The 59,752-nt window shown below is 47.3% G+C and overlaps 2 protein-coding genes and 2 non-coding genes across 6 annotated transcripts; 2 read left to right on the forward strand and 2 right to left on the reverse strand.

Moving 5' to 3' along the window:
* The first annotated feature begins 4,010 nt into the window (after nucleotides 1-4,010).
* Nucleotides 4,011-4,082, forward strand: TRNAP-AGG (transfer RNA proline (anticodon AGG)). The gene has a single exon. It is a non-coding gene; the product is annotated as a tRNA-Pro (tRNA).
* A 441-nt stretch (nucleotides 4,083-4,523) lies between these two features.
* TRNAP-CGG (transfer RNA proline (anticodon CGG)) lies at nucleotides 4,524-4,595 on the reverse strand. The gene has a single exon. It is a non-coding gene; the product is annotated as a tRNA-Pro (tRNA).
* A 2,152-nt stretch (nucleotides 4,596-6,747) lies between these two features.
* Nucleotides 6,748-46,044, reverse strand: RCSD1 (RCSD domain containing 1). 2 transcript variants are annotated; one of them, XM_055802181.1, is made up of 8 exons: nucleotides 45,899-46,044; nucleotides 44,605-44,673; nucleotides 16,732-16,839; nucleotides 14,126-14,215; nucleotides 12,719-12,790; nucleotides 11,191-11,394; nucleotides 9,680-10,322; nucleotides 6,748-8,843 (listed from the first exon to the last, which is right to left on the reverse strand). In XM_055802181.1, exons 2-7 carry the CDS (start codon nucleotides 44,620-44,622, stop codon nucleotides 9,693-9,695), a joined length of 1,122 nt encoding a protein of 373 aa, XP_055658156.1. In that variant the 5' UTR covers nucleotides 44,623-44,673; nucleotides 45,899-46,044; the 3' UTR covers nucleotides 6,748-8,843; nucleotides 9,680-9,692. The 2 variants fall into 2 exon arrangements, with proteins under 2 accessions (XP_055658156.1, XP_027640451.2); XM_027784650.2 differs by lacking the exons at nucleotides 44,605-44,673; nucleotides 45,899-46,044 and adding an exon at nucleotides 42,609-42,807.
* Nucleotides 46,045-51,171: 5,127 nt separating this feature from the next.
* Nucleotides 51,172-57,224, forward strand: CREG1 (cellular repressor of E1A stimulated genes 1). 2 transcript variants are annotated; one of them, XM_055802856.1, is made up of 4 exons: nucleotides 51,172-51,702; nucleotides 53,615-53,734; nucleotides 54,936-55,120; nucleotides 55,590-57,224. In XM_055802856.1, coding segments are annotated over exons 1-4 (822 nt in total). In that variant the 5' UTR covers nucleotides 51,172-51,186; the 3' UTR covers nucleotides 55,591-57,224. The 2 variants fall into 2 exon arrangements, with proteins under 2 accessions (XP_055658831.1, XP_055658832.1); XM_055802857.1 differs by lacking the exon at nucleotides 55,590-57,224 and having other exon boundaries at nucleotides 54,936-55,121.
* The last annotated feature ends 2,528 nt before the right edge of the window (nucleotides 57,225-59,752 follow it).

Below are 59,752 nucleotides of genomic sequence, written 5' to 3' on the forward strand. Positions count from 1 at the left end.
CACCATGTCCATCACGTCCATTCTGCCCAGCATCCCCAGCATGCCCAGCATCACCACGACGATCCCCACCACGCCTAGCCATGCTGGCAGGGCCGGGGGGCCTGGGAGCACCAGGTCTCGCTGCTGACAAACCCTTCAGCCTCCGCAGGCAGCAGGACAGGACCCCGCCAGGTACGGCCGCAGCCAGCCCACGACCGCCCTCGCAGGGGTGCCCCGCCGAGACCCCTCTTGTTCCTCCCCGTGAAGGCAGAGAGCCTGCTCTGGCGTGCAATGCCCGTCCGGGCTCCCCCAGCAGCAATCCCGCGACACCGACCACCTTTGCCTGCCGCCTGAAAATACCGACGTGGCATGTCACCCCCCTCCCCCCGATGGGGCTGCCTGCTGTTACAGCCCCCGAGACCACGCTTCCACCCTTCCGTCTTTATCCCCATGCTTCACTCCCTCTCTTTGGGGATCCACTTTGCACACAACAAGCCCTTTTGCGAAGCTGTGTATTTCGAAGCAGTCGCACAAGCACGGCCGTACTGGGAGGCTGCTGCTGTACTGGGATGCTGCTGCTCGCTGCACCCAGGCTCCGGCAGCACGCGGTGCCCTGGGCTGGCTCCTGCCCAGTGCTCCGCGGATGCTGGTCCTCACCCAGGGGCACATGGCACTGGTTTCTCTGCCACTCTCTGGCCACCTGATCACATCTACAGACAAAAGAGGTCACAGGAAAGCCCCGCTACTATGTGCCATGTTGGGAAGGGCTGTGATGAAGCAAACCCCTGTGGAAAAAAACCAAGACAAGCTGTTTAAACAAGACAAGTTGTTTGGTTGGGGGTTTTTTTCCAGCTGTGATGCAAGACACCAGGTCACAGTTCGCACTGGATTTGAAACGTAATGGCATATCATTATTTACACCCTGGGGGGAAGCTCTGGGGTGTGTTCCTCAGCTAACCATTGTGCATGTTTTCTAGAAACGCAGGCTGCCAGAAATCAAGGGCAGCAATTGGGAATAAAGATTAAGGCCAACTCTTTGTATCACAAGATTATCACCTTGTTTGGTTGCCTCCTCATTGGAAGTCACCCTCTGACTTCCCTTGCACAGGTGAGTCTTTAGCCAATTGATCGATATCCTCACTTCCCAAACGGAGCAGGAACTCACAGGCAGTGATAAGACTCTCATCCCAAGGACTTTTGCCTCAATACTCCCTCAGAGCTCCTCCTTTCCATGGAAACTCCACCAGCCCTTGCAGCTCTCCTCAGTGACTGGAAGTGCTCCACCACCACGGAAGCACGTTGATACCCAGAGTTCATTGTTTACCTTCAGGTCCTTCAGTACTGCACAGTTTAAAAATGTTCTATCCCCTGAACAGTCCAAGCTTCACCTTTCTAGGCACTTTTTCAAGATGGCCAACCTAAAGTGTTTTTTTAAAAAACAAACAAACAAAAAAAAACCCAACCAAAAACCCAAACATCCTTTTTCTGATTCCCAAATTTACTGTCCTTCACAGAGCTCTCACGTTCTCTTTTTGTGTACTAATGAGCCTGGGCGCCCCTTGCCAGAGGATTCCTGCAATCTCTCCCTTCCCTGACAGAGCTGAGGTGACATTGCCACAGGTACAGCCCCTACGACTGCTCCATCTGCTGGGTGGCAGTACTGCTCTCCAACGCAGAGAACGTCTGCGAGAGTATCTGGTCTACTTATCGTAGGCTATTTTCCATCCAGATAGTAATGATCAAATTATTGTCTCCCACTGTTTCCAGAGAGGAAGCAGGGTGCTGAACAACTTAATCTGCCCTGGGAACACATACTGCATGTGTATGCTATGAGGTGTTACTATTAAGGCTATGACAAAAAGAGCTGGGAAGACCTCTCGGAGCAAGCTGCTAAACGCAGAGCCTACAGGCTGTACTACACAATTCCTTAACTCATCTCAGCGCACAACTCCCCGATAACCTAACCAAATAAAGGTGTAATGGCTGCCATCCTTTTTCCCTCTAGCTATGCAACTCTACCCTCTGTCTAGCGATAATACTGGGATTTATCACATTTCTTAGAGATTCAACTCACTTAGCTGGCAACGGACTCATTTTTTCTGCCTGCGTATGGACAGGTGGGGAGTTACTTCGTGCTGAATCCATTCCCTGTAAGGTCAGACAAGCAGCAGTGACAGAGCACTGGGGCAAGAGAGACCACAGCAGCCTCCTGCTAGACTGCTGTCATGCTGCCTAACTGGTTTCTGAGCTGTCTTCCACGCTGTAAAGTCAGCATTCGGTCCCACAAGAGAAGGAAGAATGCTTTTGTCTCTTCTTTGTTTTCACTGATTACAAAAGGAAGCTCTAAAAAAGTGTGTGTCACTGGGGAGGAGATTAAATACATTTCTTTGTGGTTGCTGGTTTTGTTAGAAATTCAGACCTTTGTTAGCCTGCTGTTCTGGAGAGCTCTCTAGTAGCTCGCCAGACAGAGCAAGCAGGATTACGATGTCAAACAAAGTAAGTGTAACATCTTCTAGGAGGAGAAACAAATACGTTCAGACGGATTTCACATTTTTAATGGTTTTGATTATTTTCTATTTAGCCTGCCTGTCTGAACCTCCTAGGAGAAATGTACAGTAGACACTGTTTAATGTGCAGAGATACACATTCCTGCAGAAAACACCCCACCAGACTCGCTCGTTTAGAAACAGTAAGAGAAGAACATGAGGGACAAAGGAAAACCAGGCTGTTTGTAAAAAGAACTACTGGGTGTCTATTGCATTACTTTTTCCTCTACAAGCTGGGAGAAATTGTGACTGGCAAACAGTGCTGCATTCATCTTCACTCTGGTTAGACACAAATGCAGTGCTGCTTTCAAAACTCAGAGCGGGCAGCAGCACGGTAGTTGCATATGGTGCTTGAAAAGTTTGGTAATTATTTTTCCATAACTCGATTAAGAAGAATGTCTTGGATCGCTCACTGTGCAAGCGTACGCTTTCCTCGGGAAACGGAACAGAACCTTGTAACGGAAAAAGGTGCTAAGAATGAGCTATTCCAGTGCTGAACCGATGCTAAGGAACGACTGGAGCCACAAGTATTCTTGATATCCGTGATATATTAAAAAGCCCATACAATGAAAGCTATTATTTTTCCTGCCTCTCCCTTGTACCCTTCCTCCCAGTTTCTTGCAATATGGGCAAAGTAAGTTTAGCAATGTTATTCTACGGGCACAAGAGGCAAGGCAGCACTGACCTCTCGCCTGACCAGCACTGTTGAGTGGGACGTACAGAGGTCGCATAAAACCTTCCCCTGTCAGGCAGGAACCGAACGCCACGGCAGCTCCGAATGACAGAATTCAGCCGTGAATTTGCCTCCTTTGGAAGGGGTCCGTGGTCGGCCTGCTGAGGCTGATGGCTCGGCCTACACCCAGCGGCACGCAGGGGCGGCGGGGTTCCCCCAGCCCTCGGAAGGCACCCGGGGAGCCAGGCCCGGCGCAGCAGCGGTGCGCGGGCCCCATCAGCACCGCGGAACGCAGCGCCCCGCAGACGGCTGCGAGCTGTCCCGACACGGCCGCGGCGGAGGGTCGCCGTCAGCCCTGCCCCACCCCCCCTCGGTGGGCTGCTGGCCACAGCGGCCCGCTTGCCGGCCACACGGGGCAGGCGCTGAGGCGGCCGAGCCCACCCCTCACGGGCAGCCGTGCCGGCCCGCGCTGAGGTAAAGCGGCGGGAGCTGCGGCCTCCGCTGCCCGCGAGGAGCCAGATCACGGCGCGGCGCCCGCCCGCCGGCGCTCGGCTGCCACCAAGCCCGTGTGCCCCTCGCCTTCGCCGACGGGGCTTCTCGCCCGTCTCTGTTACGAGCTCCTAGGCATGGGCTGTAGTAGAAGACACAGCGCACAGGCCTGTCCCCGTCCCAGCCGGCGGCCCGCACCGCCTCCGCCTGCGGGCAGCCCCCGGGGCTGGGCCGGTGAGAACCGGCGTCAACTGCGGCTGGGCCGGGCCGGGCGGCGCCACCGGAGCGTTCCTCTGCAAAGGAGAGAAACACCCTCATATGGCGGCTCGTTGGTCTAGGGGTATGATTCTCGCTTAGGGTGCGAGAGGTCCCGGGTTCAAATCCCGGACGAGCCCAACTTTTTTTTTTTACCGGGTTTTTTTTTTTTTTGCCCCTCGCAACAGCCTTAATCCTTCCCCGCCCCGCTCGGCCAGCGCCGCGCTCCCCGGGCACGCAGCGGAGGCTCCCGCAAGCAGCGAAGGGACGCGGGCAGGACGTATCATGAGACACGCTCCTTTGTAACGCGCGGAAGAAGCGCTGGTAACCCACACGGCAGGGCTCACCCTCCCGCCGTGCGCCCCCACTTCACCCCGCCCGCCGCGCCGCTGCCCCGGCCTCTCCCCGGCCCCCGCAACCCCACTGTCGCGCCGCCCAGCACGGCGCTGCCCCTCGGCCCCGGCCCCTTCCCCCCAGCCCACACTCCCGCTGCGGGCGGGCCCGCGGCGCCCAGGCACAAAAGCGCAGGCGGGCACCGCGGCGGCAAAACGGAAGGCGCTGCCGCGCCCCCTTCTCTCAGCGGGCTCGTCCGGGATTTGAACCCGGGACCTCTCGCACCCGAAGCGAGAATCATACCCCTAGACCAACGAGCCGCTCTCCCTTGCCTACTCCCCAGCATACTATTTCATTCACTTCCCGCCTCCTCCCGCCCAGCGCTACCCAGCCCCCGCTGGCGCCTTCGTAGATCTGCCCTCCCCCCCACCAGACTCCCAATGGTTCCGCCCACCGCTTCGGAAGACACCATTCTTCTCCCTTACTGCGGAGGCTGATGCTGTTTCTCCTGCCTCTCCGCCCCCCCTCCGCCCGCGCCAGGGCAACCCGTGGCATCGCCCTTCCCCCGACCCCTACGGCTCCGCTTGGTAGAGACGATTCCGAGTGCCGGGGTGGGGGGTGGGGGTGGCGGGCCTCGTGGCGCCCCCCGCGCAGATACCGCTCCTGCGCTCTTCCGAGGGGCGGAGGAACGCCCCCCCTCCCGTCCCGGGCTCGTGCGGGCCGCGCGTGCCGGGCAGGCACGGCCCCGGGGCTCGAAGCCGGGCGCGCTCATTCTCAGCGGATGGGCAGGGGGGAATGCGGGACACACAGACACACGCACACACGTACACCACCACCCCGCACCCCCCCAACAGCTTTGGTTTCTCCCGGCCGCGCTGTGCGGAGCCATGAGGCGCTGCCGCCCCGCTGAGGTGTGCGGGGCCCTGCGGGGTCGGGGAGGGGGGCTACACACCTATGGACGTGTGCCAGTGCCTCGGGGTCCTCTCCTGGCAGCCCCCCGAGCGGGTGAGGTGAGGGCCTGTGGGGCGGCCGGGCCTGTGGCAGGCAGGCCGTGGTCCCCTTCCAGCCAGTGGCCCCGCGAGTGGCCGTCGGGGGCCGCCAACGGCTGCAGGGGAAGGGGCCTAACACAGCAAAGGGCCTCGGGCTCGGGGAGAAGTGCCTCGGTCTGGGGAGTGTTTGTCGAGCTGGGGCCCAGAGGCGCCAGTGGCATTGCCTTCCTTCTCTGAAGCTGCGGCTCTGCCTCCTGCTTTGTCCCTGCTGTGCGATATCCTGCTAGTGCCCACTGTCACCCTCAAGGGTCCCCCTCGTGTTTCCACACCTCTGTACCGGCTTCCCTGGCATCCCAGATCTTAAAAACCCCTGTTCTACCAGTAATAGCTCTCAGTCCTTACCCATCTAACACTCCTGTGGCTCATACAGTGTAAACATAGTCCAATCCAAAAACAACCATAAAAACAACATCCCGACCAAACACAACAGCAGCAGTCTCCTCGCCCGCCCCCCCCAATTTAAAGGTCTTCTAGCCTTGAAGTTTGTGCTTTTACTTTTTTTTTTTTTTTTTTAATTTTTCACGCACCAGCCACACCAAAGGAACTGCATAAATTACATCAGATTTTTCTTGCTGAGGGCATTTCCCTGTTCGACCATTATTGCTTTTACACCTGACCTTACACACCCCAAATAACCAATGTGCAGATGTAAATGGGTGTGAATAAGTGCCCCCACCCTATACACCCAGCCAAGCTGTGATTTACGTTTCAGTCAAAACTTTTTGACTCTGTATGCCTTATGGATACAAGACCACGCTGCCCAAGCCAATGTTTTGTGATAGTATGGATGGGGTCAGGATACACCCCCACATGTTTTCTCTGCTTTTGCAGTGTCACGATGCTAATGCTGGCCAAAGACTTTTCTAAAATCTCCTCTCACTTGGCCTGCTAACGGGGCAAGGTTTGTGTGCCCCTGAGCAAGCATCGCCCTGAGAGGGATGTGTGCACGCCTTCAGCTTTTTTTCCTGCAACTTGTAAAGCCACCAAGGGCAAAGATGGTGATGCAACTTCTGGCACAGAAAATCTCTAAACTGTTGATTGCCGGAAGCTGGGAAATCTCACAGGAAGGATCACTGTGTGTTGCCTTGGATTTTTACGCTTCCCCTGAGAAAGGATGCTGTTGGAGAAATGGCACTAGGCTAGATGGCTTTGCTTTCTTCTGTTCCTAGATACCTGATACCTGCAGGGCTGCGGCAGAGTGTAGCTGTCTCCAGTGCCACTGCTTGCCCCCAAGAACACGTTTCTTTGTTGATTAAGCACATCAGTTACTGCTGTTCCCAAACAGTAAAAAATATCACAAATTAAAATTGAATGTTAAACTGTTCCAATGGCAGCGGAAATCCCACCTCGATTTTGCCTGCTGCTACCAGCTTTCTCCATCCTTCCTCAGGCTCCTTCATCTCCCCAGGAGGAAACACACAGATTTTAGTTTGGTTTGGTTTTATTCCGCCATTTATTTCTTCTGCTTCTCCCTTGGATTTCCATTCCCTTGCTTGGGACACACATACTCATTCTCTAAACAGGCACACATATATCTATATATACAGTAAGGCACAATCACTCACATCCAGATGGGACAATGAAGAAGAAACAGGGTACAGTGAATGATTGCAGCCTGCCCTGGAATACAAGCTCTAACAAACAGATTAAAATGGATTCAAAGGCAACAATGCTCCACAACATGGCTCAAAAGGATGTGGGGGTTGTGTTTGCCAACAAGCCCATGCTACGCAGGAAGGTCAGCACCGCTGGCTCTCAGCAACTGACACCTCGGTGCTCTCACCCGGGAGAAAGAAAGGCAGGGCACAGAGCCGCTTCTTTCCTCGCCATTTTAGAGCTGGTGAACAGAAAGGGGATATCCCTTAAAACCATCAGGTCTGTAACACTGCTGTGTTGCGAAGTCCACTCAAGGACAGGTGTGGGCTGTGTTGTGTAAAATGCTTGTGCCTCACCAGACAGACAGGGACAACCTGAGCCTCCGACTCTTCTCAGCCGAACATGTGCCAGGAGGAGCTCTGTGATGGGTGAAGAGGAGCTGGCTGGTTCCGCCACTGGTCTCTGTAGCTGCGTCTGTGTTGCTGGGTGCTAGGTGGCTGGCAGCAGGTTCAGGCACTGGCCCCTGACCGTTCACAGCACCTAACAGCTAGCTGATGCCTTGGCTCTGCTTTTGACAAGACTGGCTCACTGTCTCCAGCGAGCCCAGACTTGTCCACAGCTCCATGACACACTGTGGACATGAGCCCCATGGGCTTGAGCCAGAGCAGCTTTTCCAGAGTTGCAGATAGAGCTTCAAGCACTACTGTCAGGAAACTGGTCAGAAGAGGGTCTGTTATCTTTCCCCAGATAACTTGTTAGGAGCAACAAATACTTTCCAGGTGTAAAAACTTTTTTTTGGCTTAGCTAGACCCATGACTTAACTGGTACCCCATGAGTGAATGCAAATCTAGTACAATGCCTGAGTACTTAGGGGGGGACTGGCTATTTGACCTTCACCAATTCATATTCAGTCAGGCCCTACGACTGGGAACTCAGCCATCTAAGACCTCTTCTTTGACCTACATAAAATTAATTTGACCTACATAAAATTAATCGACTGTTTCCAGTAAGCTAGGATGCCTTCTATCATGAGTAGCACTCAGTGGCCACTCACTGAAAGTTTCAAAAAAGAATCAAAAGATTGGATAGGGTCTGGAAATGAGACAGACTGATGGACAGGTGGGCCTTCTAAATCTGGACCAGAGCTCACACCTCGATAAGAAAACTTGCCCGGCTGGCCTACGCAACACACCTTTTCTGTGCATCAAATCTGTTGGTTGTTACTTTCCACCAGCACTAAAAACACCCCAAAGTTGAAGCCCACAGAAAAATTTCTTACCATGGCTGGCTGTTTCACAGATCGCTTTGAAGTATTTGAAGAATAATTCAAAGGGATTTTATGCTTTATGAACAATATCCTAAGAGTTTTCTCCATGTTCAAGGTTCACATTGTCTGCTACACAGCATATATGGAGAAAACATATGTTTTCCTACTGTTAAAACATTATTTACTGAAATTTGAAAACCCAAAATTTTTCAAAAGAAGCTATCAAAAAGGCACCATACATGTATGTATGTAAGTGATTAACTTCATCTAAGACCAATGCAGGGGAGAAGAAAAAGACATTTTGGAGCAGGATGAAGGAGCAGAGGGACCAGGAGTGATGGTGGCTGTTGACCCCAGGACAGCGTGTATCAGGTCTCTCAGCCGCGAATATCACCAAGGAACATCAGCCAACACCTCAGTTTTGAACTCTGAAGCGACTGCAAGCCAGTCTCTTGTTCCAACTGTCCCAAAGTATGATGGTGCAAAGCAGAGAGCCAGCAAGCAGCCACTCAGCTCCGGTATGCATCTGGACCTCGGGGGACATCCGTATTCTGCTCCTCTCCAGCCACTGAAGGTTTTCCAGTAGCTTCCACCTTGATTGAGTTAGATAGCTCCTATTCACATGTTAAGTCTCCTGTGCCCTGATTGGGTGTATCCTTTTGAGAGGGGAAAAGTAAGGAAATTGTGAAAAATAATCATGGCTTTAAGTAGATACAGTACTGGGGGCTCCGTGACCTGGGAGTACTGCGGTAGTTTCCGTACCAGGAGGCAAACGCCAGGTGCAGCCTGAGCCCCAGCCCGCCACCTTCAGTCGCTCCTTGCCAAACCAAGGAGGCATTTGAAGAGAGGACAGGTGGTTGAGGTGGAATGAGATATTTCCTCAGGCATCTGTGGCTACGTTATCGGTGGTTAGAGAACACATAAGAAGCTACATGGAACAAACCCCTGCTTTAGCCAGTAGAAATTCTCTTTTATTCCAAGCGGCAGAGGCCTGTGTTTGCCTGCTTCCAGAGCTGATCATGAAACTGGTAAATGTGCAAACACTATTTTTGCTGGCAAAGCTAACAAGCTATAAACACACATATATAGAAAGAATATATATTTATGCATGTATATACACAAAGTGTGCACACATACACATGTAAGGAGGTATCCTGAGATAGTATATACATGGTTACCGCTGGGGAAAAGTCTTTTCAAATGGCTTTCAAAACAGCAATCAAGCAGGGTGCCTGGTCAGCAAAGCTTCTCTGTTTTACTGAACCCAGAATCAGCTTTGCTGCTTCTCCATCCTCTCTCTCTGTACCACCACCCAGGAGGGCTGGTTGTTTTACATACCCTGCCTTGCAGCCTCTGCAGGCCTCACATTTGATACTTCTGCGGTGTGGGAAGCAGCAAAAAATGTTGGTGTGCTCTGTCACAGTTGCCATTTTCATTAATAAACAAAACCTTCTGGTATTTTAGGAGCCATTATCATGCCGACCCAGCTTACCTGTGCGTCACAGTTACACTGTGCCCTTCTCCGGCCTGCCTGACGATGAAGGCTCATTGACAGTCTCTAAGCCTACTGCGTCCTGCAGCGGTTCAGGGGCCAGTGGTGTTTCTTCAGTGTTTGACATTCCCTCTGCATCTGTGCTCTCAGTGGTCTCCTTTGCTTCTGCATCAGCTTCTTCCTTCTCCTTGTCCCCCTTTTCCTGTTCACAAGCACTGCCTGGCTGCTCTTCTCCCTGGGGACCCTCACACACCTTCTCCTTGTTTCCAGAGGGAGGCTGGAGAGAGTTCTCCTCCCCTGGGGCACCACAACATCCTTCCTCCTCCTTTGTCTCTGCTGCGTTACTCTTGCAAGGAGTCATTTCATCTGCCTGTTTTTCTCCTTTTTCTTCATCTTCTGATCTGCTGGATCCTCTCCTTGATGGGGGCTTCTCATCAGACCCTGTCTGGTTTTTTTGCTCTTTACTCCCTGTTCCTGCCTCTGTCTTGCCCTTGGGCCCAAACACCTCATCCCCATCTTCCTTGGCACCGTTTTCTGGAGAGGAGATGTTGACCCCTAAATCTTCCCCATCTCCGTACTCCGACAGAGATCTTCGGAACTTCCTGGATGGAGGCCTGCGCTTTATCGAGCCCCGCGTCCGCACCTTGGAGACAGGAAAAGCAGACATTGAAGCAGTCAAGAAAGCGGTACTGGAAAGCAGGAAAGCACAACAGAGGAAAATACCATGGGAAACTTGATTGCTACCCAGGTGGCCTCACTTATCCTGCTCTGCCACTGAAAGGTAAGGAGAAGAGTGCTCCCTGCCACTGAGAGACTACTTTATAGGACAAGCAACTCTGTATATGTGTGCCTTCTTTCCTTCTGTAAAGATGGTGCCAGAGATTATCGTCCCAATTTAAACTGTTGCTCCTTGGCCAGGTTAGACCCTAAACCCAAGGATGCTGCATTCATTTCACAAATGCTCCTGACTGGATGTCTCAGCCTTTCCTACTCTTGGCCATTTGGAGGTTGAGGAAGGAGTCTGCACTCCAGCTGATGATGGTGAATGCAGATTACAGCTCCCCACTGAAGCGCTGAGCACTCCGTGGGGACATCTGCCAAACATTCATGCTCTGCAGGGCTCCCTAAACTGCCCCTCAGCCACCTTTGACGTTTGCTGGCACAGGGCACCACCTCCACACAGCGCTCCTTGCCCAGGTACCAGCCACCCTGTTACTGCTGAGCTGAAGTGACTGGGTCCTGCCACTTCATGCCTTCCCTTTACCCACTGGGCCAGGAAGGCTGCTGGAGCTGCTGGAGCACAAAGCTCCACATGCAGGTGGGCAGAGAGGAGACTCCACAGAGCTACACTGAAAGGCTGTTTCAAACCCAACGCGTAGATCTCCTCCCTTGGCCACAAGTACACACTATTATGGCAGGGCTGAGGGCTACAGCCTCCTCTTCCTCTTCATCTCCACCCGAGAAGCAAGCCTTTTCATGCTGTAATGGAGAGATCCCAGCACGTACCCTACCTTGTTGTAGCATTGCAGCTGAGTGCCTTCTGGGGGTTGATCGAAACTGACTGGCGTCTCGTTGGCTTCAGCAGGCTGGGACTGAATCCCCGGGCTGCTGGGTGTTGAGGGAGGGGTGCTGAACGGAGAAACCAGGGGTTTCAGACCAGGGCTTTTGGGAGATGCTCCCGGCAGCAGAGCAGCTGGAGCAAAAGCCAGATTGGCCTGCAAAGAAAAATCCCTGTCACAGGCGTGTGTGACACCAGCGTGTACTACAGGCAGTAACCACATGGAGGAACACTTGCTCTTGCCACGGGAGCAGCCACATCTCAGCTGTCACAACCCACATACCTTCTGGTTATGGGTCTCTCCTGGTGACACTGTCAACAAACAAGTCCGGGCAGAGAAGTTATGACTGCACGTTTGCCCTTCCCCAGTAGCTGGATCTCAAGACATGTCCCTTTGTCATCATGAGGCCTTTTGGGATTTTCCAGTGACCCAGCCAAGCCAGCACAGTCTACAGTGGCTGAGCCACGAGAAAGTCTGAACAACCAGCCAGCAATCACCTTGAGATTTAAACCATCCCTGTGTGTGCCCAAGCGGACCTCGCATTTTCCACCCTGATCTGTGGGTCTTCTGAATGATCTGCACAGTCGGGAGGAGTGAAAAGATGATGGAAAGAAGCAAGCGTGTGATTAACTGTGGCAAAACACTTCCTGCTGGTCTGTCACTAAGAAGCAAATGTCCTTGGGTATATTAAGAGGGACGGTGCTATGAATAGGCTTATGTTGTGTCCGGGCAGCCAGGAGGCATTCAGCTCTGGGGTCGCACGTGCTGCCAGGGGAGGCAGCTGGCAGCGGCAGAGCACTATGTCTACAGGCTATTGAGTGCTGAGCTGCCTCCGTAGCGTAAATCAGGCTCACAAAGAGATACAGAAAGGGCAAGAGGCACTGGGCGTGTTTGCGTGTAACTGGGGGAATCGGGGCGAGGGATGCGCAGAGCTTCTAGGCACATGCAGGAGAGTGCCGGAGCCCGGAGCACACTGCCCGCTGCCAGGACCATAGCTGTGCTCAAGGCCAGCTCCCTGGCAGGGTGCAGGTGACAGTTTGATTTAGGCTGCCGTGAAGAAAGAGCTGGAACAAGTCTCAGCCAAGGTTTCTCTCACTTTCTCTTGCAAACTGCATTTAAACTGAGGCTTCTGCCGCTGCTGCCTATTTGAGCTGTGGCTGCAGCCGTGCCCCTGTCCAGCCATGTTCCTCCGCAGATCCAGATGATCCCGACCGATACAGTGACCTGCCTATGGATGTGCCTGAGGATCGCTGGACTGTTTCTGACACTGGTTACCATTACCAGACCTGCACTGCCTTCCTTGTTTGTGTATTGTGGGACTGGGCCCTCACTGGTGAGGCCACTGCCCTGCTTACCTAGCTGTCACCCTTGGCTCCTGGATCCCCTTCCCCTGTGGCTGCTCCACAAGAGAAGCAGCTAGGACAAATGCCAATCTGTTTTAATTTGCTGGGGCAGCCGTGTGGGCTCTTCCAGGACCTACCTGCAGCTTTTCAATCATAGGAGAGCTTTTCACCTTGACCTTGGGAATGGGGCATGCATTTGGAGACCGCTTCTGCAAAACAAAATGAAACATGAAAAAGTCACAATGAAGTAGGTGAAAAAGAGGAAATAGAGTGAAGGCAGAAAACGTGGAAGAAGTAAGAACAAAGTGCTAGTAAGGGAGCAAATAAAGCCTCATATAGTGCCTTCACACAAAAGTTTGCTTTCTTCTTTCCTGACCCTGCTCCCCTTTTGTTATCTAGCCATCCTAGGGCTCTACATACATGTATCTTTCCTCTGGGAGAAAAGGTGATTATCTGCTTTCTGGCTCACGTATCTGAGTTAGGCGAGGTGTAATGGCTCAGCTGCTACATGGCCTTCATTAAGGTATCTAACCTATGACACAGACTGTTACTATTTCAGGACCAGGCAGATTAAAATTCTGCCTTTTAAAGGGTACAAGCCTTAACATCAGTAAACATTGTGAACTTTTTGTGATGGGAAAGATTTTCTGCCACCATTTGACTAACAGAGTTAAAGGGTATCCAATTAGTATGGGCCAGAAAGGCCTAAGTGGCCAGAAAGGTAGAGCTATGAAAGGCTGACAACAGTTTGAGAGAGTGACAGCATTGCTTAGAGAAGGGGCACATTGCTTTTTTTCAGGTCCAAAGGAAAAGTAAAGTATCTAAGGTTTTAAAGCTCATGCTCCTTTGTCATGGAGGCGGCAAGAGCTTGTAGCCGTCAGAAAAGGACAAAGAACAACCTCCTTGCTAAGGGCAGGTGACAATGTGAAATTTGGTGGGTAGACCTCGTACCCTGAAACACAGAAGGACAGAAGTGACTAGAAACGTCCTGAGTGTAAACTTTAGTGAGTAGCGGCCAGCTTACTTGGATCAGCTCACTCAAGGGTGCTGTATGGAGGACACCTCAAGACAATATTCTGTGGGTACTGCTGACAAAATCGCTCTTCACTCTGGATTAATTATTCACTTTTTCTGAAGAAGGAAAAATCTCAAGAGCAGAGCCATTATGTCATTATACTCAAACCTCTAGAGCTCATCTGAAGGCAACAGCATGGATGCCTCCTGTGCTAAGTGCTGTTAAAATCTTGTAAATGCCAGCAATTACTGCTTTAAAATGCTTGAAAAGATAGCATCTGGGTGGATCTTCCAGTGCTCTAAGGGTAAAACCAAAAGCAGCAGAAATGGGATGTGTATCCATGCTACAGGAGTAGGTAACAGCACAGAGCTGCCTCCGAGGCAGTACATGCACATGAGCAGTTTGATGCTGCGTGGTAGATGTCTTTTGCTGCACAGCCTGACTTCTCTGATACCTCCAAGCTCATGTCTCAGAAGAGAACAGGTTGCAGAGAGGAGAGACCTTGTCCCCTTATTAAATTGATACTCACTTGCTCATCACTGTTGCTTGTCTCACTTTTGTGGGAATACAACGGAAGGGAGCATGGTGGTTTCCTCCGAGTTGGCTTATGTGGTGGCACCTAAGAGAAGGAAACAACCACCTCAGCAGCAGGAAAATCATTTTTTTTTAAAAAGGAAGTGAAATTCAAGCACAAAAGGGTATGATCTGTAAGTGACCTGCTTGGATAGCAGAGCTCAGCTCGCCTAAATGAGTCATCCAAAGGCAGCACAACAACCAGCATGCTAGGTGTGCTTGTAGCATCTTGAACCTGATCCTCATGTTGGAAAAGCAGTCTGTATCTCTTTCCACAGTGTGGACTGTGACGCTTCAGTCTTTGTGCAAAGGACTCTCTTCTAAGCTGTGGAGGGTGGAGAAGCCTTCCCAGAAGCTTCATCTTGAAAGCATCCTGCTGGAAACCCCCTCACACTGGATAGCTTGTTATTCTCTTTCCTGTATTACCAGGATTTCCTTTCAATAAGCCTTAGCTGCCTACCTGGTTTGGGATTTTCCTATTTTGTTTCTGATATATTTTAGGGGCAAAAAGGGGAATTAAGACTTTTTCAACATGCCCTACAGCCCCATTCATTTCTCTCTAATGAAGAAGAGAGGCTTGCAGAGACAAGTCCTCAGCTGTAACCTTTAATGTGATGAGAAACAGATTCTCCAGGGGAGAAGAAACAAGGCAATTTAACGGCAAAGACACCAGTTCCTTCTGAATGTTGTCAGGCTCTCCTAGTATGAGAGTGCTCACTAGGAAGGAAAAGATGCATAGCACAGCACCTATGGAGTTGCTGCTTCATAACCATTGCTCTGGTCTTGAAGCCAAGCTGTCTCTTGAAGCTGTCTCTATTTTTATGCCAGGGCTGTAGTCTCCTGCCAAGCTGTTAACACACTTTTTATGTGTTAACAGACAAAATATTTGGATAATATTGTGGATCTTGGATAATATCCACAATATAATATTTGGATAATTTTGTTACCTTCTAACAGGCAGGCATGTGAAAAGTTGGATTATGGTGTCTTTGCCTTCTGTAGAGTTGGCTGTCTTGGAGGACCTGTGGACTTGATGTCACTTAACTTCTGGTGGTGCTGCACCCAGCCATGGCAATGCTGCATCTCTAAGCAGCCGAGGGCAGCCCCGCCCTTACCCTTATGTCATGCTAGGAAGCAATAATGTCACGTCTTACTGAAACACCACCCTTTTGCAACCATGAAATGCTGCACTGTGCCACAGTGAATATGTCAGGGGTTCCCTGGCTGATAGGTTCCCCTTTGCTGGTGTGGGTCAAGCAAGGGTTAAAGACCATCCACTCAGCCATTAATCTGAGGCCAGCTTGAGAAAGCCAACGGGGAAGTGACAGATGGCTTGGAGAGAAAAGACAGGAAACTTTGTCCTCTGTCTCTGGAGAAAATGAGTTTCCCCCCACTGTAAGGCCTCTCCACACTGCCTTGGCTGGGGAGCAGCAGAGGACTGCAGATAACACCAGAGAGGTCTGGGAACTTGCTGCCTTCTGTAGGGTAAGGAGCTCAGTGCAATTAAATCCCATACCTTCAAATGAGAAAATGACTGTAATGGGATTGATGGAGTGGTGCACTGGTGACTGGGGGGGGGGGGGGGGGGGGGAGTGTTTGGGAAGAGATTGGTTATTCCCATCCCAGGACTCAGCTGTGGGAATGCTAACCTCTGATAGACAGTGGCCTGCCAGCTGTACAGGACAGAGGTCACCATTGCATTCAGCTGAAGACAGGAGGGGTGACAGAGAGGATTCCTTTAGGCCCAGCCTGGGACATGCAGAAATCAGCTGAGCAGCAGAAGGCAGCAGTTGTTTTAAAGGAGCACCCACTGACTGTAGAGGGCCACCAGTAGACATTACCTCTTCTAAAAAAGTGCATAATGATACAGGGGGCTCTCCTAAAACACCACCCTCTATACATAAACATTCTGACTTTCTTCCTAAGAGAGGTATTCTACTGTTTCGCTTATCTGGTGAAAGACAGCTTGTGAGGTAATGCTTGGCATAGTGGCCTTTCAATAAAATAAAGTTTCAGCATGATAGAGATAGGCACAGAGTCTGAAATGCCATTGTGAAGAGGTAATGAGAGCAAGTAAAAAGACAACTTTCTCTCAGACCAGTACAGAAGGAATTACCTGGAGGAAACCTTCTTTTGTGAACAAGGTGCTGGTGACCTGCCACTGGCTTCTACACTGTGTAATCTGTTGTTTGCTTTCTTTTTTCTGTGGCTCAATATCAGCTATTTTATTACTCATTATTACGCTTTGCCCACAAAATCCAGCCCAGTTAATACATGCATCTCTGTCTGCTACTGTTAGGTATATACATGTCCCCTACCAAGCTTTACAGTGTCTCAGTTACAGTGCCTAGTTGTCCTGAGGTATGGCTCTACCAAAACACTCGACCACAAGCCAGTAATGCATGGAACATGCCATCATAGCTTGCATTGCCCTAGGAGACAATCCTTTGCGAAGGTTCAAAATCAAGGTGGATTCATGCTCAGATGCTCTAACTTCTACGGGCAGAGGCAAGTACTGCATTTCACACTTGATTACCTGCTGGCAGCTGCGGAGTTCCTTACCTCTTTTCCAGTGATATTGGCTGCTTGCTCTTTGAATTTCCCTGCTAGCTGAGCCACTGAGGGTGATGCCGACTTGTCCACCTCTGAATTGGTCTCTGCTGGCCTGTTCTGACAAATTGGGAGCAACAAGTTATGAGCAAAGGCTGCAAAAAGCAAGCAGGCTAGAGAGAAGCCTGCATATGTGTTATAAAGTTCAAGAGTAAGCAGGGACTTAAAGCAGAGTTTCTCACATCTGGCATCAATCATCCAGTCTTAAGAGCAAGAGGTTTGCGAAGACAGGACCTAGCAGCATTTGCAAATATCCCAGAAAACCAGTAATTCATGCAGGGCCTTTCAGCTCCAGCTGAAGGGCCTACACTCCATGTTTTTCTCTGGAAGAAAACTAAGTATTTCAAGCCAAGTGTCTGTTCCCTATCTTTTCCTCGCAGTGAGCAGATGGAACAGGGCAGTAAAGGACGTTCCCATGCACCTTCTCAGCCCTCCCATCCCTTTTTTACTGCCCTGATCACACGCACCCTTCCTTTTCCAGCGATTCTGCTGTGAGAAGCCGTTCCCTGTCCTTGCAGCAAGCCAGCATCTGCTTGGGGATGTCCCTATGCTGTTCGGCTTTTTTGGCATTGAAATACTCAGGCAGTTGTGGGGGAGGGAGGAAATACCAGGGCTGAGAGAAGCTTCCCCTCCCCTGGGTCAACAGCAGGCTGAGAAGCAGGAGGCTCGCTGGAGACTGGATGGTGCGGCTCTTCCCACAGCACACAGCCCTAGTGCCATCCCACATTTCCCTTGTTTTCTTCGCTATGTGTGTATCAAGCAATACGAGTAGAAAGCCTCGAAATCAAAGCTGATGAAAGGAAACCTTTGTTCTTCATCTCTAGTATCTGATGCCAGGGAAAACCGAACCAGAGGAACTGAGAACAACTAACCAACAATCCTTGTTTTGTTAGAGGTGGAGACCTCAAAACAACAAACCAGGCTACAAACCATCAAGGAACCTCACACCTCCTCTCCCTGCACCACTGCCACGAACACATGACCACACCTCTCACCTCTCTGCCTCAATACTCTTCTGCTTCTCAGTCAGAAAGTTTCCCCAAAGGCCGTTGATAGAGGAATACATCCCTGTTTCTCCAAAGGCTCCCACAGAATCCTTCCTTCTCTCTTTACGCTGCTCTGCCTGGGAGGGACCTGCTGGCTCGTTAACACAACCACCTCTTCAGCATTGCTGGGAGTGAAAGGCCCGTGTATGGACCATTTCCTTTGGGTCACTGCACTACAGGGGCTGGAGAAATAGCCATGGAAACTTGAAATCAAATTAAAGTAGGAATTTATTTAGACTCCTAGTTTCTAGATTAAAAGCAAATTGAGGAGCTTACATTAAAATCATCTCATCTGCTGCTTGGAGCACTCGCTAGCCTGAAATACCTGGCAGAGAGCAGCACGGCTGAGGCCCATTTGCATTGTTGAAAAGGGCCTTTCTCTTTCTCAGAGAGCTGTAAATAAATGCTCCCAATAAATGCTGTCATCTTTCTCCAAGGCCCACGACCCTCAGTAGATGTCTGCCATTCCCTGTTTCCATGATCCTGACAACATCTTCCCCATTAAACTTCTTGTACGCTTCAGACCAGCCTTCCTGCATCCAGCCACAAAAGCCATATCAAGCTGTCTCCTCTCGGTGAACTTCTAGCACCTTCCCCCCATGTTTCCAGCCTTCGTTAGAGTAATTACAGGCGGGGGAAGCGGCAGATAAGGGGAACAGAAGAAACAGTGAGGTAAACAGATCAGTGGGGCAACCTGCTGCACATGAAAAATGACGGCTGGGCTAGGTGGGGAGGGAGAGCTCCAGCTGGGATTGTTCCGAGCTGCAGGCCGGCTCCCTGCTGTGCAATGAGGGCAGGCTGGGAGAAGGAGGGAACTATGAATGAACCTGGGGAAGGCAGGATGGATTGGGAGGCTTGGCTCAGCATACCGGCTCCCAGGATACCTGGGCACGGCAGAAGGGACACCTGAGCTGAGGATTCAGCTGAGGAGCTGCAGGTGCTCATTGTCTGTGGTAGAAGGGTTGCCTCCCTCATAGTCCCTTTTTCTCCAAGAGCTTCTTTCACAGCCTTTCACCTTTACCCAGAAAAGACACCACACTTCCTCTTGGCCTCTTTGACCTCTTGTTTTGGGGTGGTTGCATATTTTTTTCTTTTTTCTTTTTTTTTTTAATATTTTTAGTTACAGTCTGAAAACATAGCTCCTTTCCTTTGATCAAAGCCACAAGGCTGCAATGATTCCACGTGTTTCTTGTTTTGCTGGTAGCAGGCGTTGATTGCAACGCAGCTCTCGCTGGCGCGAAGCTCGCTGGCCAGGGTGCAGGAAGCAGCGAACATGCCATTCTAAGATTAGCACAACTAGCCCATGGGCTGTGTCCTCCCGAAACTGCCAGCTGCAGACTCTCCGATTACGCTACGTGTTTTGCAACAGGAAAAGTCCTTTCTCAGATCCTTTCTGGCAGTTACGCTGCCGTCCTTTATCCAGTTTTTTTCTACAGCTTCTTTTTTTTTCTTCCCAGCTGGTGTGGAGGCTCTGTGATTTCTAGTCGAGGGAAGGTGCCATACTGGGGCACTCGTGCAAAAAGTTCCCTTCCTTGCACTGCCAGAACATGGTCCCCCTGACTTGCAGGGGCTGGACTGGCAGTCTCCCTCCCAGCAGGAGGCAGGTGGGAAGCCTTACTTTCTCACTCTCACCCCAGAGCACATACCAGCCCTCAGCCTTTTCCACAACTAAGACACGTGGCTTCTCCTTCACTCCAGAGCTCAGTGCTGGCTCTCTCCTGCCCCACAATATTAATGCCGCTTCCCCCATTCCTGGTCATTCTTCCCATCTTGGTGACATAACCCACCACTTTTCTGAATGAGGAGGAGGAGCAGCTCTGCTCTTTTTTTGGCAAAAAAGGTGAAATTACTCAGATGTGAATTTTGTGCTCTTTGCAGGCAACTGCTGATTCTTTTCCTTTTCAGAAGAGAAGCGTGGTCAGCCCGTGTGGGCTAAAACCAGTGAGCTAAGGTAAAATATTGACTCCATCAGTAATTTGGTGCCTGCTACTCTGAGTTCCTTAACTGTTCCATAAAAATAGGTGTCTAAACATTGCGAATTCTGGAAAAAAGTCAGACAGAGCTGTAAAACAGGAACTGAATTATACCATCAATGTAAGCATGGCACTGTCTGTGAAAGAGGAAGCGCAGCTAGCAAGTTCTCTGTAAGGGGTTTCGCTTTCCTCTTCTAAATAAGTTCATAAAATTGAGTAAATTTCAAAACAGTTTGCAACCCCGTTTCTTCATCTGCTTTTAAAATGGAATCTGGTCCCTTTGGCAGCACTGAAGAAGTTCTGCCTTTGTTTGTGGGTTAGTTATAATCATGGCAATTCAGGCTTCCCAACAAAACCTCTCCTTCCTTATGCTTTGGAGTCCTCGCCTCTGTTGTGAGAGCAAAACTGACCATCAATCCCTGATTCTACAGATTGCATGAAAGGGAGGCTACTGTTTTTAGCACAGATCCCTGCTTCTCTCACAGGCTGCCTGATGGAACTGCTGCTGGGTCCCCACAGAAATGTCCCATGCCATCCCTGCTGTATCTTTCCAGGGCTCCAAGGCTTTCCAAGGGAAGCTCTCTGAGCAGAGATGCCTCGATACTGTGGCACAGTCGGCTCTGGCTAGCACAGTCCCAGCTGGCGTTAATGTGCCACAAGATGTGAGGACAAGTAAGGCTGCCTGATGTGGGAGTAATGATGTCTGACAGAGGGGACCCCTCAGTACAGCAATGTCACTACCTGGCTCAGTGACATTTGCCAATTCTCCTGCTAGAGCCCATGGAACCATTGTGGGCATTAAGGTGAGAGAAGGTGCATGTTAGAGGCCCACAGAAAGAATTGGTCAAGAGACTGAAAAGTACTCACAAAGAGCTCTTCTTAAAGACCATGAATTTGAGCTACGGGTGGGAAGTGTCACTGCAGACCAGTAGCTTCTTATGAAATCAAAATTGCAGAGAATTTCCACTCCTGTGGGAAACTAGAAAGACAGAGGTGGCTTTGGGGATGAATGTGAATGTCCTGCTGAGACTGGTGCAAAACTGGCTCCATCAGCCTTCAACTGGAAGTTTTGATCATGACCCTTGCAATGGAAAGTTACCATGAGTACACCTCACAGGACTGGTATCCCACCAGTTTTGTCACTGTCCATAACATGCTACTGGACATGCTAGCCTAAAAGGATACTGGTGGGGGCCAGAAGCAGATACCGAAGGATTTGTGCATCTGGTTTAATTGATGAAAAGAGCAAAGGTCTATTAACTGCCATACAGTGGAGCGTTTTGGCTTAAGCAGCACTTAAATATCAGCTGAATAATAGCAGACATTTGTACCGCCCTACTCCACCCCACCCCCCTGCTATGAATCCTCTGACTTGTCTGCTTTTGCAGGTAGGATATTTTGGCCAGACAGAGCACCTTTTATCTGAGATGCAAGCCCTCCACAGCGCTTTGCAAGGCTGGAATATTCAGCAGCTATGGTATCAGTGATGGTTACATGATTTTTGGTACTGGTCCTATGCACTTTCCATCCCCAACCTCATGCAGCTGCATCTAGATGTGGTTTTGAGGTCAGTCCCTGACCTCATCCCTCCCTTGCTTCTAAAAAGTTTTGCAGGAATGATTCCCTGCTGCCTCTTCTCACACCAGTCTGTCGTGCTGGCTACCTTCAAATTCCCTGCGCTCACACAAGCTCTGCAAAACTCCCCTGTGACTCTCATGGGGGTTTTTCGTTGCTGCACATATAATCTACCTCAGCAAAATTAAATACAGCGAAAATAATAACAAAAATAGTGTCAGAGGCAGACATAATAAGGTATCCAAGGCTCAGGGCTGGTGTCTTGATTACAGAAATAGGATCCAGACATAGTGATCCTCAGCACCCAGTTCTCAACACTGCGCCACAAGAAGGCAGTTGTCAGTATGCTAGATGAAAACAAGAGAGGCTCAGGGCTTTTCAGGTGCAGTTTCATAAGGTCCTGGTTTTGACAGAAAGACAGCTTATATTTCTAACTGCTCATTCTCCCTTGACCTTTTCTTTCCCCCTTCCCCCCTCCAGTGTGAGTTTGTGGGGCTGTGCTGTAAACTGGATCACTGAAATGATCTGGGCTAAAAATACATCCCTTAACTCTTTACAAGGTTATTTTTAACCCAGATCATTTCAGCAATTGAGTTCACAGCACAGCCCGACAAACACTTGCACGGCTGTGGCAGGAGGGGCTGGAGGGGTAGCCAGGGCAGCCTGCAGCACAGGGGGAGGATGTCCCTGTAACTGCTCTGGCCACAGCTTGAGGAAATTGCATCATTATGTGTCCTCCTGTTCAGAGGGCTGATGTGACAGAAAAATCCCATTTTTGCACGCCTGCTGGTAAAGGCTGTTTTGGTCTGTGGCACCGGTATTTCACCCTGCAATCTGTTGCCTCCTGCCTGAAACGCAGCTGAGCGCTGGCTGTGAACCCGGGGAGCGCCTGACAGCCACCACAGGGAGCACGTTACCAGCAGCTGAGTGAATCAGAAAAAGTTTCCGTTAAGCATCTACAAAAGCCCCACAAATATTGTGTCAGAGATCTCCAGAAGCTCCACTTCAAACAGGAGTGTGGGGAGCGGGTTTTCCTTGCTGCACAGCAGAGGCAAAGCTCTACACCTGCGGGACCTGCGCAGCTAGGCAAGAGACGGGGGACTCATGGGGAGGAAGCTACTGAAGTCAAAATAAACCATCATCACACTCTGTCTGGAGGCCAGCAAGAAACGCTGGGAAGCAGTGTCGTGGTTTCCTTTCAAATTAAAGCATCAACCCCCACCGAGGCACTGGATTTCAGGAGGGCACGGAGCCCCTTGCAGACCCCTTCTTCCCTGCCTGGCTCAGCCCTCTGTAGGCGAAGGACATGCCTCCTGCATGAAGCCTTCCCAGACATGACACCGACCTGTCTCGGTTTTCAGTAAGATAGCTGCAGGACTTGAGGAGCCAGGCGGCCACAGGCCTTGTCTGCATGGAAAGCTTACACCACTTACACACGCTGGGGTAAGTCTCTCAGCTTGCACGGGAAGCGGCACTGCCTTCATCTGATCGAGGTGCCTGTTTTCAGCTAACTGAACTCATTCGAAACTAGCTTGGCGGAAAAGAGCCATTCTCAAACTTGTCAAATACCTGTTTCTGACCCAGAAAGCAGCATTTTGGGAATGAGGTGCTAAGCTGCAGTGAGGAACGTGCCTCCTTCCAGGACTCCCTGTGGGCGGGAGGGGGGGTGAATGTCTCCTACCCCTGCAGTGAGGTGCTGCAGCCTCTCTCCTGCAGAGATGGAGTTTGATGAATTGGAGATGTCCTACTCGCTCGCAGACCAAGCAAGGGAGAAGTGATGACAGTACTAGTTCCTCCCATACTGCCCCACCGATTTGGGGTGGCCATTTCCATAGGCAAGAGCTAATCCCTTCTCCCTGCCCTATCTTTTATTCGACCACTGAGGCTAGCTGGAGGCAAAAGGCCACCGCATGTTCACACAGTGCATGATCTAAGGTACAGTTCCTGTCTGTCTGGAGAGGACATGAACTTATGCTCTGGTGAATGCATCATGAGTGCATCTCATTACCAGCCAAACACACCAGTGTGTCAGACTAGCCCTACCTTTCTAAAGGCCACAATACTACTCAATAATGATGGAAAACATAATAGTAATGTGTCTGTGTGAACTGAAGTAATAAAGTCTTTCCTTCAGTTAGGAGTATCTTTGATACCTGTTCTAAAGGCAGGTGTCCAAAGAGGCCAATCCACCTAACTATGCTTTTCTATCCCTAGGTTCATGTATTATTCAAGGAAGATAATCTTAAAGAAACTTGGAATGGGTCCCTGGGTGTGGGTCTTAGCCTTGAAGCAGAGAATAGCACAGAATGGACAAGTTTAGGTTCACCTGGGCATATCTACCACTCTTTTTGTCTTGTTCAATGGCAGGAAATAGGTAACCGAATTTTCATTTTCAACCATTTCATACAGGCATCAGTTATTTTGGCTCTCACATTTTGTAAGTGCAGATAAGATTAGATGGGCAGCTCATAAGGAACTCCTTTTTAAATTAACTAAAAAAAAGCTCAATAATAGTTTTTCATTAGGATTGGACCCAATTTAGCGATGCAAAATCTCTCTAATATGTAGTTTGTAGTTTCATTCAAAGCCATCTCTCTGCATCTGCCACTTAGATGAATCCTGATTTGCACCCTCCTGCCAACATAACCTGAACCGATTGTTTATCTGTGTCCATATGAGTACAGCAGCGGCATCATATTGAAAGGGGAACATTGTTCAGACTGGGAAGGGAGAGGTAAGTTATCAGGGTAGGTTTAAAACACAAACTCCCCCAAAGGAGCAAAGTGAAAGGCAGGAGGGTGGGATAATACTTGAATCACAGCGTGAGGAACTGGGCAGCAAAAATCAGGAGAGCCTGCTCATTCTCCTCGTGATCCGTGAAAGCATCCATGCAGGCTGAGCACAGATCGCCCAGGAAGTGGGTGGGCTCACACTAGCCTTGGCCCATTTTTTACATCCCTAGAAGGAAATCTCATCACGCCTGTTCCGACTGGAGCTCGGCAGTGTGCTGGGCCCCTGTCTCAAGAAGCAACACGTCCCAAGACGTAAGCCCTAAATAAACAAACCTCTTCTTGCTACACTGACCCCTCTCCATCCCAGTGAAGCATCCTTCTTCCCATCTCTCTCTTTACCCTTCTTCACAAATCATTCTCACTGGAGATCTCCCAGCTCTCTATTTCAGGAGGGATTTATGTGATTTATTTATTTACTTGGTGTTTTATCTGGCAATGAAGCTGCTCCTTGTCTGGCTGTGGTAAACTTTAATTATTGGCAGAAGCCCCAGCTACAAGTGGCGGCAGCTGTGGCTCTGTGATACCTTATAGCCAGGCCTGTCCATCATCATGTCAGCGTATCCCGTAGCACCTTGGGATGCAAGGCCAAGGCTCCTAGCTGCATTTCCTACCATTTGGTATACAACAGGACCAGTAATTACTGTGCTGTGCTCCACCAGAGCAAAAGCTACCACTTGAGCCACTCCTGCACCTTCTTCTGGTGGGGCTAGGCTAGCTCTGTGAACTTTGTGTGTCAGACCTTTGCTGCAGTTACTTTCCACGAGAGGATAAGACCAAGAATACCTTGCAGATCTTTCAAGTGCATCCTAAATGCTAGAAAATAAATCATATTTTTCTCCTTCTCTCTTTCTGTTGTGTTTTCTTTGATCAACCTTTACCAGAAGCTAAACACACCCCAGATGAGAATTTGGAGAGCTTTAGGAATGGCAGTGTGCACAGTCACCACACTTTCCCTCCAAGCTGCTATCAGATAGCTGGGCAAAGAGGAATAACCGGCCTCAAACTGTCATGGGTCCCACACTGCCGTGATGCAGGAGCAAAACACAACAGAAAGCTAGGCAATGAAAGTAGCGTTTCCATTTGAAAGATTCAAAGATAATTCTGGAGCTGATATCAGGAAGTACAATCTGCCTGTGAAAGAGTATCAAGGTATGTTGAGGAGTGTAATGATGATCCCAGCATTCTCTGCAAAATCCTAGGCTCTTGTTTGCTGTGACTGGCATTTTCAAGGTCATGCAAACAGGTTTCTAGCTTGACTCGCAATAAAAGGATTAGTGGTAAGCCCCTGTCTGTCTCACATGAGAGCGTGCACAACTGTGCAGAACCATTGCATTTCCAAGAAAAAGCCTTTTTTTACATTAAGGTCAAGCCTCAGCCAGTGCAGAGTGGCCTCCACGTCTGGTTGATGACACATGCAACAGATTCAGTCTACAGTCTTGCACCTACAGGGAAAGAAATCTGCAACCTGTGAGAATATGTTGAGAATGCTGGAGTCTGGGCTCCAGGTTTCTGAACACTCTGTGAAAACAACAGGACCTCAGATTAGGTTTGGACCAGTCTGAGCTCCTGGGACCCAAAGACGGGCTTAAGACTCTTCTGGCTGAGGGGCACATCTCTTCTGTACGTATCTCTACACAGCTGTAGACTCCCTTCCTTCAGTCGAGGGATTGCTCACTAATTAAAAAATGTCAAAAACAGGGGATTTGGAGACAGGGAGGAGGAGGTAAAGACTCCTGATCACACATGCTACCTTCAAGGCAGTCAGTGTTGTTAGAGTCCAGTGACTTCCAGCAACTTCCTTCAGTTCTAGCCTTACTGAAAACAAGGGCTCTCACAGCAGCCCTAACAAAGATTTGACTACAACTACTGAAATGCACGTTGCAGGAACACAGATGTCAAGTATCCTCTGAAGTTCTTCCTTTTGCACCATTTTCAGCGGAGAGCAAGCCTCTTGCCTGAGTATAAATCACTGCTGGCCTGTCTCTTGAAGTCTGTGAATAAGTTAGCCACAAGAACAACTCTAAGTACAACATCCCTTCCTCAGAGTGGTACCCAGGTCAACGCTTATCCCACCACAGATGAATGAACAGGATGAGTGTGTGCCTGAACTCAACTGCATGGCTATTGCATCGCTATAATGAGGGTGATCAAGAAGAGGGAGCTCTGACTATAACACAGGGCTGAATAGTACGAGGAAAGCAGGCGGCAGAGGAAGATGGCGTGTCTGGTTTTAGGAGAAAGGGCAGGAGGATCCTACTTTGCATGAAATAAGTAAAAATATGTAACATTTCCCTGTGTTTGGAAAGAGTTCACTTTAGGGCAACATTTTTCTCAAGACTTGCAGTGGTCTGGTCTTTGTTTTCTCCTGAGAGTTCCCTTGTGAACTGCTGCCATCCTGGCACTCCGGGTCAAGCACTGCCTAAAGGGTAACATGAGGATATTCCAGCTCAGCAGCGATGAGCAGCTTTTATCCAGAAGACAGCGAGCAGCTCCCAAGTACAGTGCAGTATTTCAAAACTGCAGAGACTCAGATCTGCCAAATTTAGAGTCTCACAAAAGCAAGATTCTGGAATTGGGTGGAGGTGGGAGATACCGTGTAGCCAGAAACTAGTAAAGGGACAAATGCTTTTCAAAGGAAGGGGCACCGTGTTGAACTTGTCTGCCGTACTGTAAATAAATGGTTTATGCACTCCCTCCCTTGCCTGCTAGAAGTAGAGGTGAAACTCCTGCTGGTTTTTCTCCTTCCGGTGGTTCAAGCTACCCGTGTGTACATGTGAGGGCTTGCACAGTAAGCCCCATGGTTGGAGTGAGGCTTTTCTCAAGAAAGCATTGCTGCCTCTTTGGATCAGAAGTTTGCTCAGGGTCCTTCTCTGATACTTCTCTCCAAGTAACCTTGGGGCTGCCTAGAGCTCCTGAACATCAAGGCAAATGGTTCTCTTGAGTAAAAAAAACCCTAATTGTGCTGGGCAGCAGGGACCGCTGGGTGGTGGCTGGAGTTACGTAGTGGGGTTCAAGAGCAGCGCAAGTGCAGGTGCATCTCCATTGCCCCCAACGATGCTGCGGCTGCCTCTGCCAGGAGAGCTGGCCAGTGCTGGGCAGGAGGGGACAGGCAGCAGAGAGCAGCCAGAGCCAGACATGCAGGTGAGGAGCGGTGCCCTTCACGACAGAATTATAGGAAACATCCATAGGCATCAGGAAATTGTAAGTGGTGAATACACTATCTACTTTCTGTTTCAGAGAGTGAGTATAATGAAAATAAAATGAGATAATTGTAATTTTAGCCTTCTCTCTGAGAAGTCCTTCCCTTTGCCGTTGATGCATTTCTGTTAGCAAAGTGGGTGTGACGCTAGTGTTACTAGCATTGTTTTTCATGACACACAGTCAGTACCAATGCCAGCTTTCTCCACATCTTCCAAAAGGCTCTCCTCAGCAGAGTAACTGCATCAGGTCTTATTCTCATCTTTAACTTGATGAGGTGGGATTGCTGCTGCTGTCCTCACAGCCTCCTGGATCCAAAGTGGAGAAAGCAGCCTCCTGTTTGCCTCCATGGAATTCATTAGTAACATGCCCTAACATCAACAGACCAGGCTGGAAAGGCCCTTGTGTAGGAAGGGTATGCCAGCCACCCCGCACTAGTATTTGGCTGGTGTTGAAAATTTTTGAGGCTGAATTTATGTCAAATTGTTCTTTAATTCGCGCCATGGTATATAGCTCTCAGGAGTGCCTGGCTTGTCTTGCTAAGCACTGTCTGATGCGATCAGCAAAACCAGCGAATACCACTGTGAAAGGTAAAAGTGAGATCCTGAGTCTTCCTTTTAGTAGTGTCAATATCTGGCAGTTGCCTAGTACCTACATGTTCCCAACACTGCACAGGCTCATTCATTACAGCAGCATTACCTCAAACCTTCATGATTAGGAGCCTCTGTCAAGAGGGCAATGTATGGGCTTGTGCATTTTAATGCATATGTAGCCACTGCTGCATACCCCACAGAACTGGTCCCAAGGGAAGCCGGGGGGTTTCCTGTCAGGAGAGCACTCAGATCACCAGGCAGGTGTGTGAGCTCCCCCCTGCCCCTGGGAACCTGGAATTCTTTGCTACGTGTTGGCACGGCTTCAACAGGCAGGCTGGCAAGTGCTTGCCCTAGCCTTGCTGTAAGCACCGGATTAAAAAGCATCTCTTGCTAGACAGACCAAAGAGTTGGAAGCCCACACCCCCTGAGAACAGAGCAGAGCCCAGGCTGCCCACTTCCTGAGCAAGTGTCTCATTGCCTCTGTCAAAGGCTGCCAAGAATGGTTTGATCAAGGGCCATCGTTACCAAAAGAGGCAGCGAATGCAGCACCTGGTCTCTGCCGGGCAGCGTGCCTGTGCAGGGGCAGCACGTATGTAACCTCAGCCCCTACCCTACGAAGATGCCAGCAGCTCCTGCCCCTGCTGTGCGCTGTGCTGGGTAAGGCATCTGGCTGTTCAGCCACGACTCAGGCTCAGGGAAGGGGGTGGCAGACCATTTAAAATATAAATCAATTATTTTGTGTGTGTGCCTATAGTGTTTTGGGAGTCCTTGACTGAGGTGATTGCAGAAACCTCCAGCAACACATGGGTGTCACCGTTTCCTTTTCTGTGAGAAGCGCTTTTTGGGAGATGCCTGATCCTGTTTGCTTGTGTTCACCATGCTCAGAACATTCCCCCGTGGAGAGGAGTGGAGAGGAGAGATGAGGATGTGGGGCAGGGGGAATGCGACAGGGAAGCGCCTAATTCCTGATGCCAGCTTGGTCTGGGCAGCAGATCACCCGTGGACAGGTCAGGCGGTTCAATCCCCGGCTTGTGCAGCATCCTGGGCACTGGCTGAATTTTAATGTTGAGCAGGCAGGTGCCTAGTGAAGCGAAGGAACCAGCAGAGTCAGGCAACGGTTGCAAGGGGCTTTCCAGGCTGAAGATGTGAATTGCGGGGTTTCAATTCTGCATTAGTCCTGTAGCTGATCTAGGACACAATAACTTGCTCTCAGCTACTCAAAATCCAGGGCAGAATTTTAGTCCAGGCCTTCACAAGCTCCAACTTGACACTTGGTCGCCCGTGGCACAGTGGTTCTCCACAACACACGTGTCTAAGGACAAGCTACACTGCAATGCAGAGCAGCCCAGGGAAACCTGTAGTAAGGGATCTGAGCCCCACAGTCACAGGGTGTAGCATGACTTCTCATAGTGGCATCAAACTGGATGCATTCGTTTGGTGCTGTGCTCACACCAAAGGGATCATTAGTCCAGTCACAGCTCTGCATGAACACATACTCACCTCTGTATCCATGAGAAGTAGCTGTCTAGATTTTGTGTTGTACAGGGTGCTTTGGGCACATGTTAACTTAGATGACCTGTTGCCACAAAACTCTTCCTAAGCAAGTCCTAACAAAGTCCAGCACCCACAAAGGACCGATTCCCTCAGTGAACTATCTTTTTAATGGGACTTCAGTCAGGTTTCTAAAGATTTAAAAATGTTGATGATATCCAGCATGACTACAAGGGTGTCTTAAAGATGCTTTGCTAGTGAGACAAAATCTCAGTCACATGCATCGCCTGTTTGTTCATCTTACCCTTCCTGCCGGCGCTGTACCCTAACAATTGCCTGTGCGCACAGTAGCCTGCGTAGGCTCAGCAAGCAGAGTCAGACCATGCTTCCCCTAGACCACTAAGTCAACAATATAAGAGGAAGGAGAAGCTCAAAGATGTTGAAAGCAGTAACAATAGAACAACTGAAATGAGATGCAGTGCCAGAAGACAGCATATTCAAGAGGAAAGGCCCCAAAGATACTTGAAGGACAAGATGCCTCCTGTTGCAGTGAGAAGATAGGCTGGGATGAGAGGTAGGAAGATGAAATAAAAGCACCAGAGAAACCTGAGGCTCCAGGGGGGAGAAGCTGTGGGACATGCAGTGAAAAAAAAATTATCATCAAGGTGACTAGGTTTTTAACATACATGACAACATTTGCTTGCGGATAGTGAAGAAGAAAGAGTAGGAGGACTAGGTATATGCAAGGGCCCTTTCTGAGAAAAGGCTTTGTTCATTGTCTGGGTGCCAGGTTGTAGAGTGATTATGTCTTAAAATGTAGCGCTCTGAACTCACCTGTATATCAGTTATGTGCACACCTGTCTACAATGATGGGTGATGCTGGCTATTTCAGTTCAAAACATCCATATAATTTTTCTGTTCCTGATTTTTCTGTTCCCATAGATCCATGTCCCATGGTTCCCAGCCACTCACCTACCATCCTGCAGTGGTGATGGCAGCGCTTGGATATCCATCTTCACATATCTGTCTTCCCTGGTTCAGCTGGGCTGTGCTACCATGGTTTTTTTGTTTTTCCTCAAGTCCTTGTTCAGGCACCATTTACGGCATATGAAGGCACAGACCCCAGGTGAGATCCCCCATTGCATATATAAGTGCCAGTTGTGTACAGTCACTTATCCACCCAAATTCTGCCCTGGAATATGCCTATGAGCAGAAAGCACCTTTGCAGCCAGTTCACACTCCACCAAGCTGTTTACTCACTCCATGCTCATCTGAGGAGATCTCTTCTCCCCCGATACTTAAGATGTGGGAGGCATTGGGCGCAGCCCTCATCGGGAGGCTTTGGCATGCCCCTCATTACAGACAGCTGTGCACAGAACTGATTTGCAGGTGAGTTCAGAGCGCTACATTTTAAGACATAACCACTCTGCAACCTGGTGCCCAGACAATGAACAAAGCCTTTTCTCAGAAAGGGTCCTTACAGGTAGAGAGGCAAAAATCTACAGTGCCAGCCAGGCCACTTGCCTACTGACAAGGTGACCAGAGTGGCTGAGAAAGCGGGGGAAACAGATAAGACTCATTAAGGAGTCCAATCAGTTCAAGGAGAAATGGCCTCAACCTTTCCTGTAAAAGGGCCATGCGTATGTAATTGCCTCATTACGAGCCCACACAGCTGCTTGCAGATAGGCCAAGCAGCCAACAAGGAAATAATTTCAGGCAGCAGGAAAAGGATTGTGGATAAAGTTGATATCTGGCTGGATACGGTCATACCCACCCACGCAAGTGGAGAAACAATGGAGCAGCTCTGTGCAAGAGGGGTTTTCCTGTCACCTGAAGCAGTGCAACTTCTAAAACACATCTGTCCTGGGTTTTAAGGCCAGACCACACAGGGTTCTCCCTTCCGAGTCTCTGGGGTGCACTAGTGTCTCTATTCAGGACTTTGCCGTGATGAGGGCAAGACGTGCCTTTTTAGAGGAGGCTGAGCTATTTCAGATGCTACAGCTTCAAGAAAAAAGAAAGAAATACAGTGACAGTTTACTGTGTGGCTACTGTAGGTGGTAATGTATTTCAAACCACCTAACTACTACCCAGTGGTTACCAGTACACGGCAAACTGTAGCTGAGCCATCAGCAACCTTAAGCACTGAGATACAAAGATGTGACTAGTTTAACAAAGATCTCTGCAATTACTAAGTCTGACTACACTGGAAGACCAAATTAAGGTGTATCCTCCCTTTATGAAGTCCTGGGAACTCAGTGTCCTGCTGTTTCCTTCTAGTTAATAAATCTGTTTTAAAATACAGGCTGTATTTATCTGGTACAAAGTTTCAAAAAAATTACTGGGGTTTTTTTCCCTTGTTATAATGAGCATTTGGCCTTAAAAGAACAATGCTGAAGTTGCAGAGCTCTTCCCTTGCTCCAAGTGAACACCAGTGACACATCTGCAGTCTTTATCCATCAAGTTTACAATAACTCTTAAGTATTTTGGGGGAAATACTTTGTGCCTCTCAAACATGAGTGCTGTGAGTGAGCCAGAATCCTGCAGCAGATACACAGAGCATTCCTATTATTTGAGATTATGAAAATTTGGATTGGGATGCTGAAAACAAGGTCCCTTACTTTGAAATGCCCTGTCAAATACAGCTTTTCGCTCCTTTCTCAAAGGTCACAATGAAGGAGGCCAGTGGCCATTAACTTGGCAGACAGATTTCCATGTCATCTGGGAGCTGACACACCACTTTCCTAAATAATTGAAGATTCTCACTCTCTTTCAAGCAGCACCACTTTTCATTTCAGCAAAATTAAATTAGATGAACACCTACACAGCTTTCAGCTTAGTTCAGGAAGACCCCTGGCTTTTCTGGCATGTCAGACAGGATATATAGCCCTGTAATTAACTCCTCTCCATCTGATGGGAGCCCTCTAGCAACACATGCTGTCTGCAAACTTGGTTGATACAACCAGATGAGCTACTGCAGATATCTAAATTACAGATAATATATGTGAAAGGCATGGAGGGGAAAGAAAGGGGATGTTTCTCAGAAATTATCCATTGAATAGGTAAGTTGATGAGGTTGTGTTGTTTTAGGAATCCACAGACACTTCAGATGTGGAATAGCTCCTTCAAAGCCAAGGGCTGATCTGCACCCTGGTAGAGTGATGCTGATGTCCTAATCTACAGCTGACAACAGCTGTTACCAAGACCTCAGCCTGGCTGGGCTAAGCGTATTGCTTCCCATGTGTCTCCAGCAGCTTGTACAACCAGTACCTGGCATTTGTCTTTGAGATCTCACACTACCAGCACATGGCTCCATGGGTGGAGGGGGTGAGATGGTAGTTCTGAAGAAGAGCAGTGATGGTCGTCATATGATGTAGCTGCCTCCCTAGTGTGCTGTTCACACCAACTGCTTGAACGGAGCTCTGTTCCTGGCCAGGGTTTTCCCCAGGATCCTTCCCAGCTTCCTGACGTTTCCCTCTCAGACATCTGTTTTTCTTAACAGTCTGGGAACTGTACACAGCCTGTCAAGTTTTCCCAGATTGATTGGTGCCTCTCTGTGCGTACTTCCAGGCCTTGTTCTGAGGAGCTCTTGCTGCTCTAGAAGGACCATCCTTCTGGGTGATCTAAGGGTGAGCTAACAGAGGAGCAACTGGCAAAACCTCCCAGGCTGCCTGCAGGGAGAGGGGAAATAGCGCAGTCCATGGGGCAAGCGCATCCCATCTCATGCAAGCAGTCTCCTCAACCAAGGCACAGGGGAGAGAGATGGCCAGGAAGGCTGGGTGTGCATGTGTGCTCTTTCAGTGGGGAATAAAACGCATGAGCCATAGTTACCAGCTGATACAGACCTCTGAGATGAACAGCTTTCTGTTGATTAAAATGTGCCTTGCATAAAATCATTATTTTAAATCATGCAAATCACAGTGTTGCTTTAAGTGACTTGGGCAACCCTGCAGCTGCAGACACGATGCGAGGCTGCACCCTGCTCTGACTGCAGACCTGGAGACACTTGGGCAGCTGCTCTGAAGGAACCGGGCTGAGCCGATGGAACAGCCCCTGTAACAGGAAAGGTCTCAGCCTGATGAATCGCCTTCCAACTGCTATTCAGTTTAGCTTCTCCCTTGCTTGCCTCACATGGGGTGAGGAAAAAAAGCCCCGCTTTTAGCAGAGGTCTGAAATAAGATGAACTTCAACAGGAGGAGGCTCAAACGCAAGATGCTTCAAGTAGGATGAGGAAGGGACCGCTCTTCTACTGACAGAGTGGGTAAAGAGGATGAACTTTAAGCAGATGAATATGCAGTATGCATTAATTATCTAATGTGAAGCTATTCAGAAGGTCAAATTAGAAACTGAAGTCACTGGAATATCAAAGAAGTGATACAGAGAATGGGAGAAGCAGGGACAATTCTAAATTGTTCTGATAAATCCTGTAAGTAGACTGTGATACCTCCTCATTTAAACTCAATGCTAGAGACAGTCTAGTTGTAGCAGCACAGGGATTCAATTCCTCTTAATTTATCACTCTGGGAACAGAAAATCAGAAGGGTAAATGAGCCTACACAGAGCTCCCAACTGCTGCAGCTTCCAGGACTCATCAGTTAGGACTGTGCTATCTTTGTAACACGTTGCTATTAAATTAGGTCTACACTGGATACAGGCAGGTCAGAGAAGGATGCTCATATTTATCTGAGCCAGGAATTTAGTCTAAAAAGGTACGCAGATATGGAGCAGAGGAAAGCGATAGTAAGCACTCAGCTAGCAGCCAGCTTGAGGTGTGAATGCTAAGCTATATCCACAGAGATGTTTTTTTAGCTGGTCCCAGGAGAGCTCAGCAGCCCCAGTGGCACTGAAGATGCTGGTCTGTGAAGCTGCCTTCTCAGCAGCTGCCATCCCTTTGGCTCCATCCAGAGACTCCAGTTTGTGAGACCCCTGAACACCAGGCCCTGCCCTGGGCTAATAGACGCAGGCAGCCGTAATCTGCTGTTACATTTGAAAATGCCCATCTGAATTTTCAGCCCAGTCTGCATCAGCTCTAATGATGCCTTAGAAATTTAGTGATTTCCACAGGTAAATTACTCTATTATATGCCCTAAGGAAAATATCACAAGCGACTCCTGAGCTACAGCTTGGTCTTTGACATGGATTTTTTCTGTGATCTGAGAAAGATTATTATCTCTGTTTCAAAGTTAGCCAGCTAATAGAATTCTCCCAATAACCCTGCAAAGGAGCAACCCAATGTTTGTAAGAGCTTTGAAACACCCTACCTACTTCAGAGCTCCATTTCTTTTTCCTGATGGCTGACTGAAGCTGTTCCTTCTGTGGCAAGAAGGGGAAGTAAGTTCCTTCAACCTAAAGCACAGCTTCTCTAGGTTAAAGCTGCGCCAGCGGAACCAGGTGCCCAGGAAGCGCGGGCTCGGTGCCTGCACGCCACTTGCTCAGCGTGTAAATCAGCACTAGGAAGCTGTGACCAGCATGTCACTGAATTCATAGACCTTGAAATGAAAGGTGTTGAGGATGATCCAGCAATTTTTGAGTTGCAGAGCAGAGGCAGAAGAAATAAAGTATGAGTTTCATTACGTGACAGCTTTTCTTTCCCACTGGCTGCAAAAAAATAAGGCTTCCAGCTTTTGCCTTTGAGAATCTACAGACTGGCACGCGCTACAAAGGCTCGAAGAGCTGCTGTAGATGATGCAGGCTTCACTTTGCTGGGGCAGAGTGTGAAGCTGCTGCAGGGGATGAACCCTGTGAGACTCGACCTTGAGCATCACACTCCTGAGCAAAGCCCTGCAGGACCTGGCACACAAAGCGGCGCTGGTGGCTCACCCACAGCAGGCACCTGGGGTCAGAACTGGAGTCGTATGAGGTGCCAGCGCCAAGGGCAGGAGACTGGGGTGGGAGGGCAAAGCCAAGGATGGTGAGTCCCATGCTCGGTGCATACAAAGGGGCAGGGTGAGAGGGGCCCAGAAGAAATCCCTGGGTGGCTGTAGACAAAGGCTTCTTGAGCTGTACAGAGCAGGACTTGATATTACACGAGACTGGAAGTCCTGATACGAGTGGAAAAGACAACTTTCCATTGAATTGGGAGATGAAAAAGAAGGTGTTGAAAGACCATTTTTGTATGGGTAACCTGTCTGATTTGTAACTTTTATGTCACCTCATGCTCCAGCACATTCAACAGCCCATCCCTTTTCTTCCACTCTGTCCTCTTTACAGACACCTGCCGTCTAGAGGACCATGCCTCTGGTTTGCATGGACAGCCCCTCTGCCTCTAATGGGGAATGAACACCTAGAAACTGGGAATGAAAACACTGGGTTTTCATGGAGGGGCAGTGTTGACAACACTGTGCACTTTGTAAAGACTAAGTGAGAAACCAAATTCCACTATGCACATTTCACAAGTTAAACACACGCTCGCTGCAGGGCCCAAGGGGTAAAATTCCTAGGAAAGCTGGCCCACAAGCTCAAGTGTGTATATATGAAAACAGGACTGGTTTCATCTCAACTTACATCAGGGGACCATGGCACTCTGCAGAAAGGTATTTCAGGATGATTGACTTGAATAACCTATGATTGCTGTTGCAGTACAGTTTTAAAGGATAATGAAACCCATTCTTAAAACAGGAAGAAAGAATACAAGTGAATTTGGGTTTGTGTTTTACACAGGCAATAAAAGAACATTTCCCAGACTCTTTCAGATAGGATGCCAATTTATTTTGACCTAAGCTTCCCATAGGCAGAAGTTTGCAGGGCTCAAACAACTTATTGTAGCAGGAAGAAATCATAAACGCTTTTGGGACTCGGTGCTGAATAGCTACTAACTTCTGCTAGCAGCCCCACACATGGAAGAACTGCAGAAACAGTGCAGTCCTGCCCTTCTGGTGGCCCTGGAAATACTATTGCTTGAACAGAATACAAAATCACTCCTGTCATTATCTTTCTAATGCTCTGTCCAGTCTATTTTTGACTCTCATGGGAAAGAGTTTTCCACTACATTTGGTTTCCACCACGCTATTCCAAGCCCTGCCAGACCTCACTGGTAGAAATCCTTCCTGCCATTCGATGAGATATACATCTTCCCTTTAACTGGATCCCATTATTCCCAGGTGTACTGCTTTTCCAATGGCACTAATTCTGTTTTCTCTGTGTTTAAAGCTCTAGGCTACTGTCTTTTGTCTCACTGCAAAGCCACACTGACTTGTTTAACTCCATTCTTCTGAGCCAGCTTTCCCTCTCCTTTTTGCATTTTTGTGTCTTTCTGTGAACAAGTTATTGGTCTGCATCCTTTAGATACCAAGGCTTTCCGAGCTGCACTTGTTAATTCTCTGCACCTGAAAAGCTGTGACCTATGCAAGCAATAAATTTCTTGCCTTAAGCAGCAGCATGTAGCTTTGCTCAGTGATAGAGCATGAGGGAAAGGTATTATATTTTGTGAAGTACTTCAAGATGCTCAGAAAAGCACCACTGCATGCCATAATTATTAACTTGTACAAAAGCACCATCTGAGCTGTGGCCTGATCATGCCGAGAGGCATTTGGAAGCCTGGGATGAACAGTGGCTTTGTTGAAGCTGGCAGTGGTGAATCAACATCTTTTGCAGATTGGCCACTAGCCATCCACACTGACCAAAACACTGCGTGCATCTTGATGCAAAGGGTAAACAGGTTGGTTTGCATAGGGACACTTGTATGCAAAAACCAGCTTACTGGCTTGCTGCCTGTTGTGTGGGTTTTGAGCTCTTTTAAAAAAATTTGATGCTAAAGAACAAAAGAAAAAGGGCATGCAGCTATACTAGCTGTCCATCTGGCAAGTGAGGTCTAGGTCTTTTCCTGGAGAAGTCTTCCAGAAACACCTTTAGCAAGTGATGTGCTCCTATCTGAAAAGAATTTGGTCTGACGTCTTTTTTTCTTTCTAACAAGTGAAAACTTCATTTCGCACTAATGGAGCAGGTAAGCCTTATTGTTGTCAGTACATTACCAGAACCCATATACTGGCGAGAAGATATCCTAAAGGTATGCCTCAGACTTGGTATTGATGTAAAAGCATTTCTGGCATAAGACTTATAGCTGGATACATTGTGCTCGGACACAATGAGACTTAAATCCATGCCTATGCAAGCCCCCATAAGAATAAAGTGTCCCATGCCTCTCGTAATAACTAGGTGGGAAGCAACTGTGCCGTAAGTGTGTAACAGTAACTTCTCCTTACACAACAGATCTCCTGTCTCTAGGCCGAATTCATCCTTATGCATGCTGTGTTGCAAACTGCTAAAGGCATCTAATAATCTGTAAGTCAGAAAGACAAGCTGTGCCTCTGCAGTATTATAGCATCTATAGGTAGCAAGAAGGCTTCACCAGTAAAATAGGTCCTCCATAAAGGTTCTCTTGCTGCTGGGTACAGCTGCCATTTCAGATCCCATAGTCAGGCTGTAGAGTTGGTGTTTTAGGAAAAGGAGCATCCATCTTTCTACAATTGTTAACCTAGCACATGGAAACAGAAAAAAACACCCCTAGTTCATATGGGCTTGGTCATTTCCGTGATGAAAACCAGCAGTTTCCTAGCAGCACCTATCGATAAAGCAATGCTGATGTTTCCCCTTGTTCTTCAGATAAGCAGATCCTGGGAATGTATGAGAAGGTATGCATAATATGCTGCTCAGCAGTCACACGTCCTGCCAGTTAGACTGGAAAGAAAGGCTTTTCCAAAATGCTATCACCATGATGCAGGATAATCATACTACCAAAGTTTAAAACGGGGAGTGGGGCAGAGGAGGGGTTCAGAGGAATCATCCCTCTCCAGTGACACAGGAAAAGCTTTAATTCTGCAAACCATTTACTCTGGAGTCTCTGCTAGGTACAAGAAAGGGTCACAGCACAGCCCACGGGGTTTGGTTCTGTTCCTTTCTGTTCTTCAGGAGGCAGGCCTCATCCAGTCACTGGGATGTGGAAGTCTGGCAAACCTGATCCTTTCCGCGATCCTCTGCTGCAGACATGTTATTAACTGTCAGGCAGGTCCTAAATCTGCCCAGACTTGAGGAGTAAAATGGGGTCATATGGTACCTCTCCTAGTTATATTTAAATACTCTTCCCTTTATCTACACAGACACTCTGTGTGAGTCCGTCATTTTGATGAGTTTTGGAGGAAACCCTGAAAACAAGTGTATTTGAGTTTACAATGTTCTGCTAAGCAAAAAGAGGAGTGGAAAAGGAATGTTTTAACTTTTGGAATGAAAGCCAAGCAGCAGAGCTTCCTGAGAAAGGGAAATTGTTTCCTGGCAGAGCAAACCGTGGCGTAATGCCTGTACTTAATCTTGGCCCTGCAGCTGCAAGGGTGGGCAGAGACCTCGCCCAGCCCAGCTCACCTCTGCATGGCTTACGGTCCTGCTGCTCCAAGGACCATAATGGTTACAGATTTCAGTCCCCTTGTCTGCACAGTACCAAGTACCCTTTCCTCCATCCCCTCCACTGCAGTTGTCTCGGCTGACAGGTCACGTATCCTTAGTGCAGTTTTCCTAGGGACAGAGTATGCGCCTATGCTGAAAGTAAGCCGCCTTGTAGTTTGGGCCAAGGCATCATTCCCTGTGGCTCCTGGGAGGATGCAGCAATTGGGATACTGGACCTGGAAATGTGCTCAGTTGTGACGTCTGGCTGACCACAGCACAAAGGAAGAAATGGCTTCTGACCTCACCTCTTGAGAGAGAGGACGTGTTTGAAGCCCAGGAGGTTTCTGCAGCCTCCTGCTGAGACGAGGAACAGAGGACTCTGAGGAATGTTCTCCATGTTGCTCACTAGAGGAGCAGGGCAGGACCCAGGGCCTCTGTGGTATCCTCACCTGACACAGGAGGGGGCTTTACTGAAAAGAGCGGTGGTCCCATCACTCCCTAGATGTCCCAGATGAGGACACTGTGGTGTGGGGAGAGCACAGGGCCTGGGGCTGGAGCCATGTCCAGTAGGTTGCCCAGAAGTGAAGTGGTGGAGTGAGCAGAGAACTGCTCTCAGCCCTGGAAAAGCTTTCCCTCTCCTAAGCCAGTGTAGCAATAGGCAAATTGAACATCCAGCAGGAGCTAGTTTCAGAAAAGAGACATGGAAATGGAGATGTCACAGAAAGAAATGAAATCTGTTGGTAGGCACAAGAAAGAGGGCAGCCTTCCCAAAATAAGCCTGGTTACTGCACCCTTGCAGCTTAGGGAACCCGTTGCACCATAGGGAGCCACCAAAGTGAAACTCAGCCTTGGATTGCTTCCTTTTGCTGTGCCAGTAAAGTTGAAATGTCTCCATGCTCCCAGGCTCCTACAGAGAGGCTGGGAAGAGGAATGCCATGACCGCCGTTGAAAATGGGCTGCAGAAAGCCACAAGCACTTTCAGTGGATGCCTTCACTCAAACATCTGCAGCAAGGTTTGGTACAGCTATGGGAATTAGACAGCTCGGACCAAATCTGAAGATGTAAACTAACAAACCAACACAATAATTTCTGATCTTTTTGTACCATCAGTGCAAAGAATGTTTAGTGGCTAAACAAGTGGCTTGGTTTTCATCAGTGCCAACTTTATGCATTTTTGATAGGAACTCCTCATCTTAACCATCTGTGATATAAGCTTCATGATTTCAATTTCCTTTCACATCAGTCATAAGACTGGAAAGAAAACTGATTGTCAAATCTATCTTGCATCAAGAAGCTGGGTCTTCACAAAAAAGCCCTGAAGATCAGCAGACTCACAAAACCACACAAACTGCGAGAACAGGGGGTTTGCTGCCTTTTTCTCCCTCTTTGAGATTTTAAATTGTTACAGTGACTGTTTTCAATGTGGCACGTTCCTGATGGCAGAATGGCTAAGACTGTAGGTGCCAACCCCTAAGGAGCAGCAAAATCGCACTGACTACCCTAAGAAAGTGATCCTAACTATTTTCTTCTGTGGGTTTAAAAAAAAATAAAGGGTCTTTCTGCCAGAGACACGATGGAAATCAGCTGGCTAGGTCAGCCCTCTGCCCTTTTTACCCTAATGCTGGTAATCCGCATGTGTCCCACTAGAGCAGAGTTCGCCAGCTATGCCAGCAGGAAAGCGCAGAGCAGCTCGGCCTGCCACTGATGAAGCAAATGGGGAAATGACAGAACTTCTCATTCCTGTTGCATAGGACCAATAAATGTGTTTTTAAAGCAAAAGACTGTAGCGAGTCTCTGGGTCCTGCTCATGCTGCCTGTGAAACACTCTTAGGAAGAAAGAGAGAAGAGAATTGGCAGGTGGGAACTCAAGTTCTTGCTCTTGGCTCTATTTTGGTCTAATATCTTCTTACCTTTGGGATATTAACTACCTTTTCAGAGGGTTGGGGCAGGAAGGGAAGACCAAGCACACTACTTAAACAATGCCTTGGGAGCTGAGAAGTTTTAAAAATAAGAAGGGAAGCAGCAGTCTACAGACAATCAGAAAACAAGGTAACATGGGGAAAGAGCAGCAAACAGGGGTAAGGGGACAGAATCAAGAGCAGGAAACTCTTAGTTTAAATACTTCAGAGAAACTTCCTGACCGTCAGACCTTCTGTATGTGTCACACGTGTCTCCCAAAAGGAAATGGCAAGTCTGTCCCGTTCTACTCTGAAACATCGCTGTGGCGGACAACAGAAAATACTTGAGGGGTGCAGTCCTCTGTGTGGAGAGGGGAGGGGGTGGGGGAGAGTGTCCTCAACATGGCAAAATACTTGCTTCAGCCCTAAGCTAGTCTTTGTTCCCTATGTGGCTTACTGTACACAGCAGTTGTAACAGATTAAAAGCTCGGCTCCCCTTCTCCACTGAGACATCACAGGATACAATATAGCAAAAAGGAATAAACCAAGCATTAACAGCTACTGATCCAGGCTCTGTCAAACCTAAAAACCCTTATAAAGTTATAGATCTAGTCTCTGCTGAGTTGGTTTGATCACTGCTCAGTCCTTCGCCACACCAAAATCTGTTCAGGTAGTTTGCTGAGGACATTTCTTGTAATGAACATGCTTGATTTTAACCCTTGCCTGGGGGGCAGGCCAGAGCAGATAACAAGGACTGCAATGTTAGCACCTGGGTGTTATCAGAACAGCCCAGCTGAGCTATGCACTGGAAATCAAAGAAAAATTGTAGTGGGGCCTCAAGCACACTGTTCCCTGGCTTTGCTGCGTGTCTCCTGCTGCTGGGGCTTCACTGACACAGAAAAAGGCCTCTCTGGGAAAATAATATGAAGTGTTTAGTAAGATCTGTGTTTAGCTGACAGAAATACTGAAAGTCCTCTTTCATCATCTGAGGTTTTGCCAATGTTGCAATCACCTTTCTATCTCCCGTGCCCCTCCTAAAAATAATTTTTTTTTTCCTTTGCCACTTGAAAAACTGTTAGAAAAGCTAGTGAATCCAGTCTGACATGAGGGAAGCAACCACCATCACTTCCATTTCGTATGAATGGGAAAAAAGGCAAGGGGCAGTGAACTGCTTTGCCCAAGAGGGTGCTACACAGGAGAAGGCTTGGATTTAAATGCCAGGGAAGCTCGACTCCTGTGCACCGGCTGTGTGCCCACCCGTAGACATGAGCTCCGACTCTTCTGAAGAGCAGGACATGCAGCATGGAGGAAAAGGGAATACTCCAGGGGTGTGCTACTCATTTACCTTGCCAAAGCAAAGGATCTCAGGTCCTCTTTCCCAAACCAAAACACTCTATCAATAACAAAAGTGAGACCGCTGAGTCCATGTGGAACAGGGACACACACCTCTTGGGGTCCAAATTACAGCTGCTGCTGCATGGGTTGGGTAGGTATCAACCCCAAGGAGCCCGCTAATCCTGCATGGTTTGTTTACTTCTCCTTATGTTCCCATTTTTACTGAATTCTTAAAATCTCCTTTCAAACTGATACCTGTTAAAATTTAACTCTCCCACCTCAGAGACTAAAAAAGTAAATAGCAGTCCTTCCTCGTTCCCCTTTCACAGATGTAATTTCTCTCCACACCATCCCCCTACTTTCCAACTCTGGACTAAAACCTGCAGAATATTCTGAGGTACGTAGCAGAGTCTGGGGTGGAGGGAAAAAGACATTTATCTGAACCTCAGCAAAGAGATATTTTGAGCTGTCTTTAGTGAGAAATTGCTTTGCAAGGTGGAGCTAATGCAGATTGAGGAGCCAGTCACAAGCTAGTGGAAATAAAAGTTTTCTTTACCTCCATGTCCTGCAAGAGAGAGGTGTCTTCAGGGAAATCTTTCTTCCCCACCCCTTTCCCTCTTATCTGTGGGAAAACTTCAGCCAAGTCAGAGCAAAGTCGTGCCGCTGTGGAGGGTAGGTAATATCCAAGCTCCGGCTCAGCTTGAAAACTGACAGAGCCCAGTGAGTGGCCCTGCACTACGAACAAGGAAGAAGGGCGGGTGGGTGAGAGGAAGGGAGGGAGGGGAGAGGAGGGGGAGGCCAGGCAATCAGGGTTTAAATTTAGACACAAATCTAAAGAGATACTGTCTTTCCCGGAGTGCTGGGCTCATGAGGCAGCAAGCAGCAAACTCTGCTGCTGTGCCCAAACTTGGGGACACCACACATGCATTTTCCCCCTTCCTTTCTTACTCCCCCTTGTATTTTCTATCCCCTTATATTTTCTATCCCCTTATCTTCCCACCCTCCCGCCCCCCCCCCCCCCCCCCCCCTTTTGCCTCTATTTTTCTCCGTTGCTTGCCATTGCTCTGCCGGTGTCTCTCTCCCCTGTCTACACTTCCCTCTCCAAGTCTGCAGGGTCTCTTCCTTGTTTATTCGTGAGGAGGATCTTTTTTCCTCTAACTGCAGCCTCACTTCTCTCTTCCTTCTCACTTTTAGGTAATTTCAGTCAGCTGTGGACTGTCTTTAGAGCGGTTTGAGAGGCAGAAGAGGAGCAGAGCAAGGGTAATTATTGTGTTTGAACAGAATTTAAGGAATCGACGTCCTGGTGCATGGCTGGGACTCCCAGGGATGGCAATAGTATTGATACTACTGTGCTGCTGGGTGATTCCCTGAGACATCAGGGCTCCGCTGCGAAGAGCCCTGCACAAAGGTGGGCACAAGCAGAGGGTCTCCATGCAAGGTGTCACTGGCTAGCTGTAAAACAGGACTAACTCTTTCCATGCTGAATTCATGTCTCACACTACCCGGTCAGAGGTGCAGAATGTTCTCTACCTTCACAGGGAAGGACAAATTTGTGCCCTGGAAGTGAGCAGCTTGGATGGTGGTAGAAAAATTCAGATGGGGAAAAAATAAGCCTCGGGAATGTTTTGCTACAGTTTCTCTTTCCATTCAGATCACAGCATGGTAAACTAGACATCTCTTCTAGCAACTGTTTGCACATGCTCCTTCTCAAGAATTTCAGTCCCCACCTCTTGAGAGCAGGGTGGTGCAAAGGAATTTGGAAACACTCCCTTTGTCTTCTGCTGGCTTCCTTGCCTTGCATGCAGCTGCAAAATGACACAATGTCATGTCGTCATTTCGGGATGATACCTCTGGGGCAGAAGAGGGTTAAAGCATCTTTTCTAGAAAGGCATGCATACTTTTCCTTTGCAGTGTTTCACAAGTCCATGCTGGCTACTGCAGAGAACACTCCAGGATGGATTTAAATGTAACCATCATGATATCCCCAGTTATTGTTACCAATAAATTGTCTCAACATAGTTGTTCTTACAGTATAGTAAACTCTTGCTGTACTGCATGTTGAAGGACTTCAGTGGAATTAGCAGATTTAAGTCATGATCTCATTATCTCCCAAATTCAATATACAATGATTACTTGGTCCTGAGCCAAAAGAATGGTAGGCTGAGTTGCTGTGATCTGGAGATTGGGTAAGAGGACTAGTTACTGTTGCTGAAACACTGGATTAGTTGAAACGTCTCTGCTGCAAGCAGCCAGAAGATGCTGCAACTACAGATATAAGAAAATAGATCAAAAATCTAGAAGAAATATATTACTTCTTGATTGGAAATCCTATTGATTTCTTGAAGCCCTGACAACGATAAGCTAGGAGAGGCGATAGGAACTGAACTGTGAAGGAGGGTGAGGCAGGGAGGGCAGGGTGCTTTGGCTGCTCCTGCCCTGCCTGCTGTCAGGACAGAAGGAGGATTTCATGCTCAGGGATCTCACTGTGGGCATTGGTCACAAGTGTAATTTTCAAGATGTCTGCCATGTAACAGACCATCAAAATCACATACCTCCAGTGGTTGCTTCATGCTGCTCTGGGTCTATTTCAGTATTTTCTTGCTGCTTTCAGGGGTTGTACCCTGTGGAGGAAACTGTTTTGTTAGGTCTACAGAAAAGGAAACTGCTAGGCAGAGACAGTATCACTTTACCCGTACCAATAAAGCAAAGGTAGTTGCAGCTGCCCCACCACAATTTTTCACTCTATTTATTTCTGCTCCCAAGTACCTCACCACAAGGCAAATCTTTTCTGCCAGCAGGATTCTCAAATGCCATTGCTCTGAGCATGGTACACAGTACTAAGCTTAATGCTAAACCTTTCTTCCTGAAGGAGAAAGGAGAGAACGCACAGAAATACGGTGTATGTTTTTCTCCAGACAGGAAGCCTTGCGGTGGGGATTTGCTCTAGACTTTCTTGTTTCTGGACTGACAAACACTAGAAAATCTAAAGCAAACAACCCACATGCTTTAACTGCAAGGACTTGTAACAAACATTATTAAGGGAGGTTATACTGAGGAACTAGGTGTTTTGCATGATGTGCATGTACAAGGATGGATGTGAGATATTTTAGAGTGTGGCTCTGCATCGCCATGTGTATCTGTTTACAGACCTTCTGGGATATAGCAGTGTCTATGACACTAGTTCATATAAGCAAAAAAATGTTTCTACATCTGTTCTGCTCAGAAGGGGAAAAACGCCATCATCACAAATGCCATTGAAACAGACTCTAGGGGGAAATTTCATTTGAGGGAGAAAAAGTTGCAGTTGTGGAACCCTGGATTTTGCAGCTTCCCAGCTGATTCTTTTCAAGACATGAGAGGCCAAACCAGCAAGTTTGCTTCAGGCCAAATGGCTGGCACTCCTGCTACAGGCATTATATAGGTGAGAGCTGCAAGGATATCCTTCATCCTGTCATGCCAGCAAACAGGTAGCATAAATAGTTTGGTCATGCTTAGAAACACCATGCGTAATGTTTGCTGGCCTCTTGTATCTTGACTATGAAGTATGGACCATGGGGCCTCCATAGGGTGCTACATCAACAGAAAAAAGATGCAGGGACATGGCAATTCTTTGTTCAGGGGCCAGTCAGGAAAGAAAACTCCTGAGGGTATCTGAAACTTGGAGTCTGGTATTTGTGTCCATGCAGCTATCTCACTCGGGTGTGTCTGTCTAAGCGCCAGATCTGGGGAGGTATGTTTGTCAGGGTGGTGGACGAGCAAAGGGTGGAGGGAGCTGTGGGTCCCTGCAAGACAGATTGAAATTCTGTACTTTGTTAAGGCATCTGTTGAGGGTTTAGTAGAGCTCACCTGTCAGTGCCAGTAGCTGAGATTGTTCTGTCCACCTCTGTGTCTGGCTTTGGTTGCTAGTATCCACATCGTTTTCCTGAATTCATGCTATTAACCAGCAGCTGTTACCATGCTGGGCTTTTGACTCCGTGCAAATGGGGTCTCAACCCTTCCTGTTCCCACTCAAGCAACTCAATCCTCAACTGAAAAAAAAAGGGGGGGGGGGTAAGTTAACCACAGAAAAAAAGCATTTTCATTTCAAAGATCAATTAACTCTAAAAGCCAACATCCTGTTTTGGTTGGGTTAGCTCATCTGACAGGAAGCAAACATGAACAGTGTTTTCTATGGGAACTCGGTTTTGAACCCACCGTTCTGCTGTGTTCTGAAGTATCTGCTCCCACCAACCCTGCCTTTGCCCCCCAGCGTTAAACTAACCCTGTGGATGCTAAGCCTCACCCTCCTCTTCAGGGAGTTATCAGCAGGAAATGAAGTCAGCTGGAACACTTTGTACCATCAACATTTTATGCTCTAACTCTGCAGCTGCAGTGAAGAATGTCTGAGAGCACACACATACACACACACACACACACACACACGTGTCAGCATCCGTGCATACACATGGACCGTGTGCCAGGCACAGTGCACCTCTGGGAATTGATGTGAATAGGAACACCCCATTACCAAAGATGCTTGAATTAAGTAAAAGGACATGGTTATAAGTGATTCTTGCCAAGCTGCAGTGGACAGGGAGCGTGACACTGTGTGTATTGTGCAGTGCCCACATAAAAAATAAGTGACAGAGATTAACCAAAAGACTGAATCATTTCACATGTTTCTGACTGTCAGCCTGTGCCTGAGTGCTAACATCATGGTTCAGATTAACCAAGCTTCTTAACTCCCAGGCTCTGGGTAAAAGCCTGTCCCTAAGCAGAGTAAAGTTAGGAAAATGCTGTGCTATACTCTACAGGGAGCATTCCACCTGCAATGCTTGCCTGAGTGGCTCTGCTCAGAGTAATGAGATCACGCTGAGGTAACCACCCTCATTCATACCAAGACACCTGGGGCTGGTGGGCAGTGTATACGTAGTGTCATCTTTTGCAGCATTTGAATTTCTTTGGAGAGCTCTTCTTTCACTGCTGATCCACCTGACCTAAGAGAACAAACTGAGCTGGGTCATTAAGAGGCATGGCTACATCCCAGTATATTAATATAGTGATGGGACAAATATCAGGGTCAGCTGCTGACAGCTTGCTTCTAGATTGAAGAGTTCCTCCACCAGTTACTAGTTTTAATGCACAAAAAGGCTTAATAAATAAAAAGTTACAGTCAGATCATGGGTGGATATGGTTTTGATTTTGATTATGATCATATTTTCGATTACATTTTTCTCAGGTCAGTCCTACTGCCCATCTCTCAGTGTCCTATAAAGTGGTGTCACAGCTGGCCCTCACAACAGGTTCCTCCAAAACAGCATGCAGCCCAAGCTCTGACTGAACAGCAAGATTTTCTGACTGAAAATGGAAGAACATTTCTGGTACCTAACAGGTTACATAGAGAGGAAATTTGCCTTGCCACTGCCTGTGTGGTAGCTGTTAAAACGGTAAAAGGACTTTTAGATGAACACCAGGCCAGCGCTGCCTTCGTTTCACCTATCTTTTAAAAAATACCCTGATGAAAGGGTCAGAAGCTAAGTTCCCAACCAAGCTAATCTGGGAACTTTGAGGATAAGAACAAATAAACACTGCCTGCCTAAGCATGCAACACCTTTTTGTGTTCAGCAAAGGTCTGTGTTGTGTGCCATTTCCTATTAGCAGTACACTGCAACGTTTGGCAGGGCTGACACCTCCTCAGGAGGATATCTAACCAACATTTTTAGAAACAATTTGCATGGTGGGTCTCATGTGGCACAGAGCGTTGGCACTTCAAAGCACTGAGTACTTCAGCTTTTGCCAGAACTGACTCACACAGGTCAGTCACTTCTGTCAAACACAGTGGCAAGTGACTTTGATCACTCTGGCTGTCATTTGGATACAGAAAGCTGGCCTGGCTCAGAAATCAAGTGCTACACAAAGCGATACTGCATGGCCTGCAAGTGTTATCTGGACAAAGAAAGGTTTCTGCTCATGGACAGACTGCTGCTTGATCTAGACAGGAAGCCTGGCACAGCATGTAGCTAGACTGTGCATGTGAATAGAAATCTTGCCCTGTCCATCCAACAACCATGCTGTCTAAAGAGAGTTGGCTCAGGGCAAAACCAGCTATGAAGAGGGCAGACAGAGCATGATGATACACTAACCATGATGGAGACCTTGCCCACTTTCTGGCTAAAATACAACTTCTTCGGAGACACAGCCCCCAGATTCAGCCTGAGGATCATCACCTGTAAATAACACCGAAATTAAGATTGTTCCATGAACTGGCCAACCCCTTGGGGAAGTAAACTGGCTCAATCTATGGTAGGATATTACTGTCTGTTCACCAGTTTTTTTTAATGTAAATAAGCCATGAGTTGAAAAGGAGAACTAGTGGTAACGATACTTTCTTGACCTTATTATGCAAGGATGCTGAGAGCTCCTGGATGTATTGCACCACAACAGAGAGAATTCTTCTCCTTTCTCTGAGATCTAACTAAGGAAGTGAGAAAGCCTGGATATTTACTTCAGATAATGCACACTTTCAGAGCAAGCTGAAGGAGTTAAAAGACCTTATTCTTCACCCTACAGGTTCACACCATGCTACCCATCCAAGAAAGAGAGGACAAAACGAAGCCCCCTTCCTTCAGTGCAATGTGAAGACAATCTATATGCTGCTGTGCACTGCCCACCGCAGAGATTACTCAGCCTGATAAATCCTGTTGTCCGTAGCAGAGCGACAGTGCTATTTGCTTCCATCAATCCTGTTGAGTGCTTAATTCCCACCAGACCCATCAGCCCAAATCCCGCAGGCTGCTGGGGTTGGGCAGCAGCACCCCTCGGTGGCTGCTGGCAGGGACGGCTGTGGACTTGCAGCAAGGACGAAGGGGCAGGGGAAGGTTAGGAAAACTTGGCAGACTTTGTTTTCTCTTAGCCCCTGAGATGCCACTGTATGGTCCCTCTGCGAGATTCACTTGGACTCTCCTGCTGCGGGGGCTCCCGTAATGCACACCCTTCCTAGTGAAGGAGGGATGGCCGCATTCAGCGAATGCATACATCTAAACTCCAGAACATAAAGGCTTTCCCCCTTTCTGCATTTTCTTTTTCTGAAACAAAATAAAATAAAAATGCATTGCCAGCTCTGCTTCCCACATCCCCTTTATCTTCTTTCCTTTCTATCCTTTTCTTTTGCCCTGTGGCACATGATGTTACTTCCACATACTCTCCATGGCATCCCTTCCTTCCTGTTCTGTCCCCACCAGCCACCATCTGTCTGCTACTTGTCACCCTCTCCTGCTCCCCGCTGAAATCATGCACCCTCAACCCCCTGCTACCACTTGTCCCTTCGACTGCATCAAGTAAATACTGACAGCTCCCAGCCCCCAGGCTCTCAAAGGGATGGACTGCTTGAAAATGGAGAGAAATTCTGTGTATTCATGCACATACATGTTGGTGGGGAGAGAAAAGAGGAAGCTATAATGTCTCTGCCTGTTTCAGCTGGAAAAATCTCTAACAAAAAGTTTGCTGCACTTTTTCTTCCTCATCCCCTTCTCTTTCCTAAGCCATTGGGATCCTTTAGACCATTTTTGTCCCTTTCATCCATAATCTTTTCACTCTTGCAGAACAGCTCCTGTCTTTTTCCCTTCAACACACTCCACTCCTGCCCTTCATCTAAACATGTTGTATATATAAACCTACATACATAAAGCCAGCCTTTTGCAGTTTCTCTTCTTTTGTAACTCACTCCTGCTCTGTTTTTCACCTTAATGCTCTGCTCTGGAATACCACTTGTCCTGTACCACAAACAAGGCTGGTTGTCTTGCCTTAGCTGCTGGAGCCGTTGCTTGCTACTCACAAGTTCAGCTACCTACCCGAGCTAAATGGCTGCAAATCAGGGCTTCAGAGCAGCATTCCCGCCCCGCCCCCCCCCCCCCCCCCCCACACATTTTCTCCTGACCATTGGTAGGAGAGGGCAACAGAGGAAGGCTCTGTATGTCCATGCCCAGGGGTTTCTGCCTGCACTCTGCAGACAAGGGGAATACTGGAGGAAGAAATTATTTTGTTCTGCCTGTACACAACAGGATGGTACATTAACAGTGGGGAATGGATGTGTGGTGTGTTTTCCTTCCTGGATTCAGCGCAGCAAAATGATTCATCTGGCCTGCTGCAAGCTATGGGTGCTGCGGGGCACAAGTTAGTTGGGGTTTCTCAGTGCTCTGTTGCAGTGTATGTAGTGCAAACATACTTGTAAGACTGAAGTGGACAAATGGAAATCCACCATCTTTCAGGAAAAGCTGAATCGAGTCTCACTATTACCCCAGTATACAAATCTTTACAAGGCGACTGAGCACAAGGTGATGGATAAAATAAGGTATACCTCGGTATTTCTGTAAGTGATGTATTGAAGGCCAGGAGGTTGTTCAAACCTAGCAAATCGAGTCCTGTAGAAGAGATGGCTTTGACATATATCCTGCAGTTTGTAAGGGATAAGACTTGAGCTGTGCCTAGTGGCAAGCAAGCTTTACAGTCCAAAAGAGTTCCAGGTAGACCCTGCCTGCTGTAATTAAAGGACAAGGTTTCCCTCAGAGAAGGCTGGGCCACAAACACCCTTGGTGACTCAAAACAGCCTGGGGCTGGTTCATGAGGAAGGCTGAGCCACAGACTCTTGTGGGGACACAGAAGCAGCCTTCTGAGCTGGATTTAGCAGCAACCGGGGACAGCGGGGGTGCCACAGCTCCCCTTTGGGCTCGACGGCCCTCCCCGGCCAGTCACACCCGGGGCAGCGCCAGGGGCCGGCCGCCACTGGGCACCTTGCTGACACCAGGGGCTGGGCCACCCAGACCTTGCCGAACAGGACGAAGGGTGCCAGAGCGTGGGCGCAGCCATTCTGCGGGCCTGGCTCCCTCCAGCTGCCCGCGGTGTCGCCCCACAGGTCCTGCAGCCGCCAGCCCGGGCCAGATTCCTGTCAGAGCCCCGCGGCACCCCGGCCCGCCCCGCCGTAGACGTGACGGGCCCCCCGCGAAACGTGATTGGCAGAGAGTTCTGAAGTGACCTTTCATTGGCTGCTGGGCTGCTAGTGGCTCCGCCCCCTTCCCGCCCCTCCCGGCGGCGAGGCAGCGCTGTTTACAACCGAACAGCTGTGGGGATTGTCCCCGCCTCCTAGCAGCTCTCATTGGATGAATACAGTGGACATCGTGAGTCCATTGGCTGGCAGCGGGAAGGCTGATTTCCCACTCGCAAAGGCTGCCCGCGGCGCGCTCTCGTTGGTGAAGGTGAGCGGGCAGGGTTGTTCCGATTGGCGGAGAGCAGAGGACCCGCCCCTCCCTGCGCGGGGCCGCGGGCGCGGGGCCGGCTGTCGCGGCGGCCGGCTGTCGCGGCGAGCGCAGTCGGTGTCCGTTGGTGGCCGGTGCGGCATGGCGGGGTCGGCGCTCCTGTGTGCGGCGGTGCTGCTGCTGCTGCTGGCGGCCGGCGGGGCCATCCCGCCGCCGGAGGAGGCTGCGCGCATGGCGCGTTTCGTCCTGCACAACTGCGACTGGGGCGCGTTGGCCACTCTCTCGGCGCAGGACGGGCTGCGCGGCCGCCCCTTCGCCAACATCTTTTCCCTCAGCGACGGGCCCCCGGGGCCGTTCAGCGGCAGCGGCGTCCCCTACCTTTACCTGACCGACATGGAGATCTCCGTGCAGGACTTGGAGGTGAGGGGTAGCGGCTGGGCCGCGGGCAACGGCGAGGCAGGGGTTTGCCCCCTGAGCCGGCCCAGGGGGGAACAGGGGGGTGTCCCTGCAAAATCACCTCAGGCCGCAGGTATAAACCGTGAGCCCAGTGAGGGAAACTTAAAGCTTAGAAGCACACAGGCGGCTAATGCAACGTCATATTTTTCCGCCTGTGCCATGGCTGGCATCTCACTCGAGAAGCCCGTGGACAATAATTAACCCTTAAACGTCTTAAACATAAGCAGTGCCGTCTGTGGTGACGCTTGGCAGGCCTAACAAGTTCCTGCTGAGCTTTTGGTCTGAAAAATTGTGAAGCTGCTCTCTGGCAGAGCAAGCAGCTGAAGCTTCCAGCAGCACCGAGCAGGGCAGTGAGGGGCCATGGAATATTTAAACAGGGAGAACGTCACAAAAAATATCAAAAAGAGTGGAAGCTGGTAGTGTGGGACTTGAGCAAGGGCTCCTACACAGGCTACTGAAGGAATAGTAATTAAATCTTGATAAAGGCAAGAGCACAACGACAGGCAGCAGAGTGGCATGCTGAAGCTGAGTGTGTGTAATTGGCCTTGTCTTGTGTCTCTGGCTTGGCTGTGGTCAAGAGAGAGTTGGCTAAAAAGCTAGGGAAATAGCAGTCATATGCCTCCTTTGTTAGAAAACGTTTGTTCTAGTAATATTACAGTGTTAGTAAATAAACACAAAGTATGAACAACAGAAACTATTCAGGCTTTGTTTCACTGTAAACCTGTTTTGTTTGTTCCTTATCAGGTTTTAGTCCGTTACATTAAAATAGGTTTTCTACAGCACTTAGATACATAATTAACCTATTTATCTTGTATAGTATCTCCTTTTCCACCCCAGCTACAGGTGTGTTTTCAAAGTAACATGACAATCATAATATAAACTGCTAATGAACGTTTTCCTTCAGAAGGCTCCTCGGCACATCCTTACTCTGCTGTTACAGAGCAGAAACATTTGACTGCGATAGTCACGCGTAAGGGAGACTGGTGGGAGGACATAGTGCTGAGTAATCATGAGTCAGCTGTTTTGTAGTTAAGCAACTTCCTATCTGTCAGGTGGTTGCTCCCGTTTCATCAGTTCGGTGATATTCAGCATAGTGTTTAAGTGACTTTCGGGCGTTTCTTTTTGAGATGAACTCTTTTTAATGAAATTTCCCTAAGCATGTGAACTTCCTTTGCAGGGAGATGATGAACTTTAGTATGTGACGTTCTGCAGTAGGCAATTCTGGTTTGCACCAATACTTTTCAAGCTGTGTTCACCAAATTAGTTTTAGAAAAACAATCAGATACAGATTCTTTGATTCTGCAAGTTAGGCATCTTACTTAAATACTCAGGATTTTTTTAAACCTAATTTTTAAAATTAATTTTAAACTTCCAAAGAGCTGACCGGTTTGGGGGCAGCTGGGAGGCTTGTTTTGATGGGGGAGTGAAGGTGGGTTTGTTTTTGTTTTAACCAACAGTTTCACAACAAAATTAGTTACCTTTTCAGTAACCCTGCGTCCTTCCACCAGAATTCATAGTCTGTCCTTGTTTTCTGCACTGCCCTGTATGCATGTAAATTGGAAGTTATCATCATTTAAATGTGAAATAGCTAGACAGTGTATTGAACATCGAGTTCTAAGGAGTGCCGTTTTGTGAAGTTTGCATTTTATTCTAACAAACTTCAGCATGCTTCTGAACTGGGCTTTCTTTCAGATTTAGAGCTCATCTAAGTAAGGCTTCCAGATGTAGTTAGGAAAAGATGATGACAGCTGTGGTTTTTACCAGTAATACTGAGCTGAATGAAATACTGAGAGCTGAAAATATGGTGGCTATGACATTTTTCTTGCAACTTATGTAAAACTTACGTAAACTTCTTATCTTACTACTTGCATTTCAGATCAATTCAAATGCCTCCTTAACTGTGTCTTTGGCACAGACTCCTTACTGCAAGAAGCACAGATATGATCCCCAAAACCCGCTCTGTGCTCACATAATCTTCTGTGGGAGTATTGTAAAGGTAAGCAACTGAAAGTTGACACTGGACAAGATTGCATGCATCGAACAGTGTTGTTTAGTGGATGGAGAAGAGAAAGCTTAGAATTTCTGTGCAAAAGTACATGAAGGGATGTTATGTGCTATGATACCAGAAGGCTATCTCATAGTTTGTGTGTGGAAAATGCGATTACCACTTGATATTTGCAGTTCTGTTGGCATGTCTTTAGCAAGGAGCTTGGGAGAGCAATACTATAATGAAGTTCCTCTAGACCTGTTTTGAAACTAAGAAGTCTTAAGACAGTTCTCTTGTGAATGAAGTGTGAAGGTATTTTCATCTCTTTTGCGCAGTTCAATTCTTTGGTCTGTGCAGTGTGACATGCTTCCTAAGCTATAAAGTTACAGGTATTAGAGACAGAAAAAGTGCACTGTATTGTTTGGTGGCATTGCTGCCAGGGCAGTATTCTTCCATGCACCAGTACTTTGGTGTCCTGTAGAAGGAGTTTAGAGCTGTATGTGTTAATCATTGAAGATCTTAATCCCATTATTGAGGATAATGATTGAGGATGAGGACTAATCATCAATACTCTCTCAGGTATTTGAAAGTTATGCTCCAACCATCCTTTAATTGCTTTCAGGAGTTTCTCATCAATAATGGAATTGTTTTGTAATTAGTTCCTCTTGTACCATAGCCAGAGCTCTAACTTGTTGATTTTGCCCTTTAAACATTTACACACTATATATTAAGTGCTGGCACACATTTCAGCTTCCCTTCTCTGTAGCTTCTGTTATGTCATCCTATTTGTGTGTGTGTGTGCATGTGTTTGCACATGTCTGAACACAGTTTGATCTGTTTGTGTCTGAGTGAGCAGGTGCAGAGGAGGTAAAATTACACTTAAAATGTTCTGTTGTAGTAATTCAGCAAGAATCCATAGTTCTCTGTTTTGTAATTCATTGAAAGATTCGTTCTTATGTTGATAAACTATTTTCTTGCTCGTGCTTACTTTAAAAGCATCCTTTTGATTTAATATTAAAAGCAGCTGCCTTGGAGTTTTTGTGTCTCATGTGCAGTTGTACACCACAGACTTGTGTCACAGTTATTAGTCCTTTGGGACAAGACATGGCTAAACTCAAAAGAGCACACTGCAGTCAGTAGTGGCTTTCTAGCTAAAATTAGTTTCCATGTGTCTGTATCTTCCTCTAATGTATTGCTGGTTATCGTTTAGGTGAATGATTCAGAAGCAGGCTTAGCGAAAAAAGCATTATTCAGTCGCCATCCTGAAATGGAAACTTGGCCCAAGGATCATAATTGGTTCTTTGCCAAATTCAACATCACCAATATTTGGGTCCTGGACTACTTTGGTGGATTGAAAATTGTGACGCCAGAAGAATATTACAGCGTCAAGCCTTAGTAAGTACTTAACTCTCATTGTATTTGGAACCTGTAAAACTTCTCCTTATTGTCAACAGTATATATTACCTGTCTTCTTTTTAATAAACATTTATGTATTTTTCCCTAAGTAGTCTACTGGATACAGTGTATGAAATCATGTGTTTGAATAGGGGATCTGCCTACTTAATATCAAGTATAGTATCTATGGAACTATCTCTGAGTAGCTACACTTGTACCTCAGCTTAAACACAGTAGTTAAATAGTTAAAAATAGTGAGACTTCAGCATTTATGAAGCTGTATTAATGGGATTGCAGCAATATTGCTTAACATTTTTGTAACAATTGCTTTTTAATCTATCATTACGACACTGAAGTATAGAGAAATTGTGTTTTATTGTCTACACAAAACTAAGTCTTCAAACCTTTGAAATACGTTTTAGTGCGGTCAATGCTTATATATTCAATTTCTTATTCTTACTCCTTGCAGGTGGAAGAAGATCCTTGGTGATGCTGATGTACAAATAAATTACTTTGGCTGTTTCACGGAAGATTTATTTTTTATATGTATTGTAGAGCTGAATTAATAATGCAAAAAATCAAAAACTTTGCATTGTTAATGAGCTTGTATAGTTCTACTGAAGCAAATGTAAATTCTCACTAACACAGTTTTAAACATGTCATACTCAAAAATCTTTGTGCATAAGCCATAACTAAATTTTACTCATTAAACATGATTTGGGAAAGATCTCTCTCTGTTGGCAATCTGCTCTCAGAAACACTGTTTACTGGAAACTGAAGGATTAGTCCAGTTCTAAACCTTTCAATGCCTTAGTTAAGTAATACCTGTCTGTAAGCACTCTCCAATTTTATTTTTAATACCAGTTTAGTTTAGATCTTTATGGCAAAATGCTACAGGATGGCTCAGCTGACTATGGAATGGAAAACATTGCTTGTATTACAATGGCAAATGATATGTATAAAAAGTTCCCAGATTCTGTTAAGAAAAATTTTTTTGCATGCTAGTACACTCACTCCTTGGAGCCATTTTTCTATTTTGCTACCTACATTGAATGTGCTATGGAATATAATTGTGTTTATGCAAACTGTACATATACCTCATAAGACCTTGGTAACTCTTCAGCTGGCAGTGGTTATGTGCCTTGACTCTTTAATAGAAGCAAGGTGGCAATACCTAAAGAAGTATCTGACTTCATAGGAGTAGTGGTTTGTAAATTCAGTGATAATGTTACAAAGGGTATGTGTGTTCTGATCAGGATTTTGAAGTCTTCAGCTTTGTTAGTCTGATGAAGTTGCAATGTATCAGCTTTTATTACCCTCAACAGTAGAACCGAGCAGATACTTGGTTTTGGAAGCCTTACACAGCAATTTTGGGTTAGTAATGCAGAAGTGAGAAAGAAGCAATACAGTATGACACAGATGACTCATGACTTGTAGAGAATGAAAAGTGATGAAAGGTGTGCATTATTAATTGTGTTAAAATAAGCCACACATAACCATAAAAAAATAAATTAACATTTTTTATATCCTCTCATCTCCCATGTGTTAAGTTCACAAATATTCAAAAGCGATTATGAACAATTAAGTTGACTTTACAATGAGCAAATATTACCTAGTTGACAGAGTAAAGAATGTGAGAATTTAGATTCCTTAGAGGCAGATCCATATACGGTACAGTGGAATTCATCATATCAAATGATCTCTACATCTTAACGTTGTATTATATCACTATTTTTCTGAGATACTTTCAAAAAAATCATTCTAGTATTTTTGATGTAACTTACTAAGTTTTCTTTTTCTGCAAGGGGGGGAAAAGGTAGTTGTTACTGTATCAAATCCATGCTGTTCTACTGTTTGAAGATTTAGAATCAGGAAAGTATAATATTGAAATAATTTATGTTGACTAGATAACACTGACATAAAGTATGAAATGGGAAAATACTTTTATAAGAGGCATTTCAGTTGTGACATCCGCATGATCCTCTGGCATGGACTTGATCTTTACCATGGGGACACCTGAATGCATTACGTGTTACTTGATAACTTCTGATGTGTGAGACTGATGTTGCTGAGCTTTTGTTCAAATTAAAATATTTTTTGACAAGTGGTGTTGAGTGTGGTCTATAGCATAATAATCTCTTCCTCATGCTGTCTTTTGCGCAAGCACCCATTGCTCAGAGTTCTTGTTTTATTGTTGCTCTGCTGTCTTTTGCGCTTGCTACAATCCATGCTGAAGCACCTCTGTTACACCTCTCTCTTTCTCCTTGGATGAAATCGGCATCTTCATGTTTCACTTTCTGTATCTAATACAGTGCAATGGAACAAAAAATAGTAACTGGAGTTCACTAGAGTGAAAATTTCACATTTCACTAGAGTGACAATGAATACAAGGCAGCATTATTTGATTATTTCTTCTGGCTGGGGCTTCTGCGTTTCTAAATGACTATATCATTGGCAGACGGGTGTTCAGCCATCTCCAGGAAAGCAGGGCTTCATCACATCGTAACAGTTGCTTGGGAAGACAAACGCCATCACTCTGAACATCCCCTCCCTTCCTTCCTTTCACCAGCTTTTATTGCTGCGTGTAATGTCCAGTGGTTGGGGGTAACCCCTTGCTCGGTTGGGGTTGGCTGTCCCAGCTGTGTCCCCTCCCAATTCCTTGTGCACCCCCAGCCTGCTCCCTGGTCTTGACATCGCATAACCAATAACCAAAACATTGGTATGTTATCAACACTTTTCATCACAAATTCAAAATATAGTGCCAAACAAGCGCCTATAAAAAAAAAAATAAACTCCATCCCAGCCAAAACCAGTACAACATCTTTAAAAGAATCACTTTCCTTTGAGGGTTTGGTACAGGTAAAGCTTGTTTTGTTTTAGGGTTTTTTTTGGTTGTCATACTGGATTTGATGTTCCCATTAATACAGATTCCCAAGTCTTTTCTGATTGTGAGTGGAAGGGCTTTTTTTGGTAATAATCTTAAAACAGTTTTATACTACTATTGCATTTTATTGGAGCAATTTTAGATATCCAAATCTCTTTACATGTGACATTTGAGAGGACCACGGCCAGGTGTTTCTTTTGGAAAGTGGTGAACAACAGAATGGTTAAGCTACATATACAGAGCTGGATTTGGGTGTTAATCAGAGAAGAGCCATCTGGAGTTGTTTTATCTATGCACCTCATTGAACACTTGGATAAATCTATTTTTGTATATAGAAGTGGAATGCAAAGCACAGTAAGGTATCAATCATACTAAACATCTCCCTGTTTTTCTCCCTTAGTAATAGGTGTGTAATGTTAATATCACTAATTCGGGAAGCTCATCAGTTCTTGTACTATTTTTCCTAACCTTTTTTTCTTCTCCCTGTGTTCATCTTTGTTATATTAGTCTCATTCAGGGATTTGCTTGTGAGCATGTTTCCTTTTCTCCTAATATCCATAAGCAATACTGTAGCTTAGAATAGAAGAGGCCGAGCATAAGAAATTAATACAGCCGTAAACAATGAATCAGCGTTTTGACTTCTGACGATGTGTATCTTCTACCACGAGGTGCTTGACGTATCTGAGCATATTCTAAATAGTAAGAAAGTCAACCTCCATACCTAGGAAGTCAAATATCTCATTCATAGGTAAGAATCTGAGACACAGGATAACCTTAGGCACCTCGCTAAATCACAGGATGTTTGTTAGTTGGGAATCTAATTGGGATAATCACAGCCTGTCTCTAATGATATAGTTATGTTTTTCCTTCATCTACTAAACTTGCTCATTGCCACCTTCGTGTTTCTACTTCTTGATTTTCAATTTCTTTCTTGTGTTTTAATGTAAGACTTGTGCTCAGTAGATTCTTGCAACATGCTACATCATTACAGAATGGAGTTTATGTATATCAGGTATAAGTTTAATTCTTTATTTAGTTCTGCCTGGAATTAATTTCTTAGCCATTTAATATTGCATATATGATCTTCACAATAAAACAGAGGTAGCTCAGTCAGAGTATTAGATTAATACAAAACGTATTAATCATAACTTAGTGGATGAATGTTTTCAACAGGTTTTTCCTGAATAACAACGCGCTGAATCTAGTAAAAATAAAATAAACCGTTATCTTGTTACCGAACACAAGAGGGTGCCATAGGCTTACATTCGGCTTGATTGTTAAAAGTTTAATACTTCAAATTGGTTATTGAATTCATCATAACTCAAAGACGCTGGAAAAGCATACGACAGGGGGCATGATATGAAGAAATTCTTTTTCTCCAGTGCTTTACATTATGAATGCTTTCCTCCATAAATGTGGCAGCCTGCTAGCTGTTAAAAAAGAAGCATTCATCATTTTTTTGTGTTTTGTAATCATTTTGTGCTATGGAGTGCTCAGAAGTAATATCCATGAAAATGATTTAAAGGTTTTTAAATTAAGAAACTCTAGTAAAGGAAATGGAACAGGTGTAGAACGCCTTGGAACATCGACTGGGAGGAGACACCTCCAGACTTGATAGTGTTTATTTCTCTCAGTACTTACTGACTACAAGATTCCTAAGTGAGGGTGTTCATTAGTGTGACAATGCTTTGGCTTACACTTGTTAGCTGAACTAAACCACCTGATTCTCATTTGTGATTTCCAACAGC

The sequence above is a fragment of the Falco peregrinus genome, chromosome 4 (genome assembly GCF_023634155.1).
Source record: "Falco peregrinus isolate bFalPer1 chromosome 4, bFalPer1.pri, whole genome shotgun sequence".
In the NCBI taxonomy this organism is placed as follows: domain Eukaryota; kingdom Metazoa; phylum Chordata; class Aves; order Falconiformes; family Falconidae; genus Falco; species Falco peregrinus.

Coding starts and splice junctions, on each gene's coding strand:
- RCSD1 (XM_055802181.1), bottom strand. Junction 11,395..12,718: donor CTATGATTGAAAAGCTGCAG/GTAGGTCCTGGA, acceptor TTTTCTTTGCAG/GCCAATCTGGCTTTTGCTCC. Junction 10,323..11,190: donor AGCTGCAATGCTACAACAAG/GTAGGGTACGTG, acceptor CCTGTCTCCAAG/GTGCGGACGCGGGGCTCGAT.
- CREG1 (XM_055802856.1), top strand. CDS start 51,187: ATGAATACAGTGGACATCGTGAGTCCATTGGCTGGCAGCGGGAAGGCT. Junction 51,703..53,614: donor TCTCCGTGCAGGACTTGGAG/GTGAGGGGTAGC, acceptor CTTGCATTTCAG/ATCAATTCAAATGCCTCCTT. Junction 53,735..54,935: donor TCTGTGGGAGTATTGTAAAG/GTAAGCAACTGA, acceptor GTTATCGTTTAG/GTGAATGATTCAGAAGCAGG.